Raw genomic sequence first — 70,239 nt, forward strand, 5'->3', positions numbered from 1 at the left:
ATTCCTTTTTTTCCATAAAATATTCATTTATTAGACATACTGAGAGCAAGAGGGAGGGGGGAGCTCACAAGCACCAGGGCTACAGCCACTGCAAATGAACTCCAGACACACGCACCACTTTGTGCATCTGGCTCTAAGTGGGCAGTGGGAAATTGAACCTAGGATGTTAGACTTTGCTCACAAGCGCCTTTAACCGCTTTGCCATCTCTTCAGCCCCTACCTTCATGATCGTAAATAAATGCTCATTTTGTTTTTTGTGCAGAAGGGGGGGAGGTGAGAGGCAAAGCTTTTGACACTCAGTTTAGGGTCTTCGATGTCCCCTTCCTATCCTTTTTTTTTTTTTTTCCCCCAGGTAGGATCTCACTGTAGCCCAGGCTGACTTGGAATTTACTCTGTAGTCTAAGGCTGGCCTAGAACTCAGGGGGATCCCATTACCTCTGCCTCTAGAGTGCTGGAAGCCTGACTTTCCTATCCGTTTTTAACAGGTCTATCAAGTAGACCTGCAAGATTACTTGTGAACAGTAACTGTTACGAACGGTCTATTATTATTATTAATTTTTTGGTCAATGCCTAGTTGATCAGTGTCTTGAGTTGGGCACTTGTGTTCATGGTATCTGCTATGGGATCTTACTTTTCTTCATTGTCACGATCTTCCAGAGCCTGTTCGTAAGCGCCTGATGCCTTGAATCCCAGCAGTCTAGGGAGGCAGAGCTGGCAGGATGGAGGCCAGCCTGGGGCTCCAGAGTGAATTGCAGCTCAGCCTGAGCTAGGGTGAGACCCTACCTCGGAAAACAAAACAAAACGACAAAAAACAAAACAGAACCTATTTGGCCAAAGTGCACTAACTGCACGGCAAGCTCCAAGCACCAGCGAATCCAGATCGCCGTTGCATCCCCCCCCAAAACACAGACACACACACACACACACACACACACACACACACACACCTCCCCGCAGGTGCCAAGCCTCCGTCCTCCTCCCCATCGGGGGATGTCGGGATTGGCAAGGACGCAAGGCAAGAGCCGTCCATCCTTCTCCCACTTGCCCCCCGTGGTGGTCCATCATCCCCACAGCATCGATCTGCCCGTCTCCCCACACCCCACCCCTCCACACGCCCCCCTCCCCCAATCCCTGCACACTTTGCTCTGGGGCCTCGATGGCTTGGCCAGGTAGGTGATGGAAGGATGTACAGTATATGTGTGTGTATGTGTGTGTGTGTGTGTGTGTGTGTGTTGGTCCCTCCTCCATCCTCCCCCTCCCCATCCCTTATGCATCTCCCCCCCACCCCGCGCTCGTCCCCTGCTGTCCAGTCGCGGCATCCCGGGGCGTGCAGGAACTTTGCAGGAGCCTGGGGGTGGGTGGGTGGGTGGGGAGGCGGAGAAGGGGAGGGAAGGAGGGAGGGCAGCGGGGCGGGCGTGGGCGTGGGCACCGGCCGGGCAGCGGAGGGGAGCGGGGGGGGGGGAGCGAGCGAGAGCCGCCGCGGGCTGCGGGTGGGCGGCGTGGGGGGGCGTGGAGGGGGACGTCGCGGGCCGAGCCCGTGGCCCTATAAGGGGGGGCCGAGCGGGCCGGCGGCTGGCGGGCGGGTGCCGGGGACGGCCAGCCGGCCGGGCGGGCGGGCGGGCGGGCGGCGGCGGCGGCTGCGATTGGCTCAGGCGTCCCCATCCGGGGACTGGGCTCGGCGCTGCTCGTTCGCCCTCAAGGTACCAATATGGCGGAGGTGAGCCGGAGGAAAGCCGGGGCTCGGAGCGGCCGGCGGCTTCCGAGTGCCCGCGGGCTAGGCGAGGGGATGGGCGTGAAGGGGCTTGATGGCGGCGGCGGTGGGGATACCGGGGGGTGTGTGGGGGGGGGGGGAAGGGGAAGGGGAGGGAGAGAGTCGGGGAGACCCCGGGTCGAGGGGATCCCCGGGGCGTCTGTGTGCCCCGAGCGCGCGCGCGCGCGCGGGTGTGTGCGTGTCCGGGGTGGGGTGGCGGGTTTGACTCACCGCGGAGTTGGGGGGCGCTGGGCGGACAGGACGCGGCGACGCCGGGGTCGCGGCGGCGGCGGCGGCGGCGGGGTGGAGGCCGGCCCCCGGGGCGCGGGCGGCGGGAACGGGCGTCCCGAGCCCGGCGCCGTCCGCGATCTAGGCCGCGCTCGGGCGTCGGGAGCGACGGCCGGGGGAACACCGGCGCCGGCTCCCGGGCTACCAGCGAGCCCCCGGGGCTGCAGGAAGGGAAGGATCGGGCGCGACGTTTCCCGCCCCCCCCCCTCAACCCGGCCTCCGCCAACCCCCCTCGCCAACGCCGCCGCCGCCACGCTCCGCCCGGAGCCGGCGCGGCGCCTCCTGCCGGGGCGGAGGCTGGCGGGGAGCGGCGGCCGCTGGGGTTTCTGCTCCGAGGCCCCGGAGGGTGGGTGCATGCATGGTGGAGGTATTGGGGGGGCGGGAGCTTGCAAAGCCTGACCCCCCCCGCCCCACGCACCCCGAGAAACCGCGCAGTGCACTTTGCTCCCAGGCGAGATGTGAAGGTTTGCGGGAGCGGCGGCCGCTGGGGTTTCTGCTCCGAGGCCCCCCCGGAGGGTGGGTGCATGCATGGTGGCGGTGGAAGGCAGCTTGCAAAGCCTGACCTCCCCAAAACACACATACGCACCCCGAGAAACCGCTCGGTGCACTTTGCTCCCAGGCGGGATGCGAAGGCTTGGGGGAGAGGCGGCCGCTGGGGTTTCTGCTCCGAGGCCCCCCCCGGTGCGTAGGTGCATGCATGATGGAAGTGAGGGACAGCTTGCAAAGCCTGACCCACCCCCAAAACACACACACGCACCCCGAGAAACCGCGCGGTGCACTTTGCTTCCAGGCGGGATGCGAAGGTTTGGGGGGAGCGGCGGCCGCTGGGGTTTCTGCTCCGAGGCCCCGGAGGGCGGGTGCATGCATGGTGGCGATGGGAGACAGCTTGCAAACCCTGACCCCCCAAAAAAGCACATAGCCACGGAGAAACCGCGGAGTGCACTTTGCTCAGAGGCGGGATGCGCGGCCGCTGGGGGCTTCGCGGGGCTCCATCACCACTCTGGCATCACAGCATCCACCCCCCCCACACACACACGCACTCCCGGGGAAATGCAGTACCCCCCCCAATCCCTTGTATGTCCACATCCCGGAGCATCCCCTCCTCTTTGCCTCTGGGGCGGGATGACTGCCCGTGTCTTGTTTCTTCTCTCACCCGCACCCCCCCACTCTCCGGGACTAGTGATGGGGGAGGCGACGCGCCCGGTACCCCGAGTGTGGGCCGCGGGAGTATGGGGAGGGACGGGACAGCCAATGTCCCCCAGGATCTGGAGCCCAAGTCTGTGGTCTCGGAAAGAGTGGGGGTAGGGGAAAGGGAGAAGGGACGCCCTTTGGGTTGGGGGCGAAGTGCTTGGGGCAGTGGATACAGCCCAGGAGTTGGGGTTCCTAGGTCTCCCCGCTTCCCCGCGCCCAGGGTCAGGCTGGGTCTGGGAAGATGAGTCCCTTTCTAGGAAAAGCTGACGCGCTTGTAAGAATTGGAGCGGGGTGGGATCTGGTGTGGTAGTGATGGGGGTGGTGGCTTTGGGGCGTGGTGGTGGGGGGCCTGGGGTGAGGACCTCTCCCGAGGTGCTAGGGATGAAGGGAAGGGACTGATGCGTCTTGGGCTTGCCTTCTCCGCTTTTTGGAACTTGCTGAGCTCCAAAGGGTGGCTTGGAGTTTGCCTGTTAAAGACTCCGGGGCTGCGGAGTTTTTTGTACATCGGGGACTTGGGGAGGAAGGCCAGGCAGCCAAGAGGGGGCCCCCGAAAGGGGCCCGGGGAGCGATCGCGGAGAAGCGACGTCCTGCGCTTTTTGGCAGCCGCCTCGAGCGCTCGGCCCCGCCTCCCGCGCGCCCGGGTGCCTGCGCTGCCTCCTTCCTGGCTGCCGGCGGAACCTCACACTTTTTCTTTTCTCTCTCCCCTAGGCTTCTTTTGGAAGTTCGAGCCCAGGTTTGTTCTCTTTTTTCCCCTTCTTCTTACCGCTTCGATGGGCCCCTGCCGGGTAATGGTGGGGATGGGATGTGCGAGGGTGGGAGGGGGCAGAACTCGGAGGTCTGCTGTGAAAAGGGCTCATCTGCACCAAAGCTCATCCGGCCGAGTTTTCGCCGATGGGTTTAAGTGCTTCAGTGCGCTGGTAGTGGAGTTGTTCGAGGAATGGTTCTGTTCATTTTGTTGCACGTTGGGGGAAAAAAACAGCAACCAAAAAACCTCGTTGTGAAGTTGCTGACAGACAACTGTCTTTAATTCTCACATATCTTTGTCATCGACAGCTAGGTAAAGCTATCTTAATAGAAAAGAAATCTCACGAATCTTCCAAACTTTGGCATAGAAAAGTTTTTGTTCGTACAGTGCTTTGGAGCTGAGACAACCTAAAATTTTCTAGTATGGTGTTTCTTAACCTTTTTTGAGATCAGGGTCCCCTGTCAGCATCCAGTTGAGTGAGGGACACCCCGGATTCTGCACACAGGTGTCATTACACAGGGTGTGAGGCAAAGATACCTTTGTTTTAGTTTCTCATGCTTTCTTTAGAAGCTCCTTTCTTCCCTACTTCGTAAGCTCACAAAAAAGTACCCGTGAACTTACCGACCGGCTTTATTTTACAGAGGAAAAGAGTAGTTTGCTGAGAGCCACCAACTTAATAGCAGAGTGTGGATGAGTCACGCACGTGTGTGTGTGTGTGTGTGTGTGTGTGTGTACATACAGGTGTACATGAACTGGAACGAGGGCCTCGTACATGTGAGGCCCGAGTCGTTCATTACATTACTGCCTCATTTAGAGTGAGTAATCTGCAGTTTGACTTTCTGTATTTAATTGACTTTGAGGACTCACTTGATGTCATTTAAGGTATTATAACATAATATATTAACACCAAGTGGAAGTCATTTATGATTATTTTAGAAATAGCTGCTGTGCATTCTAAAATTGTCTTTTGAAAGTTTTACTAATTTTGAGTGAATCATTTTCACTTTTCTTTCTTCCTTCCTTCCTTCCTTTCTTTTTTCTTTTCTTTTTTTGGTAGTTTTTAAAGGTATGGTCTCTCTGTAGCCCAGGCTGACCTGGAATTCACTATGTAGTCTCAGGGTGGCCTTGAACTCTCAGCAATCCTCTTACCTCTGCCTCCTCAATACTGGGATTAAAGGCGTTTATCACCATGCCCAGCTGAATCATTTCTTATAACTGAGTTCAGGAAAAGAATATTTTTGTGCCTGGCGGCAAACATTTGGATTTATGTTTTTGCTTCGTTGCCTGCTTTAAAAAAGTTGCCATCTAAGTAAAAAGCTGAAAGGCAGAGTAACTTTGGTGTGGAGCCAGACACTTGTAACTTGTTTTTAATCAATAAGCGAATTTTCTTTTTTATTAAGTAGAAACTTTGTATGGACACATCATGTGGTGGTACCATTATTTCTCTCCACGCTGTCCCCACTTCGCTGAGGGCCTCCATGGTGGGATTGCTGGTGTTCACCATGGTGTTGTGGGTTACGGGCTCTTAGAGCAGCAGTCAGGCATGTTTTTAAAAGAATATTAGAGCTGGAAGGGACTCTTACGTCATTTTAGCTAACTCGGCGTGTTTTGTAAATGAAAACCGGAGCTAGGCACCTGGGAAGATGGCCCAGCCGTTAGAGGCACTTACGGAGCCCACTAGCCCTGGTTGAATTCCCCAGTACCCGGTAAAGCCAGCCACACAAAATGGTGCATGCATCCGGAATTTGCAGCTGCAGACGAGAGGTTCTGGCCTGTCTGTACTCATTCTCTCTTGCAAACAAATGAAAAGATTAAAAAAAAAAAAACAAACCTGGAGCTAGAGATGGAAATGTCCGGTGGCTTACCCAGGTCCCAGAAGCAAGGACACAGCCAGGAGTAGACCGTCAGGCTCGTGTGCCTCGTCCTCTGCACCCGAAGGCTCCCAGCCGCCCTCGCCTCAGCAAATGTTTGAAATGAGCAGATGCTGTGGTTTTCACCATTAAGTACCACCAGTGTGAACATCCTAACAAAATAAGCCTAATAATTGTACTGTTAGGGGGACTAATGATTAGTAGCTGTGGTTTCTCTGTAGTAAAAACATTTTGGCCTAGTTCACTGTTTGGGTAGTGTTCTTATACTATACTTAAATGTTTGAAAATTTAAAATATTAAATAGCTTACCTAAATAACATTTCCATCCACTTGTATCCATACCCCTAGATTCCTATCTTTTTTCTAAGCTCTGAGGGTTACTAGCCTAATTGATTTAGATACTGGAGTGTAGAGCAAAGGGAGAAAATCCTGTTTTTCATAAATTTGATTTTATCCTTTTGGGATTATGGATTTTATTTTATTTTAGTAACCTGTTGATTTTGTATTAAAAACAGTACAATTTTATAAACAAGTTTGAACTGACAGGAACAACTGGTAATGGGATGTATCTTCTAAAACCCTCAGGATTTTCCATGCCTTCCTTCACGTAATTGTGAAAATTTTATTGGACTCCACAGTGAAGCGTAGACTGAGAGTTCAATGCTTTTGTGATCAAAGCTTGGAGTTTGCAGTACTGTTGGTGAGGGCTGAGTTTTGTGACTTTGAGGGTTAGAATCTGTATAAAATCTGTTTTCTCCTCTGAAGTCTTAGCCTGAGTGTATTAGTTGACTGTGATGCAGTCTTGAATTCATGGAAATGTAGTCCTTGTGATATTTTGCTACTGCTGCTTCTTTCTCCCCACTCTCCGTGCCTGGTGTTGAACCCTGGGGCTCACATTCCCCAGGCAATGCTCGGCCACTGGGCCTCATCCTCTTCACGCTGTTGCTTCTCAACAGGTGGTTTTAAGAAGCAAGTTTGACTGCTTTTCTCTTAGAACACTGATTTAAGACCAGGCCACTTAAGTCACTTTGTTGCTAATGTGCCTGTTTTTCATGCGTCCCTCATAAAAGTGTTGGTAGATGACTCTGCCTTGTTTGTCTGCTGATTTAGATGTCTCTTCGGGACAATGTGGTTTTCCTTTATAGCCTATGAAGTATATAGTAAACTTATTTAATAAAAACTACATATAAATATTAAAAGGAGCTGGCAGAAGAACACAAATTTTCATTTTCTTTTATAAATAGCCTTGCAAATATGTGTGAAGTAACCAGCGCGTTTTCTTCCAGTCGGCTCTCTGTCTTCGGAGGACCATGATTTTGACCCGACTGCGGAGATGTTGGTCCATGACTATGATGATGAAAGGACTCTTGAAGAAGAGGAAATGATGGGTGACGGTAAAAACTTCAGTTCTGAAATTGAAGACTTAGAAAAGGTAGAGACTTAACATTTTATAACATAAACTTGTAGTCAAGGCTTTGCAGTTCTATACTGTTATTTCGGAAACTATCTGAAACAAAAGTATAAATAACATTACATCTTAATAGAGAATGTCATTAATTTTCTCATTACTTTGAGAGTAGCTGAATCTGTACATTTTCATTAATTTTTCAAAATTATTTTGTATTTATTAACCTTTGTTTCTCTCCCCCCCCCCCACCCCCGCCATGGTTGGGGACCAAGCCCAGGGTCTTGTGCTTGCCAGACAGGCACTCTGCCACAGAGCTAGATCCCCAGCCTCCGTAACCTGTTGTTAAGCTTACGCCAGCACAGCGAAGGAGGTAATCCGGTTATTTTCCAGATGAGCAAATTGACTTATAAAGACTGTAGACCCTCACCTCAGCCCCGAATCTCATCCCTGCCTTCTTCATGTGCCGTACTGTTCTCTGTTGATCCAACTTCAATTAACTTAGTACTTGAGTAGATAGATATGGGGAGAAGTCTTTCTTCAAATAACTTATAATTGGTAGAAAACTTAAATTTTTTTTAAAGATTTAAAAACAATGTTTTATTTTTATTTATTTGAGAGAGAGAGAGAATGGGCATGCTAGGACTTCCACCCACTGAAAACAAAACTCCAGATGCTTGTAGCACGTTGTGCATCTGGTTTACATGGGTCCTGGAGAATCTTTACAGGCAGAATGCTTTACAGGCAAACGCCTTAACCACCAAGTCATCTATCCAATCTGAAAACTGAAAAATTTTTACCATCCTTTCAAACGTAAATTGGTAATGTTCTATTCTTTTTCCTCCAGTCATCTTATTAGAAGTTGGCAGGATTGAGTATAGTTCATCATAATTTTTTAAGCCCAAAGTCAGTATAAATTCAAATGAACTGTATTTTAAATTTGTATTTGTACTAGGACTGAGAAAGGCTTGCATAGGAGTCACTTTGGAAGGCTGTAGGATTATACTTATCTGTAAATTAATCTCGTTTGAAAATTTCCAGTCAGCTCTGATTCACAAAAGCCATCGGGAATAATACTGAATGATACCAGTCCTCTGAGTTCTCGTTCCTTTTTGTGGTCACAGAGCCCGCTACTTCCCAGATGCAACAGGCAAGGCTCTTACTGTCTCCGCCCCGCCCCGCCCCGCTGCTGCACAGAGAAGCGGGCAGTCTTCAGGGTCTAGCCTCCCAGCTGTGCTCCAGGAAATCTGCAGTCTTCAAGCACCTGCACTTACTAATGCAACCTGACTGCAGTTAGATTTACTCACATAAACTCCTCCAGGCCAGATGTGCGGCTCATGCCTATGGTCTTAGCACTTAAGAAGCAAAGGCCACGAGTTCAAGGCTAGCTGGATAACATAATGAGTTCTAGGCCAGTCTAGACCACCAGAAGCTTCCCAAAATAAAGATACCAGAAAAGAGCAGCAGTAAAGACTTACTTACACATGCCTAGCCTCCTTTCCTGTGCCTGTCTTTACTAAGTGCTGGGAATTAAATCTTTGTTTTATAATACCTATCACTGAATGTATACATTCAGAAAATGTATACCTTTGTAGGCTTAGGTGCAGTTTAATTGTTTCAACATCTTCACTGTACTTGGACATTCATTCTTATTGGCAAAATACAATGATTTTTGCTCTCTTGTGAAGATTCCGCTGGGTTGTGTCTTGTGCAGGGCGTAAGTGGCTATGTGGGAGTGACTGCCTACGTCCTCTGACCTGTGGCTCTTCTCTGTAGTACAGCGTAACTTGGTAGATGTGTTACATCTGTTCTAATTGATATCTTGTAGGACATGAGAATGAATAGAAGAATCAGGGACAGGTTTATAACCAATAAGAATAGTTAAAATTTTAGAAGAAATTTCATATTTTGAATTTTTTTAAATAACTTCAAGTTTTAATCTTTTTTATTGAAACTAATTAAGGTGTTAATACAATTTCGACAATTAGTACAATGACAATACAATGTTTACAATTTTAGGGAAATAATATTAATAATCATTTAAAACAATTACAAGTAAGTTTTACACTCTAGAAAATAAATTTGGTTGATGAATGTGGCCTGTACTTTAGTGCTTGTGTTGGTATATCATGTGGTATGGAAAATAAAAATAGAGATGCAAAAATCAGTTTTCTTACAGTAGCTCTTTGGTGAGTGTAGATTATGTGACAGGATTTTTGTTACTAAACGTGATACAATAAGATTCACCTTATCTTCCTATATTTTAATTTTTTCATAGTACTGTTTTCTGAGAGTTTTAAAGTTAAGACTTCTAGATTAGAGTTAGAACTTTTAAGGAGAAGAGGAACCCTGGTACCTGGGAGGAGGTGCTGGATTAGACTTGTCAGCTGAGCTAACCCTCACAGACCCGAGACCTTAGGAGAAAACTCACTTGTGCAGAACCTCGGCACCAGCGTTCACCCTCTCCACTCTGCCTTCAAGGCTGGAGAACAGACGGTTCTTGCTTGGTACCAGCTCTGTCCAGGGAGGCTCAAAGGTCTTCTCCTGAGCTCAGTAATCAGTTTGCTGCCGCGGTGATCTCTGTCTCCCGGAACAGGTGATCATGTTTGCGTCTTTACAGAAAAGGTAGGGTTCTCATGAGAGACTACCAAGAGCCCCCTCCCCACCCAAATAAAACCCTTTTATATTTCTTCCTATTATCTAAGCCTAGATTGTAATACTTTTGCTTTTGGTTTTTCCCCTTCTGTTTTGTGAATTTGTATTGAAGAGTTGAGACAGGGTCTTGTCAGGCCCATATTGGCCTCGAATTTGTGACCCTCGTGCCTCGTGAGGACTGTCCTTGGAGGTGTGTACTGCCACACCCAACTGTTCTTTGACTTTCACACACAAACATTTATTTCAACATAGAATTCTACTCAAGTTTTTCTCACACTTGGAAGGAATTATCTTTTGAACTCCATGTTACCCTCAGTCATTCTCTTTTGGGGCCAAGTTGTATGGACATATCTGTGCTTTCTCCTCTCCCACTTAGCCTAGCTTGGTCTTTTCCACCTCACTATAAGGTCTCCAATAATTCTGGCTGCCGAGCAGGAAAGGGCTTGTGTTCACCTCCCTTGATGGCTGTGGTGTGTCACGCCAGTGGCCATCGCTGGCTGCTCTGCACTTGCTTCCTCCATTGCTGACGTTCCGCCTTCTCCTCCCCTGCCCTCGACCATCTCCCTGCTGTTCCTCCTCCTCCTCCTCGACCCTCCACAATCTCCTGCTTCTCTTCCTGCCAGTCTACCCTTGTGTGTCTCCCTCTCCCTTAGTCATGGACTTCACATTCTCCCTGGTTTTAGCTTTCATCCTCTCGCTCTGTCCACCCTTTCTGGGTGATTGGTGCGTCCCTCAAGCCCATCACTTCAGCTTTCACCTCCATTCTATCATTGCCTTCGAAAGCCCCGAGTATTCCGTGTTTCTGTTGCACAGGGCACTATGGTCATCTCCCTTCAGGGCCAGAAGTCTTGCACACTGTTCAGTCTCCTATATCCTTTTTCTTTTCTCCCAGACAAGTCAAAAAACTGGTTTTTCCCTTATATTTAAATTTTTTTGTTTATTTATTTTTATTTATTTATTTGAGAGCAACAGACAGAGTGAGAAAGAGGCAGAGAGAGAGAGACATAGAGAGAATGGGCGTGCCAGGGCTTCCAGCCACTGTAAACGAACTCCAGATGCATACACCCCCTTGTGCATCTGGCTAACGTGGGTCCTGGGGAGTTGAGCCTTGAACTGGGGTCCTTAGGCTTCACAGGCAAGTACTTAACTGCTATGCCATCTCTCCAGCCCAATTTCCCTTATATTTAAAAAAATAATTCCCATCTTTAGTTCAGGTTCTCATTCTTCTACTTTCCCTAGTGCATTCTTTCTAAAATCCAAACCAGGTTTTGAATTTGTAGACATAGCCTGTTGCCTATCAGGCCCTATATCTGGAAATTCTTCTAATACATAGATCTTTTCTCTTTTCTCTCTGCCCTCTCCTAGGTATGCTCATCAGCTTCCGTGCCTTTAAATATCATCTAGATGCTAATGAATGCCAGATTTATATCTTTAGCCCAGCCTGTTCTCTGAGCTCCAGGCTCCTGGCCAACTTGACTTTTCTACTTGGATGACTTATTAGTTTTCTTAAACTTAACTTGTATCCTCTGCAGAAGTCTTGGATTTTATTTTTACAAAACTTTTCTTCCTTTGGTCTTTTCTGTCTCTCTAAAATTTCTGTCCCTCTGCTCAAATAGAAGTCTTGGAGCTGCCCTCCCCTTTCTCCATTTACGCACTCAGTCACCTGTCGTGTCTCTTCTCAGAAGAGGTCTCATCTGCTCACTTCTCTGCGTATCTGTAGCACTGTTTGTTGCAGTCCCCTTCTCACTGCTGGGACAAACACCTGACCAGAAGCATCTTATGGGAAGAAAGGGTTTCATCTGGGTTCACAAGTTGGCTTAGTTCAGCTTCAGCATACGTCCACAGCAAAGAGAGAAGAGCAAATGCCAGCAAGCAGGAACAGCCAGAGCCCAGGCTGGCTCTCTGCACACCTAGGAGTGCTGGGCCCACCCAGTGACGCGCGTCCTCCGACAGCACTCTGCTTACGGAAGACTAAGGGGAAGCTTCATTGAAAATACCCAAAGCGCTGGGTATGCCTTTACCCTAAGGGCAGTGCATGCCTTTAATCCTAGCTCTTGGGAGGCAGAGGTAGGATTGATAGGAATTCGAGGCCAGCCTGAGACTACAGAGTGAGTTCCAGGTCATTCTGGGCTACAAAACAAATGAATAAACAAAAAAATAAAAATACCTAAAGCTGGGGCTGGAAAGATGGCTTAGCGGTTAAGCACTTGCCTGTGAAGCCTAAGGACCCCGGTTCGAGGCTCGATTCCCCAGGACCTATGTTAGCCAGATGCACAAGGGGGCACACACATCTGGAGTTTGTTTGCAGTGGCTGGAGGCCCTGGCGCACCCATTCTTTCTCTCTCTCTGCCTCTTTCTGTGTCTGTTACTGTCAAATAAATAAATGAAAATAAACCAAAAAAAATTAAAAAAAAAAACCTAAAGCTGTGTGGGACATACATTTACATTCAAATGCCACATTCCATCCCTGGTTCTTATAGACTTGATCATCTTACAATGCAAATTGCATTCAGTCCAGCTTCAAACTTTACCAACTTTCACGTTGTTCAGAAGTCCAGAGTCTCCTCTGAGACTCAAGAGAATCTCTTAACTGTGAGCCCTGCAAGATCAAAACCCAGGTTACATACATCCTATTACAAAAAGGCCTAACAAGGACGGACTGGACCAATGCACCATCAGTAACCAGCAGGTAAACTTCAAACATCCGCAGTTCAAGTCCAGCAGCTAGAACCAGAAGTGAAGTCTCTGCGTTTCCAATTCCAACCCTCCTGCTGAGCTGCTCCCAGCCCAGGGAGAACTTCTTCCCATGCTGTGGCTCTCATTGGCAGTTGTTCCATGGTCCTGGTTTATCCATAGTGTCCTTGGGTTTATACTGGAAATCACAGTTCCTCTTCATAGCTTCATACATGGCCTTACGAAGCCTCCATACTGATGGTTCAACCCTGCTTCACTTTGTCATATCTTCATGGCTCCTGGAACTGTGTGACCTTTGTGCCCTGCTTTTCTGCATCTTTTTATGCTTCCAAAACCAGTACCAGGTGGGCAGCATAGCCAGATTTTAAATCCAGGGGGAAGAAAGGTTGGCCTTGGAGAGCAAATACTCTTTCACCAGCCTTCCTTCAAGCTACCTCCTTTCAGAATTTGCATTCTTACTAGTTTGAATGGTCCTTGATTTTTCCACTGTCCCAGTGCACAACAGATAGCACATCTGCAACGGTGGTAATCTCCCTTAGTGATGTAACGTAACTAATCTAAAACCAGTTTTTTGTGCCTATAACATTAAACTTGCTTGATCTTGTCATATCTTCCTTTTCTATACCTTCTGCCAAGCATACCAGTCCATTACGTACTTACTTTATTTATTTATTTTGGTTGTCTGAGGTAGGGTCTCACTGTAGTCCAGACTGACCTGGAATTCACTCTGTAGTCTCCGGGTGGCCTCAAACTCATGGCAGTCCTTCTACCACTGCCTCCCAAGTGCTGGTATTAAAGGCTTGTGCCACCAAGTCCAGCTCCATTACTTTTAATTCAACTTTGCTCAAATTCTCAGGGTATTGTTGGAATGTAGCCAGCCTTTCTGTTAGCAGCCCCACTCTAACAAAGTTTTCTCCTTTCCCTTTGAAACTTTATAAGCCAAGCCTTCACAGGTCTCTCTGCATTAAGGATTTTCAAACTCATCAGAACAGCTCATCAAGCTCTGCTTATAGCACTGCAAAGCTTTTTCAGTCCAAAATACCAAATTGTTCCACATTTCTCCTGCAGCACATTCTAAAAGACCAAAACTCACATTCATTGCATCAGTGACTCCACTTCTGGTACCAACTTCCCTGTTGCTATTACCTTTTTGTTGATGAGACAAACACCCAAGCAGAGGCAGCTTGTGGGAGGCAAGAGTTTATTTCAGGTATCCAGATTCATCCAGGGGCAGTATCACCATTGGTCAGAAGTTGCCTCAGTTCATCAGAGGGAAAAACCAACACCAGCAGGTGCAAGCAGCCAGAGCCCAGACTGGCTCTTTACATACCTGGTAGGCCTGGACTCATCCACCCCAGTGACACACCACTTCCAAGCAGGGCCCTGAAGCCACCACACTGTTCAAAGCTTGCGCCATGCTCTTTGAGTAGTTCCCAAGTCTTTCTACTTTCTACAACGTTCTGTATGCAACCACTGAGTCTTTTAAGAAGAAATGATGACATACTGTTCTCCAGTAGTTTCCATTGCCCTGGAATAAAGTCCACATCTCCTACCCTAGCCATGAAGAATCACCTTCTGGTTTCATGTTTTTTTGTTTGTTTGTTTTGTTTTTGCCTGGATGCTCTTCACAGAAATAATTATGTCCCAAACTTTGGGACTCCGCTCAATATTTTGTGTCTTTCTTTGCTACCCAGTGAGAGTGGACTTACAGAGTTACTCAGTACTTTAGGGTTTCATTTGTATTCGTCATAGTCAGCATCCCATCCCCTCTAAGCTATAGGAAGGCAAGGCCTCCGTTTCATGCCAGCAGCTGACAGAGTGGCTTCCTGACCATCAGTGTCACTCAGGGTAGAGCATGTTCCCCTGAGACACAGCCTTTACCTGTCAAGGGATTTTTTTTCCAAGACTTTGCTCAGTGTTTACCCTCTGACTGTGTCTCTTTTCCATACTGCTTTTCTTGGGGTGTATGTTTTCCTGCTCCATACTCAAAACTTCTTAGCACCAATTCCAGAATTGGAATCATAGCCATTGCATCGTACCATACTTGTCACTAGCACTGAATTCCTTCAGAACAGGGGCTTTCCACCAGCTTCTGTACCCCTGGCCAGTAGCCCTGGGCAGAGAAGTCAGTAAACTATGGAAAGGGAAAGTCTACCATCTGGCGCAACAGGTGACAGTTGCTGTCTGACCAGGTGGGGAGGGAGTCAACTGAAACAGCTCAGAGGAAAGCTACTGACAGGTGGTTGGTCACCATGCGGCCCAAGCACATCTCGCAGTACAGGCAAGGTGGGGCAAGACAGTGGGTGCTGGTTTGAATCGGGAGACTGATAAGCCATGGAACTCTCTCCACGGGGTTGGGGGGGGGGGTCAACTTCAGTTTATGCTGACCGTCCAACTCAGTTTTTTGTGTGTGGGTTTTTTTTTTTGAGGTAGGGTCTCGCTTTAAGATAAGGCTGACCTGGAATTCACTATGGAGTCTCAGGGTGGCCTCAAACTCACGGCAATCCTCCTATCTCTACCCCCCAAGTGCTGGGATTAAAGGCATGCTCCACCACGCCCAGTTCCAACTCAGTTTTTTAAATTGATCTCAATCCCAAGCTAAAGGGATTCTACAAGTGACAATTATTACAGTCACTAGAAAGGTTTATGTCTCCTGCAAACTTTTAGATTAGCATTCTCTCATATGCCTCATTGTAAGTTTACCTAGCATGATCCTGTCAGGCTCAGAGGTGTATAAACCTTACATATCTGCAAAGGGCAAAGGTTGACGGTCAGATTTGTGGAAAACACACAGAGCCTGCTTTCCCTGTGGACCCTGCTGGACAGACAGAAAACTCTAGAGCGATCACTGACCATCTCAGCTTGCTTTGTGGTCACTTGTGAACATGTGTTACATGGGGAATGTTTTGGCATCTTCATGCTGTGTGTTTTGTGACATAGGTGTGTTTGACTTTAAGGAAAAACTAAGTCCACAAGAAAGCTTTCACAATATCTCTTAATTGATACAGATAAACATTTAAAATATTTAACAAATAAATAAGATTGTGAGTTTCTTGTTTGGGGTTACTCATTTGAATGATAACTGTAAATAGTTCTATATCGTGTCGTAGCTAAAGTAAGATCTACTTAGAAGGAAACACAGCTGGCCTAGGTGGGGAAGCAGTGGCAGGGCGTCACTTTGAGGCATGGCATTGGTGGGTGTAATACGCGCAGCCCTGTAGCCAAAGTGGGCGCTCTTATCCCAGTGCCGCTGTTGGTAAGAGACCGCGGGAGAGTGGGATTCAAATGCAGAACAGCGCTTCAATTTTCTTACCCATAGGGAAGAGAATACAGTTTTCATCCATTGTCTGTGTGTGTGTGTGGGGGGGCTCATAGGAAATATTAGCTGTGCTTGTAAGAATATAAGAGGGTGATTGTGGTGTGAACTTTAGTGGTGGTAATGAATGTTCAGACACCATTTCCATCAGGGGTCTTCTTTCTACTAACATGATGGATAAACTAAATGGTCATCTGTTGCTTAATTGCAAGGAAACAAGCTGTAAATTATGTGATGTCATGATTGATTGGGATGCTTGGCTTGAGTTAACACGTAGGTTCTAGAAGTTTGGTCCTGGTTTTGGACAGCAGTACAAAAAGAACCTGAGCCGGGCGTGGTGGCGCACGCCTTTAATCCCAGCACTCGGGAGGCAGAGGTAGGAGAATCGCTGTGAGTTCAAGGCCACCCTGAGACTACAGAGTTAATTCCAGGTCAGCCTGGACCAGAGTGAGACCCTACCTCGAAAAACCAAAAAAAAAAAAGGAACCTGAAACTTGGCTTTGGCTGGTACTGCTGTGTGACGTGCGGACAGCGCAGTTCAGTGTGTGACCCCGACTGCGCTCGTGTCTGTTGGTAGGAAGGAAATATGCCCCTGGAAGATTTGCTGGCATTCTACGGTTATGAATCTACAATCCCGGCGGTTACAAATTCCAGCGCAAACAGCTCTCCGAGTGAACTTGCAGATGAGCTACCGGACATGACACTGGACAAGGTGAGCGCCGCCCTGAAGAGAGCAGGTCCGTCCACCGTCACGTTCCAGTGCCGGGAAACTTGATGCTCACTCTTGCTGGTATCATTTTGATACCGACGTAACATTTGCCTTTGATCATGCTATATTTTAAGAATAGAATAGCTTTTTAATATGTCGCATACCTGAGTATTCTCCAAGATTTTTCTTTTTGTTTGGACATTGTTTATAAACTTACATCTATTTGGCTTAACTTTTTTTTTTCTTTCTTTTCAAGGTTGGGTCTCACTCTAGTTCCTTCACTGTGTAGTCTCAAGGTGGCCTCGAACTCATAGCGATCCTCCAACCTCTGCCTCCCGAGTGTGGGATTAAAGGCGTGCGCCACCACGCCTGGCTATTTAACTTAACTTCTTATCGTCTCCTAGAAGCCTTCAAAGCGGTTTTGCTTAGGCATGGCGTTGCAGGTGGGTTCTAGTTTGGGGCCATGGGCTCCAGCAACCAAGGCCTTGGCGACCCGCCTCTAAGGCAGGCGGGCTGTGAGCAGGCTCGCTGCTGGCCGAGGAGAGGCGCCGCGGCTTAGGCCTCGTCTGTGCGCTCGCTCCCCACTGACAGTGGTCACCGGAGCGGCGCGGCCCAAGCGCGAGCTTGCTCCTACACCCGAGTAAAACGCCAGTGTGCTTTTAAAGTTCTGTCTCTAGTCAGAATTGACCATTCGCTGGACTTTCAATCATTGAGAGTGTGGCGACTTTTTTTTTTTTTTTTTTTAGTTTTTTATTTGGCAAAAAGTAAATATAATTGTTAACTACTCAGAAATCAGGTTTTTGTTTATATGTTTGTTTGGGGATTGCTCTCACTGTGTTGGATGGACATGAAATTTTAAATCAGATTCGCCTGCCTCGGCTTCACAGCTTGGTACTTTGGACATATACCACTCTGCTAGTTATTTTGGTTACATAGTTACTCAAAACTAGGTTGCAGTTTCCAGTAAGCTCTCTGCACACCCATAAATTAAGCAAGTTGTTTAAGTATATAATTTCATTTGTGTTATTTTATAGTGTATTATTAAAAATAAAGAGTAGGACTGGAGAGATGGCTTAGCGGTTAAGTGCTTGCCTGTGAAGCCTGAGGACCCTGGTTCGAGGCTTGATTCCCCAGGACTCAACGTTAGCCAGATGCACAAGGGGGTGCACACGTTTGGAGTTCGTTTACAGTGGCTGGAGGCCCTGGCGCGCTCATTCTCTCTCTCTGTCCCTGTCGCTCTTAAATAAATAAAAATAAACAATTTTTAAAAATGTCTAGCACATTAAAAATTTTTTTTAAGTATATATTAAATATATAACTAAATATTAAATATTATTAAATATTTGTGCACATGAGATAAAATATAGGAGTATTTCAATGTTTACAAAACAAGGCACAAAATAGTTCTTAATTTTAGTCTGTGTTATAAAAATGAATTGCTTTTTTTTTTTTTTTTTTTTTTTGAGGTAGGGTCTCACTCTAGCTCAGGCTGACCTGGAATTTACTATGTAGTCTCAGGTGGCCTCGAACTCCCGGCGATCCTCCTACCTCTGCCTCCCAAGTGCTGGGCTTAAAGGCATGCACCACCATGCCTGGCTGAAATGCATTTTTCTTAACCAGTAAGATGTAATCATTTCGCTGGGCATGGTGGCATACATCTTTCTTTAATCCCAGCACTCAGGAGGCAGAGGCAGGAGGATCGCCGTGAGTTCGAGGCCACCCTGAGACTACATAGTGAATTCCCGGTCAGCCTGGGCTAGAGTGAGACCCTACCTCATCAGAAACACACACAAAGAAAGGATGGGATCATTTCTAACTGTGCCTCCTACTCTTCCAGGAGGAAATAGCAAAAGACCTGTTGTCCGGTGATGATGAGGAAACCCAGTCATCTGCGGACGATCTGACGCCATCAGTGACTTCTCACGAGACTTCCGATTTCTTCCCTAGGCCTTTGCGATGTAAGAAACCAGCCCTGCTGCCTAACGTGGGCCGTGGGGCCACAAGCTTGATGCATTTACTGTGTGCAGCAGCAGAATAGCCTGACTGTTGACAGTTTAAATAAAACACTTTCATAATCTGAGTTTATAATAGAAGATCATAACCTATTTTATTGTGGCAGAGGCGAACTAATACACTGTTGAAATTGAAACTTTCACTTGGTTTTTCAAGGCTGCTTATTTTCTTTCCCAAGACCCATCTGTTGCTATGGTAACCTGTCTTCGTTCAACTATGGAATTATATAGATATTTTTTTTTTCTTTTGGATTTTGTTAAAAGGCCATGTTTAACAGTTTTTGTTAACTTAGCATGCTCAAAAAGTATTTTTATTTTCAGTAATTCTTTAGTTTTAAATTTTTTTTTATATTTTGGTTTTTCTATCTCACTGCAGCCCAGGTTGACCTGGAACACATATTCTGTAGCTCCAGGCTGGCTTTGAACTCATGGCCATCCTCCTACCTCAGTCTCTCAAGTGCTTAAAAGTTTTATTTATTTTATTTGCAAGGAGAAAGAGAGAGAATGGGCATACCAGGGCCTCCTGCTACTGCAAACAAACTCCAGATGCATGCGTCACTCTATCTGGCTTGATGTGGATACTGGGGTAATCAAACCCAGGCCGCTAGGTTTGAAAGCACGCACCTTAACCACTGAGCCATCTCTTCGGCCCTCTCATTTATTTTTTCAAGGTAGGGTCTTGCTGTAGCCCAGGCTGACCTGTAATTCACTCAGTATTCTCAGGGTGGCCTTGAACTCACAGTGATCCTCCTGCCTCTGCCTCCCAAGTGCAGGGATTAAAGGTGTGTGCCACCACGCCGGGCTTCATTTATTTTGTAAAGGTATTTTGTAAGGTAGCAAACCTGCTCACTCAACAGTTCCGTGTGAACACACGTGTGTGTGCACAGAACAATTTTGAGGGTGTTGATTAGCTGTTTGTGTGTGGCCCCTTCTCATCAGTCTAGAGAGTCCCAGTGCTTTGCTTCCTGTTCCAGGTGGGCTCAGTGGTTCCTTCACTGACCACCAGGTCACTGGACACAATTTGGCTGATGTTTGTTGTGAAAATCGTGCATGTTTAGTTATAATTAGGTGAATCTCATTGGTTAAGCAAATTTCTATAAATTACAAAAGATATTTTCTCAGGAACAACAAAAACCTTTTGGATTTTCTCTTAAGCAAATACTACTTGTGATGGTGATAAGGAATCAGAGGTCGAAGATGTTGACGCGGACAGTGGTAACTCACCTGAAGACCTGAGAAAGGTGAGCTAAGTTTTCAGTCTAGCAGGACACTCCTAAAGTGCCTTCAGAAACATTTCTGGGGCTGGGGAAATGGCTCAGTGATTAAAGGCACCTGCTGGCCCAGGTTCAATACCCCAGAACCCATGTAAAGCCAGACAGACAGACAAACTGGTGCTTGCTTGTGGGGTTTCGTAGTGGCAAGAGGTCCTAGTGGACCCAGACTCCCCCTCCCCTTGCTCACGTAAATATATTAAAGAATTTCTGGAGTGATTTATGGTAATTTTGCTTTCATAAGATAGAATGTTGATTCATAGAAACAAATTAGTGATTGGATTATCTTTCAGTGTTTATCTTTTTATAATGAATTGTTTTTCCTTCTAATTTTCCTGTAGGAAATAATGATCGGTTTACAGTATCAGGCAGAGATCCCCCCTTACCTTGGAGAGTATGATGGTAATGAGAAAGGTAAGGAAAGCTTGATTTTGACAGAGGTTAAACTACCACTGAATGTGTTTGTTTAAATACCTGATTACCAAGCTAGGTGATAAAAAGGCAGATTTTGGAGCAGAAGAGCGTCTGGCATCAGGATATTTAGGTCTCACTAGGGGAAAACATATCAAAAACAATCCTGAAGCTGGACGTGGTGGTGCAGACCTATAATCCTAGCGCCACAGAGCCTGATGCAGGAGGACCAAAGGCACCGGCAGCCTGGGTCGGCTACTGAGTAGCAAGAACTTGTTTCAAAAAAGATGACGTCACCACGAGACTTGGAGTCCCACCCTGCCGTGCTCCCCTGGGCCTGTGCACCCAGGGCCGCTCCTCAGGCCAGACACAGAAAGAAGCCATTGCCTGAAGCAATGAGACCGTTACCAGCAGAGTCCTGTGGAAAGAAAACGCTCAAAGACACACTAATAGAAACTGGCCCAGCCACGGGCGAGCAAGAGGTGGATGTGAGGGAGCCACACCCCACTCCCTGTGAACAGCTGTTCTGACAGCTTCAGCAGACGCCAGCTGCATTTGCTTGTGAAAGTTTGGAGGGCGGACGGTGTTAGGATCAAAGGTACAGGTGTACTTAGGTAGCTGGTCATGGGGACCTAGCAGCACCGGTTTCCTAACCTGCCCTCCTGGGCTGTAGATACCGCGAATGACATTCTTGGCCCTGGCTCCTTAGCTTCGCTCACCCGGGCCAGCCTTGGCGTGGAGGAGGGCCGAGCTCTTATGGTCAAATGTAATGTTCTCTCCAGTGTACCTTCTGCATTTGGGGGGAATTAGCCCACCCTACTATTTCTCTTTTTAAAACTATTTTTATTCATTTATTTTCAAGCAGAGAGAGATAGACTAGAGATGGAGAGAAAGAATGGGCACATCAGGGCCTCCGGCCACTGCAGATGAATTCCAGACGCATGTGCTACTTTGTGCATCTGGCTTTACATGGGTCCTTGGGAATCGAACCCAGGTCCTGAGAATTAAACCCAGGTCATTAGGCTTTGAAGTGTCTTAACTGCTGAGCCATCTCTCCATACCCCAAATTATTTTTCTACTTCAGTTGTGACCAAAAAGGAAAGAAAGTGGGTCCAGAAACTTCTCTAAAACATTAAACTTGGCCAGGTGGGGTGGCACGTGTCTGTTCTCCCTGCACTGGGGAGACAGAGGCAGGAAGTTCTCATGTTGAAGCCAGCGTGGTTTATGTAAAGACTCCCCTTCCCCACAGGAAACAGTCACTCTCCCTGTCTCACAGGCACTTTGACTTCCCTCTACCTGGGAATGACAGTGCTTGTCTTACATAACACGTTGATTCTGCTTTATAGTAAGTTACCAATCATTTTGTTCGTAGAGATTATGGAAAGTTTCCTTCTCTTATTTTTTTTTTAAGATTTTATTTATTTATTAGAGATAGAGAAAGAGTGAGAATGGGCACTCCAGGGCCTCTAGCCATTGCAAATGAACTGATGCATGTGCCACAATGTGCATCTGGTTTGTGTGGGACCTGGAGAATCGAACCTGGGTCATTAGTCTTCGCAGGCAAACGCCTTAACCGCTAAGCCATTTCTGTAGCCCGCTTCTCTTATTCTTTATCCTTCTTTCCCAAGCCTTGTTGGCCAGGGTGGGGAAGAGAGGCTGGCAAATTTGTTTCCTCCTTTAAATAAAAATTCACATTTTGGAGCCAGGCGCGGTGGCACACACCTTTAATCCCAGCACTCGGGAGGCAGAGGTAGGAGGATTGCCATGAGTTCGAGGCCACCCTGAGACTCCATAGTGAATTCCAGGTTAGCCTGGGCTAGAGCGAGACCCTACCTTGGGGGAAAAAAAAAATCACATTTTGGAAGGAAATCAGTAAAGGAAGATGTTGCCCTTCTTACATATTATGTTACCTGATATTCCTTAAGCATTGTTATCTGATGGTTTGGGTTTTATTTCTATTTATTCTCATTTTCCAATTTTAACCTCAAGAGATTTCATGGGATCATTTAGGGAATTCAAGGGAAATTCCAAGGAGGTTATTAGAGAATTTAACAGGTTATTTTACTGCTTCATTAGGAGTATAAGATACCAGTATGGGGTTTTAGACTTTACAAGGCATAGAAAGCCTTTGGAATGGTCAGCAAATCTAGCTACCAAAAAAGCTCCTTGCTTGAACCATTGAGACCTGGATAAGAAGTCATTTTGTATGCCAGGGAAAGCCTGCACTTGCCTGACATTCAGATTACTGTGTCGTCAAGGTTAGTTTCGTGTCCTAGAGCTGAGCCTCCTCAGGGAGCGGAGGAGTCTGCGCATTTCGTAACGTGTCCGCTATCTTTCCTCGTCAGTGTGTGAAAATGAAGACCAGTTACTGTGGCGCCCTGACGTGGTTTTGGAGAGCAAAGTTAAGGAGTACCTTGTTGAGACCTCACTGAGAACTGGAAGTGAGAAAATGATAGACAGGATGTCTTCAGGAGCCCACACAAGGGACAACGAACAGGTGTGCATCAACTTTGGTTTTATTGGAATACCGTTTAACTTACTGATCTCAAATATTTGATTCAAATAGTCCTTAGATGTGAATTAGCTATCTGGGATTTTTTTTTTTTTTAATGGCAGAGCACAGATTTCTCTCTCTCTGGTGGTTTTGCTTCTTTTCTTCTGCTCTGTGTGTGTGTACTGGTACCTTCTTTTGCATTTTGATTTTGATGTTTTTACATTTTTTTGTGGTTCATTTTTAGTTATTTATTTGAGAGTGACAGAGATAGAGAAAGAGGCAGATAGAGAGAGAGAGAATGGGTACACCAGGGCTCCAGCCACTGTAAACGAACTCCAGACATGTGCACCCCCTTGTGCATCTGGCTAACGTGGGTCCTGGGGAATCGAGCCTTGAACCAGGGTCCTTAGGCTTCACAGGCAAGCGCTTAACCGCTAAGCCACTAAGCCATCTCTCCAGCCCTGATTTTTTTTTTTTTTAATAAGGTAGGGTCTCACTCTAGCCCAAGCTGACCTGGAGCTCACTCTAGTGTCAGGCTGGCCTTGAACTCACAGTGATCTTCCTACCTCTTCCTCCTGCGTGCTGTGATTAAAGGCATGCACCACTACGCCTGGTCTTACACTCATATCTTTAAGTGGAGTTTTATATCTTTTTAATCTCATAATCTTATTTTTTCCTCACCACAGAGAATTCTTTAATGCCTCATGCTTTTCTCGTTGTTATGTGTGTTGTGTGGGGGGTGCGTGCGTACAGACGTGCATGCCTGGTGTGCACAGGCCACAGGAGAAGGCAGGTGTCTCCCTCTGTCACTCAACTACCTTATTTCCTTGAGACAAGTCTCTGAACCTGCACCTGCCGGTTTTCAGTTAAACTGGCTAACCCGGCAGCCCCAGGGGCTCCCCTGCCTCCTCAGCACTGAGTCTGTAGACGTGTGGGGCCGCACCTGGCTGTCCTGAGGGTCGAACCCACGTCCTCATGTGGGCAGCAAGTGCTCTTAGTACTGAGCCGTCTCCCCACACCCTCACTCACTCATTCTTGACCATATTCCATTTACTATCTCTCGTTTAAATGTTTGTGTGATGGACTTTCAATTTTAATGATCAAAGCATTCTTTGAATTATTCTTGAGTTTTATTCACAAGGAAATTCGAAGGTCATGTCTGTTAAAAGTGTAAACTTGATCAGGAGCATTGTGAAACACGCGTGCGCCTGGGGATGACCGGCCCCGGTGATGGTGGGGTGGGGTGGGGGGAATATGTGTGTCAGGGTTTGAATGCACTCGTTGTGCCCTTTGCACATCTGCTTCACTCTATGTACTCAGCCTGCGTGAGCTACTGATGAGTACTCAGAGATCAGTAGGCTTCAGTTTGAATTGCCGACCTCCAAGTAGCATAAAGAAGTCGTGTTAGCTGGGGCTACAGCTCAGTGGTAGAGTTCTTGCCGAGCATGTGTGAAGCCCTCCATTCATTTGCCAGCAGTACAGTGGGAGGAATGGGATATGAGTGAGGATGGATTACGGCCAGTTCAAGGCTTAATCAGCTGTCAGACAGCAGTCTTGGTGGTATTTGTTGCAGTCACATTACTGGTAGCAATCACCCAACCAAGAGCAGCTTGTGGGGCGGGGGGAGAGGTTTATTTTGGCTTACAGGCTCGAGGGCAAGCTCCATGATGGCAGGAAAAATGATGGCATGAGCAGAGGGTGGACATCACCCCCTGGCCAACATAAGGTGGACAATAGCAACAGGAGAGTGTGCCAAACACTGGCTTGGGTGAGCTGGCTATAATGCCCATAAGCCTGCCTCCAACAATATGCCGCCTCCAGGAGGCATTAATTCCCAAATCTTCATCAGCTGGGAACCTAGCATCCAGAATACCTAAGTTTATGGGGGACACCTGAATCAAACTACCACATTCATCCCCTGTCCCCCATAAACTTATATCCATACATGATATAAAATATAATGTATTTGGGCTAGAGAGATGGCTTAGCAGTTAAACGCTTGCCCGTGAAAACTAAGGACCCGGGTTCAAGGCTCGACTCCCCAAGACCCATGTTAGCCAAATGCACAAGGGTCACACGTGTCTGGAGTTCGTTTGCAGTGGCTGGAGGTCCGGGCGCACCCATTCTCTCTCTCTCTCTCTGCCTCTTTCTCTGTCTGTCACTTTCAAATAAATAAATAAAAATTAAAAATATATATATAATGCATTCATCCAGCTTAAAAAGTCCCAATAGTTTTTTTTTCTATCAATTCCAATGATGTTCATATATCCCCATAGCCCAAGATCTGAGCAATAATACCAAAAAATACCCTCAAAAACCCATAATAGTACCGAATAAACATTCACACTGCAAAGGCATTGGGCATAGCAAAGAAATGCTCAAGCAATACAAGATTTAAACAGGGCAGACACCAAACTCCATAGCTTCAAGTCCAACAACCCTAGCCAGTGACAAGTCTCCAAGTCCGATAATTCTAACCAACAGCAAGTCTCTGGAGTTCCAATTCCACCCCTCCAGCTAGGCTACTCACAGACCTGGAAAACTTCCATCTGATGCCAGCAGCTTTCCTTAGCAGCCATCTCATGGTCCGGGCATCTCCACTGGGTCTCCACTCGTCCTCATGGCCCCATGGGGTCCCCACACAGGCATCCAGCAAACCTGCTTCACACTGCCCATGGTTGTTCCCAAAACACAAGACCATGTTGCAAACTCAATGACCCTCTCTTTCCTGCATTTCTTATATTCCATAATACCAGGCAAGGTGCCAAGTTGTTAATCCAGGGGGGAATAAAGCAGACTTTGAAGAACAGGACACTCCTTGAGCACTCAGGCCCTTTCCAAAGAGTCTGCATTCTTGTTGCCCCAGTACAGGTCATCTGGCCCAGTCTCAATGGTTGTAATCTCTCAAACAATTTGCAGGTGAATGGGAGAAATTTAGGCCCAACGATTTCATTTTTTCTGTGCCATGTCCCTCTGCTCACACCAGTCCATTTCTACACAGTGCAACACTGCACAACTTCTCAGGACGCTTCTCACACAATCTGCTTGTAGCCCAGTCCAGGCAAAGCTCTTTCTCACCGTCATAAGCCAACCCTCACAGTCCATAGTTCTTATTACTGCATTCAGATCTTTCAACTCTGACCAGAATAGTCTATCAAACTGTACTTAACAGCATTGCAAAGCGAATCTTAGGCCAATGTTTTAAATCCTTCCACATTCCTCTTGAAAATCAGCTCCAGAAGGCCAAAGCCACACAGTCAGGTGTCAAACAGCAATCCCCCTCCTCACAATCAAGTTTGCATTGCTGGTAGAAATCACCCAACCAAGAAGCAGCTTGTGGGGAAGAAAAAAAAAGTTTATTTTGGCTTACAGGTTTGAGGGGGAAGTTCCATGATGGCAGGGAAAATGACGACATGAGCAGAGGGTGGACATCACCCCCTGGCCAACATCAGGCGGACAATAGCGACAGGAGAGAGTGCCAAATGCTAGCAAAGGGGAGCTGGCTGTGACACCCATAAGCCCACCCCCAACAGTATACTGCCTCATCAGATGGGAACCTAGCATTCAGAACACCTAAGTTTATGGGGGACACCTGAATCAAGCCACTGCAGTAATGTACATTGATAGTGGATTAGTTTTAGAAGAATTAGTACCTTTCAAACATTAAATTTTCGGCTGGGTGTGGTGGCACACGCCTTTAATCCCAGCACTCTGGAGGCAGAGGTAGGAGGATCACCATGAATTTGAGGCCACCCTGAGACTACAGAGTGAATTCCAGGTCAGCCTGGACTAGAGTGAAACCCTACCTCAAAAAACCAATAAAATAAATTAAAACTTTCTACTCCAATAACTCAGATTCTCCATTAGTTTAGCCTTTTATTTTTAAATCACTCATATTTTTAAAACATCACGTACATGTCATTAACTTAATTCTTTTTTTTTTTTTTTTTTTTTTGAGGTAGGGTCTTACTCTAGCTCAGGCTGATCTGGAATTCACTCTCTAGTCTCAGGGTGACCTTGAACTCATGGCAATCCTCCTACCTCTGTCTCTCAAGTGCTGGAATTAAAGGCTGTTACCACCATGCCAGCTTCATTAGCTTAATTCTTTAGTTAATTAACTTAATTTTTATATATGTATTTATTTATTGATATCACCAACAAAATGCCTATATGATTACATACTGTTATGTACAGAAATATGAATTTTTAAAATATTTTTATCTAAAATTATTGGGACTACTGATTTGTTTGGTTCTTGGTTTTCCCTTAGTGTGTGTGGTGTGGGTGCACTTGTGTGGAGGCTGGTGGCTGGCATGGGGCATCTTCCTCAGTTGTTCTTCCACCTTAATTTTCAAGACAGGGTCTCTTGCTGAACTCAGGTGCTAGGGATCAGCTAGCCCCGCCAGCCAGAGTGCCCAGGGAATCCTCCTGCCTCTGCCTTTCCTGTGCTGAGATTACAGCAGTGTGCCGGCGTGCTGGCTTTCACCTGGGTGCCAGGGATCAAAACAGGTCTTCATGCTTGTAAAGCAGGCACTCGACCCACTGAGACATCGCCCAGCCCCAGCTGATTAGTTTCCTACAAATCTTTTCAAAATTATGATTTCTTTTCTTCTGTGTTTTATTATTATTATTTACTTGTGTGAGAGATGGGTAGAGTCAGAGAGACAAAGAGAGTATGGGCATGCCAGGGTCTCTTGCCACTCTTTTCGTCTGTCTGGCTTTACATGGGTACTAGGGAAGCAAACCTGGACCTGTCGGCTTTGCCTGCAAGTGCCTTTTACTGCTAAGGTTTCTCCCTTGCCCCTAAATTATTATTTCAAATTGAATAACAGGAATTGTAACATTTACAGCTTTCGGGTGTTCAAGTCACGATTAAACTTCACTTTTGTTCTTTACATTATTGCATCTTTTCCTCCTGCTATACATCCTGATGATTAGCCACAGGCGCCAGAGGCATTTGGCAGTCATGCCCATGGGGCCTGCTTTGATGGAGGGGCACGCGTGCTGGCTTGGTTTAGGGCGCGGCAGTCTTGATCCTTCTCAGAGCTGCACCATCTTCACCGGAGCCTTGACCACAGCCGTGGAGACCTTCCATTGTTCATGTGCTCAGTCCTATTCCGGATTCGGAACCATCCTCACCTTTCCTAAAATTTACTTAGGAAGGTGCTTGTTTACCTTTTGGGTGAATTCTTTCTGCTGTTATTTATTGAATTCATAATTCCCAACATTTAGTAGGAAGAAATTCTAGTTGAATTAAACACTGTCTTTTATAGTATATGGAAGTAGTTGGGCCTGTTATAAACCCTTCTCACTGAAGTCTCAGCTTGCTATTTATTCCCTTTTGTCAAAACTCTAAGGAAGGGAGGAAATGACATCAAGAGACAACATCATTCTACCTTTCCCAGCTACAAGAAGTATATAAAACAGGAATGTAGCCCATTGTGGTGGCATACTCCTTTAATCCCAGCACTCAGGAGGTAGAGATAGTCAGATCACTGTGAGTTCGAGGCCACCCTGAGTGAATTCCAGGTCAGCCTAGGCTAGAGTAAGACCATACCTCGAAAAGCCAAAAACAAAAAACAAAGGAGCATAGCTCCGGGCCAGCCTGGAGTGCATAGCAGGGGCACAGCTGCTCTTACCTGAGACCCTGTTTCAAAACAATTAAGTTAATAGGGAAATTTCCCTGATCAAAAGGCCCAGCAACTTAAAAAAAAAAAAAAAAAAAGTCCAGAATGATGAAGGTAGATTATTTCTGGGCAAGGATGAACAAAGTCATGAGGTTCCGGGATCTTTTGGCAGACCAGTTCTGTAGACCGAAGGCCCGAGCAAACATTCTCAAATGCTGTGACGTTAGCACATCTTAACAGCGACTGTGGAGGCTGACACATGGGCATGCTCTTGGCAGCGGACGCTTGGCGGTTTGAGTGAATGGGCTCTCCTCTCCTTTTCTCCCAGGCATTGTATGAACTTCTCAAGTGTAACCACAACGTAAAGGAGGCCATTGAAAGGTACTGCACTGGAAAGGCGGCTCAAGGTAGGGAACGCGTGGATCGACTGGGTGGCAGAGTATTGGAAGGAAGAACACGAGACTAAAACATTTCTGTTAGATCTGTGCTTTTTATTTATTTATTTATGTTTTGGCTTTTTGAGGTAGAGTCTTGCTCTGGCCCAGGGTGACCTGGAATTCACTATGTAGTCTCAGGGTGGCCTCGAACTCATGGTGATTCTGCTACCTCTGCCTCCCGAGTGCTGTGATTAAAGGTGTGCACCACCATGCTTGACCTAGTTTCTTTGTTTATTTGTTTGTTTGTTTGAATCAGACAAAAAAAAAATGATGAGGAGGTTGAGGATTAAGGAAAAATGATATATATTCATTCCATGGAATTTATTGAATGAAGTATATTTTTAGTGACATTGTAATAATGGCATTTTAAAGTGCTTACATTCTCTTTTATGATGGTTAAGGTAAATGGTTAAGTTTTAGTAATTTTTGTCCTTATAAATAAACAGGTTGTATGAAATGCAGTGTTCATTGGGTATATGTAGAGTAAAAATAATAATTGGTGCTGTTAGGTAAGTGGCTCAGGAAAAGAAACGCTGGAAGGAGTTCATTTTGAAGGGTGAGGAAACTGCTTCTTCAAAGAGTATTTTAAGCTGTCAAACTCAATCCCTGAACACTGGTTTCTTTCTTAGTTCAAGTATTTTTCACCTTTTTGGGCATGGCTGTAAATGGCTTAAAGTAAATGGCCCAGTGTCACTGTTGGAGGTAACACAGAAATAAATGCAGACCCTGAACTAGTTTCCAGGTCTGAATTCCACCCTTGTGAGGACCTTGCACATTTTTCCCTGCTCGGCTTTTTTAAAATTAATGTTTTATTTATTTGCAAGAGAAAGAGTAAGTGTGTATTAGTCCACAGGGCCTTTTGCCACTGCCAACAAACTCTAGATGTATGTGGTGTTCTGTGTGTCTGGCTGTATGTGGGTACTGGGGGATTGAATGCAGGCCTGTGGCCTTTGCAAGCAAGCACCTTTAGCCACTGAGCCCACTCCCTAGGCCCCAGCTAGACTTCTAGTTCATCAGCACGAATAGCTGCTGGGTAGTCAGTGGGGTTTTGTGTTATGAGAGCATAGATTCTTTTTCCTGTTACATTTCTGCAGCATTGTGTGTGTGCGCACACATGCACAGTAGCTTTAAAGAAAAATGTACTGATTGTTCATTTCTAGTCTTGACTGAAAAGAATTTAAAGTTTTGATGTTACCAGCCCAAGGCTTTTCTCTTTATTCCATAAAGAAAATTGCCATTTTTTTTTATCTCTCTCAAAAAAAAAAAAAGGTTTAAAAACTTAGAAAAACAAGCCTAGTTTTTAATTTATTTTATTTTATGTATTTATTTGAGAGAATGAGAGTGGGAAAGAAGCAGACACACAGAGAGAGAGGTAGAGAGAGGTAGTGCACCAGGGCCTCCAGCCACTGCAAACGAACTCCAGACACATGTGCCCCCTTGTGCATCTGGCTTACGTGGGTGCCAAGGAATCGAACAGAGGTCCTTGGCTTTGCAGGCAAATACTTTAATCACTGAGCCATCTCTCTAGCCCCAAGCCTAGTTATTTTAAAACATCCTTAAATTCTTATCCCACAAAGCAGAGTACACAAAGTGTTCATATTTGTAATGAATGGCTGGTGTGTATCCTTTGGTAATCATATCTGTACCCGTGTAGGAAGCGTGTGTGTGGGTGTGCAAGCGCGCGTGTGTGAGAGGAGAGTGGCTTTCTAGCCTTTTACAGAGAAGATACACCAAAGATACGTCATTAATTGACTCAAACAAGTTTGGAGGCCAGTGCAATTCCTAAAGAAACCTTGTTTTCAGAAGGAATGACTGCGTGGACGGAGGAGGAGTGCCGCGGCTTTGAACACGCGCTCATGCTGTACGGGAAGGATTTCCACCTGATCCAGAAGAACAAGGTACAGCCCAGAGCACGGCTCGCTGCTTACAGGGAGTGAAGCAGCCGTGTGTAAGTCATGGGAGCAGAAAACAAGTACTAATGTGTATTAGAAGTGCTCCTCGTGGGCTGCAGAGATGGCTTAGTGGTTAGCCCTTGCCTGTGAAGCCTAAGGACCCCAGTTCGAGGCTCGATTCCCCAGGACCCACGTTAGCCAGATGCACAAGGGGGCACACATGTCTAGAGTTCATTTGCAGTGGATGGAGGCCCTGATGCGCCCATTTTCTCTCTCTCTCTCTCTCTCTCTCTCTCTCTCTCTCTCTGTCTCTTTCTCTCTCTGTCACTCTCAAATAAATTAAAAAAAAAAAGCTCCTCACCATGAGCATTTCTAGTATTACTCTAGCCATGACTGGAATTGCTTGTCAGTGCCATGGCCTGCTCGTGGGATGGCTGGTAGTACATTCATGTGTCCTGTGACATGCTCACAGTCTTCTACTCACAGAAAAGGATTTGCCATGTTTTCAGGAAATCTTATCTTCCCTATCTTTTCTTGAATTTCACTTCTTCCAAGATTTTCAGAGATTTGTGGCCTCAATTTTTTATTCGATGGTGAGAACGACAGTTGCTAAAACTAACAAAAACAAGGACAAGCCAGGCATGGTGGCACACGCCTTTAATCCCAGCACTCAGAGTCAGAGGTAGGAGGATCAGTGTGAGTTCAAGGCCAGCCTGGGACTACAGACTGAGTTCCAGGTAAACTTGGCCGAGAGTGAGACCCTACCTTGCAGAAAACAAACCAGACCAGGGCGTCAGAGAAGAGATTGTTCCTAAAAGCGAGCAGATCTGTATCTCAGAAGCGCAGCTCCAGGCAGGGTGCAGAGTAGCAGCAACCACCCCAGCCCCGGGCCCAGCCGCCTCGGACCACCGCTGTCTGCTCACACGCTGCGCGTTGTTACTGAACGAGCTAGCAGTCTTGCACCTTGATATTTTCCCAAATGAGTCTAAAACTTACACCTGCCCAGAAACTGTACACAAATGTGTGTGTACAGTTTCATTAGCTTTCATTTTTGCCAAAACCTGTCGTCAATACCTCTTTTGAGGTAAGTGTGTACTGGTGATAATCTAGACAAGGAGCTATTATTTCCCCTAGAAATGAACAAGCTGTCAAGTCGCCAAAGACACGAGGAAGTTTAAATGGCTATTACTAAGTTAAGGGAGCCAACCTGAAAAGGCTGTCCAGCTGGGCGCGGGGGAGGGGGGAGCATGCCTATAGTCCCAGCACTTGGGAGGCAGAGGTAGGTGGATCGCCATGAGTTCAAGGCCACCAAGACTGCATAGTGAATTTCAGGTCAGCCAGAGCTAGAGCGAAAGAAAAGGCTCTCCATACTGCAGCATTCCAGCAATACAACATTCCAGAAGAGTAAACAGATCCCTGGTGGCAGAAGTTAGGCAGCAGGAGGGATGAATAGACAGAGTACAGGGGATTTTTCGAGAAGTTGTTCTGGCTGGTACAGATGGTGGGTACACATCAAAACCTATAAAGTCCAGCATCCGTCGTGAACCACAATGTAAACTGCAGTGTTTATGTGGTGGACATGTGTCGGTGAAGGTCCACTACTCTTAGCCGTACAGTATTCTGGTATGGAACATGGATTTGGCACGAGGTATCTGAGAACTCTATACCTTCCATTTCAGTGTGAGTTTAAAGCTACTCTCTTAAGAAGAGAGAATGAGAATGGACGTGCAGGGTCTCAGGCCGCTGCAAACAAGCTCCACATGTATGTGCCACTTTGTGCTTTACATGGGTACTGGGAAATGAAACTTGGGTTGTTAGGCTTTGCAGGCAAGCACCTTACCCACCAAGCCATCTCCAGCCCCTACTTCTTTCTTTATTTTTCTTTTGTTTTTCGAGGCAGGGCCTCACTCTCTAGCCAGAATGACCTGGAATTCACTATCTATCCTCAAACTCACAGCTATCATCCTACCTCTGCTTCCTGAGTGCTAGGATTAAAGGTGTGCACCACCACACCCGGCATAGTAGTATTTTTAACTTCAAATTTCATTTGTTTGCTCTTAGTACATAGGAAAGTAATTGACTTTTTGTCCATTACTATTTTTGAGATAATTGAGTATCTCACTTATGTAGTCCGGTGCTGAATTATAGGCATGTGCTACCATATCTCACCATAGATTAATCTTGGTAGTTTAATCTTGAATCCTGCAACCTGCTATTGCTTGTTAGCTCCCAAGTACTGGGGATTGAGTTTAGGTCCTCACACATGTTAGATGAGCATTTTACCATTGAGCTATGTCCCTGGCTTTCTTTTTACTTATTGAGACAGGGTCTCACTAAGTTGCCCAGGCTGACCTTGAACATGTGATCTTTCTGACTCTCAGCCTCCCTAGTAACTGGAATTCTAGGCCAGTGTTGCCACAGCCAGCCACTTACTAGCCTTTCAGTTTATTATTTGGGATCTTCTACTTCATACTGTTTGTGAACGGAGATTGTATAACTTTGATTTCTTTTTCTTGTCTTATTACATAAGCTATACTTTCCGTTCTTGGTTTGAAAATATCATGGGTTTTGTATGTAAGGAAATTTAATGTTTTCTCAAAGATAAAATGAAGTTTTTAAAAAAAATATTTATTCAAGCAAGCAGTGTGTGTGGGGGTGTAGTGAGTGAGTATGGGTGCACACCAGGGCCTCTTGCTGGGTTCCAAATGAACTCCAGATGCGTGCATCTGGCCTTATGTGGGTACTGGAGAATTGAACAGGGGCCATCAGGCTTTGCAGGCAAACACTTTTAACAGCTGAGCCATCTCTCCATCCTGAAATGAAGTATTTAATGTAGCAAACAGATAAAACATGCTGAAAGAAGCCTGTGTTGTCTTTGTAAGTCAAGTCAGTTTTGCCGCAGCTTGTGAAGTTTACTCTTAGCCATTCTTCCATAAGCAGTTTTGTCCTTTCATTACCAGTTACTGCCCTAGGCACTAGAGGCGCCTCAGTGAATAAGACAGACAAGGCCTGTGGCTCTGAGAAGCTTACATTCTCTGGGAAGGCTTGCAGTTATGGATAGATACTGAAAGGTATCCAGTATTCCTTGGTGTAAGAAGCTTGCCCCCATGTTAGTGATCCCATATCACAACTCACTGTGGAATCAGGATAGAGATTCTGAAACGTCTATTCTGAACATCCTGATTGGTGAGGGAAGACAGTGTCACTGGGTCAAGATGAGGAAGTCTGTCTGAACTCATGTCTACAGGTATAAGTAATCATTTGAAGGGCCTCAGTTGGAGATGGAGCCAAGTTTGTGACGCTTAAAAGTTGTTAAACAATTTTTTAATGTTTTTGTTTATTTGAGAGAGAGAGGCAGAGAGAAAAAATGGGCACACTAAGGCCTTTAGCCACTTCAGATGAACTCCAAAGGCATGCGCCACTGTGCATCTGGCTTTACATGGGTACTAGAGAGTTGGACTCGGGTCCTTGGGCTTTGCAGGCAAGTGCCTTAACCAGTGATCCATCTCTCCAGCCCCGTAAAGTCATTTCTGGATGCAGACCCCTTTTACTTATTTTTACTGGGATTTTTAAACAGCCATGCACTGTTGAGCGCTGCCTCGGTACACTGCGCTGAGAAAAGGTTTGGAGTCGGTAATTGCATGGGTAGAGTTCAAGGCTCTTGCCGGCCGGGGATAGAGCTGGTTTCTGAAGCCGCCCTGCTCTCCTTAGGTGCGGACCAGGACAGTGGCCGAGTGTGTGGCCTTCTACTACATGTGGAAGAAGTCGGAGCGGCACGACCACTTTGCCCAACAGACCCGATTCGGGAAGAAACGCTACAACCATCACCCTGGAGTCACGTACGTCCTGAGGGCTGGACTTGGGTGGCCGTTGCCCTTCACTGCTCTGCGACCTAAGTCACAGTGTTTGGTGTTTTCCAGGGACTACATGGATCGCCTGGTAGATGAAACGGAGGCCCTGGGGGGTTCGGTAAACCCTTCGGCCTTACCCTCCAGCCGGCCCGAGGCCCTTCCCGACCCGCAGCTGAACATCCTCAGCTCCTTCACTGCCAGCGACCTGACAGGTGCGCCCCCCCCCGCCCCGCCCCCCAGCCCATCCCCACCCCACCCCCCCCGCCCCGCCCCCCCGCCCATCCCCACCCCACCCCCCCCGCCCCGCCCCCCCCGCCCATCCCCACCCCACCCCCCCGCCCATCCCCACCCCACCCCCCCCGCCCATCCCCACCCCACCCCCCCCCGCCCATCCCCACCCCACCCCCCCCCCGCCCATCCCCACCCCACCCCACCCCCGCCCATCCCCACCCCACCCCCCCCGCCCATCCCCACCCCACCCCCCCCGCCCATCCCCACCCCACCCCCCCCCGCCCATCCCCACCCCACCCCCCCCCCGCCCATCCCCACCCCACCCCACCCCCGCCCATCCCCGCCCCACCCCTTCCGCCCGTCCCCGCCTGCGCCGCCCCGCCCACTTCCCCCGCCCACTTCCCCCCGCCCTTCCCGCCCCGCCCCGCCGACTTGGCCCCGCCCACGAGCTTCGCCGCCGGGTGTGGTGTCCGCTTACCACGTCCTTCCTTCCAGCTCTGAGCAGCAGCGTGGCCACAGCCTGCAGCCCCACAGATGTGAACTGCTTGCACGACAGCTTCCCGCCCCTGGGCGGTGCACCGCGGGGACAAGTGAGTCACGTGCCCGTCGTGACGGAAGAGTTGCTCACCCTGCCCAGCAACGGAGAAAGCGATTGTTTCAATTTATTTGAGACTGGCTTCTATCACTCGGAGCTCACCCCGATGTGCAGCGAAGAGTCGGAGCGCCCAGCGAAGAAATTGAAAATGGGCCTTGCGGTCCCCGAACCCTTCATGAGCGAGGTCTCTGTCAACAGCTTGGGCGTGGACTTCGAGAACCACACGCACCACCTCACCAGTGCCAAGATGGCCGTGTCCGTGGCTGACTTCGGCAGCTTGTCTGCCGGCGAGACCCACGGCTTCATCGGCGCCCACGCCCTGCACCCGCACCAGCACCAGCACCAGCACCAGCACGCCGCGCTGCACTCCGAGTGACCCGGCCAGCGGCGGGCCTGCGTAGTCTTTCACTGGAAGTCTGAACTCTTCGCTATGACATCAGTGATGTCACTATGTATAGAACTATATCTTGAGTTATCAAGAGTGTCTTCATTTTTCAGTCTATAACTGTGGAAATGAACTCTGATCGCAGAGTTGGGGACTCAGATTGAACTCTGTGGTGCAGCTTTAAGCTCTGCTGCTCTCTTCCTCGCCCGTACCTCGCCCCTCCTCCTCCCCTCCGTTCTGGTCCCGCCTCATCCCACTTCTAAGACCTGTAGACCGGGGCCACGCCCGAAACCAGCACAGATTTTTGTCCTGAACGTGTGGCTTCTTCGCGTAAATTCCTTTTGCCGTACGGATGCAGTGGAATAACTTAAGTTTACAGGGACCGATCCCGATCCCGATCCCTGCTCAATGTAGCATTTTGGTTTCCTTTTCTTTATTAACAAAGCAGGGGTAGGTTTCTTTAAACTGCACAAACATGCAAGGGTTTTTTACAAATGGAAATTTCTCTCACTTCAGTTTACAAAGCAGCAAGTCCATCTGTGGAAGCCAGCACTGGGACCGGTGTACTCGATGAAGGCCCTGCTTGGATCCCGTTTCAGCATTCCAGGCCAGGGCTACCTTACACAGAATTGGCCATTATACTTCCGGGAGACTTCTGTGTAATTTCTTTCATCGACTCAAAGTTTGGCATTTGAAGATGTGGTATTCTTTGGGGTTTGTCCACCGTTGTAAAATCACACTGGTCACTGATAATTTAATTTTTACTAGGAGGTAGCTGACTTGCAGAGGCAATGCACAAAGCCTGGGATGTTGCCACTCTGGCTTGTATTTTGGGCCACCTCTTATGTTCGTAGCACTGCAGTTCAAAGTGTTAATACTAGAGAGACTTCTGGCTTTTATGCAGAATGCAGTAGAACCTTGAAGTATATTTAAGCTATATTTTAGCTTGGATACCTTGCAAGAAAAACAGGAGTTCCTTTTTGAAATAGAATGGTACGTTACCACTTTGCAGTTTCAAAAAGTGTTAGATGTTCACATGCATCTCAAACTGTTTTATTTTTTATTTCCAAATATTGTGAATAAGAAGCCATTGTCATAAGCTTTGGCCATTTTTGCTGTGCTAGATAGATGCTTTTTTAAATTATACAGATGCTTTTTTAAGTTATACAAAGAATCAGACAAGATAATACAGTATTAGGATGTAGTGAGATTTGCTTTTACAATTAAGACAATTACTTCCTTTTGCACTGTCTTAATTAAAAATTCTGATTTTTTTTTAACCAAGTTGTGTTGCTTTGCAAAACAGTGTTTGGCTGCATTGCTGACATAGCAAGAGTGAAGTCACTTCAAGGTTGTGCTGACAAGTAGTGGGATGTAGTGGTCGAAAGGGAGGGTATTTATTCTACAGACTGTGAACTGCAATGGCGTCCTTTCTTTGGATGATGTGTATTCCTGTTTTTATTTGCAGCATTTTAATGAAGATTCCTTTGAAGTGTTTATGCAGTAGCACATTTTACTATGAACTTTAGTTTAGCACAGTGGGCGAAAGTAGTTAAATTAATAACTTAAAATCAGTCTCTAATTTATACACCTACAGTCTAGTGTCCCTGTGTGCACATGGGAAATAATGGTAGCCTGGGCTCTGTGTTGCTTTCTGATATTTTTATCCAAGTTGTCGGCTTCTTATTGCTGTGTTGTGCTAAACTTTCTTTTGTTAGAAATCAGTACACTTTCTATAATTTAGTAGGATACTGGCCATAATCTTCCATTGTTGTAACTTTAATTTTCACTCTGGGTTTACAGTGGCTGGTCTGTATAAATAATTTACACAAAGATGACTGAATGCTAATACCAGTTGCACTTAAATGAACAAGCCCATTCTCATTAGCTGATGCAGTAATATGTTCAGTTTATCTATGCATTGCTGGGATCTTGATATAAGATGGAAACAGTGTTTCTTATCTAAAGTTTTGATTGTCAGCAAGTTGAATGGACACTTTAGTTATTTAAATAGATTTTGACCAAAATCCAGAAAATGATAAGAGAGAAAAATAAATTCCAGCTAGTTTAATAGATTTTTAAATGCCAACCTGATTATAGCCTCTTAGAGAGTGCTAACTAGCTGGTAACGTTTACTTTTAATTCCTTGTTAAAATGAGGCAATAATTTGCAAGATTTTTGTATATATGTGTAAATTCTTCATATCTTTTTAGATCTAATTCAATATTTTCTGACTATCCTGCCATGTATTATACCATTTCTGTGCATGCTTGAAGTGACATTCATAAGTTGTACCACTATGACTTGATCCATGTAAAATAGCTATTTATTGAATTTTCTTTTAAAGCTGGATTTAGTGGGGGTTTTGTCTCCATTTAAACATCTTAACAGAGAATTTGTTACTGTTTATTAAAAGAATTGAGTTTGAAAGCATGAGAATATCTAATTTGCAATCCCATGGAGAAACAGCAATGCCTTTACTATCGTGTTAAGCACAATTCTTGTAACAAACTGTGATAAATTCTTTTTTTTTTTTCCTTTGCCACATTATTTTCATATGAACAAACCAAAAATTCATGGTGAGCAGTTGCAGTGTCGGCAGATCATGTTTTCTGTGTGGTGAGTCGACGGGGACAGTTGTCACGTGGAAGGGTAACTGGGGCTGTGACCAGAGCAATACTGTTAGCTATACTCCACCTCTTTCTCTCACGCCGGCTCTTTCGATGTTTAGTTTTCCTCTTGTCGTGGTCAACTGCTGAATTTACTTGAAGGATGTAGAATACTGTTTTCAAAATACTAAAGTACAATTAGGTCAAAGAATTGTGCAATCGTTTCCTTTGTAATTTTTAAAATTTGAGGGTCATAAATGTTTGACGCTGTCAGATCGAATAGAGTAGCAACCCTGTTTAATGTAACCAAAGTCTAGGAACGATGTCAGCTTCGAATGTAAACACACCCAGCCACCAAGGAGACTGTCTGCCCAGAGTGTCAAAGCACATTGTCTACAAGCGGAAATCGAAATAATTTATAAAAATATTGACATGCTATGTTTTTTAAAAAGTTCCTAATTTTTTCACTAAAAGGAGGGAAACTATTAGTTTTATTGTTAAATATGGTAGATAGTAATATTCCTCTTACATGACCACTAATTTCAAATGTCCCATTTTGAAACAAGGACCCCATGAGGATAAAATAAATTAGTGACAATCAGAACAAGTTTTAGTATCCAGTGTTCAAGAGGAAGTTGCTATTGTTGCATTGATTTTAATATTTGTACATAAACACTGATTTTTTTGAGCATTATTTTGTATTTGTTGTACTTTAATACCTGGTGTACAGTTCCAGAAATAAAAATCTGGAAATCTTTTTTTTTTTCTTGGTTTGTGTGACTGTTTACCAAAAAATTTCGGCCAATCTTAAGCTGTACCAAATAGGTAGATACCCTGCGAGTTTGATAGGCAACCAGTAAAGAGTTTTCTTAAATCTTCTATAAGTTTTTGGTCTGAAATGAGTTATAGCCATTCCAGAGTAAGGATTCTTTGGAGTCAAGAGGCCTGTATCTGTTGAAACAGTTCTAGGCTGCTGCTTTAGAGGAAGGCATAATACATGGGTGTGGCAGAGAGTAAGGTGCCACATCCACGTCTGTGAACAGCATTCATGATGCTGCTGCCTCCAGCCACGCCTTTCCTACACCTGCACCTTCTTAAGCCAAGGACCTCCCACTAAGGATTTGCCATCTTATTTTCTTTGCTCTAGAGCGTTCTCCAGTTCTGATCCCCTCCCTCGCCTCCCCGAGGTGGGGTCTCGCTCTAGCCAGGCTGACCTGCAGTGGATCCAGTATGGAGTCTCAGGGTGGCCTCGAACTCATGATAATCCTTCCTCTGCCTCCTGATGAAAGGCATGCTCCAGTATGCCGAGCTGCAGCTCCCATTCCTAGACTATCCTAGACTGCACCTAGTTCCAGATTTCACAGAAGCCAGGCCACAGAGAAAGCAAAACCCTCCCCAACTTTGCCCCTCTTACTCATCTAGGACCACGAGCCTGCATCCAGATAGCAGTGGCCCGGCCCAGGAGACCAAGAGCTCTGCACGGCTGAGAGTGGGCGAGACGCCCCGCAACAGCTGTGGGGACCTCCAGGCCTTGGGGAGGCCAAAGCAGCGCAAGCAGAAACATATCTGGAAACACCGCCGAAGTGGCTACTAGAGTTTTTATATTTCATTTACTGATTGGGGAGGGGGCGGAGAATGGGCGCACCAGGGCCTTTGGCCACTACACACACGCTCTAGATGCATGCACCACCCTGTTCGTCTTTCTCACCTGGGTACTGGGGAGTTGAACCTCAGTCTGTAGGCTTCGCAGGCAAGCGCCTTAACCGCAAGGCATCTCTCCAGCCCGCCTTTGTAGTTTTCACTCCTGGAATGAACTGACTGCCCACTTACCGTGAGGAAGCCCGCGGTCCCAAGAGCTGTGGGAAAAGCGGCGGTGGAGTGGGGGCTGGTGCGGTGGGCACTCAGGGTCAGCGAAGCCTCCTCATGGAGGGGGCGGGGCGGGGGGACAGAGAGAAGAGTCCTGTGGCAATCTGGGTGAGTAAGATGAGACCTGAAGTTAAAAACCGGCTAGATCATGCAATGTGAAGGACTTCAGCATTTCTCCATAAGTGGAGGGATTTATTTATTTGAGAGACAGGAAGAGGCAGATAGATAGATAGATAGATGGATGGATGGATGGATGGATGGATGGATGGATGATAGAAAGGATAGGCGTGCCAGGGCCTTCAGCCACTGCAAACAAACTCTAGACGCATGCACCTTACTTGGGTTCTGGGAAATCGAATCGGGGTCCTTAGGCTTTGCAAGGCAAATAAATGCCTTAATAGCAAAGCCATTTCCTCAGCTCATAATTGGAGGGTTTTAAGTAAGTACGTGTCAAGATTGGACTTAAAAATAATCACCCTTGGTGGCGTATTTGGAAAAGGGTAGAAACAGGGAAACTGACTGGAAGGCTATTGAAATTGCAAAAGAAAAAAAAAACAAAAACAAAACTAGGTAAGGAAGGCTGATGACAGTAGTGAATGTGATCACAAACAGCCTTGTACAAGTTTAATGAGGACTGAGGGACCCAGTGAGTAGCAAGCATCCTTTGGGACTGAGTTAAATCAGGAGGTTGATAGCACATGAACGATGACGAATAAGATGGGTAGCGGCAGGTGTGGCGGCGCACGCCTTTAATCCCAGCACTCGGGAGGCAGAGGTAGGAGGATCGCCGTGAGTTCGAGGCCACCCTGAGACTACAGAGTGAATTCCAGGTCAGCCTGGGCTGGAGTGAGGCCCTACCAAAGAAAAACGCAAACCTGCCTCCCCCCCCAAAAAAAAAAAAAAAAAACTGGGGCAGGCCACTACCTCCACCTCGGAACTACACCCTTGTCAACAGCTCGGGGCTCCTCTGCTCTAAGCACACACAGAAAGGTGGTTCTTAGGGCTGGTAAACAGGGCCCACACAGCTGGAGGGTGTGGGCCACGGGTGCCTAATTCTCCAAAGGCACCAATGGAAACCCTTCAGGAACAAGAGACACGGGAACAGGTGTGCCTGCCGCCAACACTGGTCTCCAACTGTACCCCCAGCTAAACAGTATCTTGCATGCCTTTAAATTATTTTTATTTGCAAGCAGAGAAAAAGAGAATGGGTGCACCAGGGCCTCTAGCCGCTGCAGATGAACTCCAGATGCATGTGCCACTTTCTGTATCTGGCTTTATGCTGGTATTGGGGAGTCGAGCCAGGGGCACTGGGCTTTGCAAACAAGAGCCTTAACTGCTGAGCCATCTGTCTGGGCCTCTTGCACTCTTTTTTAGCATGGAAATGTTCACTGAATAGAAGAATAATGGCCTCACTGCTTTCCCTTACCCAGCTGGAAACATCAACTGTACCTACGCACACCATACTCATGGCCCCACAGTAGGTAGTTTATTCTGTGAAAGTAAAAACTATTCTAGCCATTCGCCCACATCAGTACTACAGGAGCTGCTAGTGCTTGCCTGAACAGATACCACTACAGAAGTATACAAATGAAAATTTGAAATTACAAGTTCAAGTAGCTTTAATTTAATAAGCTAGTAGAACTACTTAAAATTGGAATTGCATTATAAACCTGAAATTCTAATGAAGCAAATATTTTATACCTAGAAACTGTAACATAAAAACACTTTTAAGATCCCTTAGCCAGGCATGGTGGCACACACCTTTAATCCCAGCACTTGGGAGGCAGAGGTAAGATTGCCATGGGTTTGAGGCCACTCTGAGACTACATATTCCAGGTAAACCTGGGCTACAGTGAGACCCTAACTCAAAAAAAAAAAAAAAAAAAATCCTTCTCCAGGGCTGGAGAGATGGTTTCATAGTTAAGGTGCTTGCCTATAAAGCCAAAGGACCCAGGTTCCATTCTCCAGGACCCACATAAACCAGATGCACAAGGTGGCCCTTGCATCTGAAGTTCTTTTGGGCAGCTGGAGGCCCTGACACACCCATTTTCTCTTCCTACCTGCCTCTCTCTCTTAAAAAAAAAAAAAAAAAAAAAAAAAAAAGAGCCCCTTCTCCTATTAAGTCTCAAAATATTCATTCTGTAGGTGTAACTCAGAAATGATCAACAAAAATCATTTAGAAACAGCTCGGAAAACCTAATGTTTTTTCTTTTAAAAAAAATTTTTTTTTTGTTCTTTATTCTTATTTGAGTGCGACAGGGAGAGAAAGAGGGAGAGAGACAGAGAGAGAGAATGGACACACCAGGGCTCCCAGCCACTGCAAACAAACTCCAGACGCATGTGCCCCCTTGTGTATCTGGCTAACATGGGTCCTGGGGAATCGAGCCTCGAACTGGGGTCCTTAGGCTTCACAGGCAAGTGCTTAGCCACTAAGCCATCTCTCCAGCCCTGTTTTGTTCTTTTAAAAATAATTTGTATTGCTGAAGACTCCACTTGCCTGGGCTTCAAGGTCACCAAGAAATCAAACTGGGGATGAGCTGAAACTCTTCTCCTGGTAGACCAGCTGATAGCAAGCTGGAAAACGCTGCATTGCATGCAGCCTTATGAAAGACAGAAGCCATTAGTGGTGAAGACAGTGGACCCTGCAAGTCTCAAGTTTGGCCAGACAAGCCAAATGACCAAATGGATGCAATAGTGGCATGTCTGCTCTATGGGAAATCAACTGTTCTCTAATTGGACTGGACAGCAGTTCTATGGGAGGGAGTACATGCCTGATACTGAGAGCCTAGTCAAAAGCCTATGGCAGGGGAGGTCATGAGCATTAGGAGTGTCACGCCTATTCTTGTCTGGCTAAATGCATGTATTACGCCCAACAAACTCCCTGTAAGCACTTAATGTTCATACCCATATATTAATGCTACTCTCACTTTTGGTTAGAGAAGCTTCTCTTTTCAGATGGTAGTGACCATTGGGATGACCCAGAAAGCACCATAGTGATGAGATGTGATGGAGGAGTGTTCAGCACTGAAACATTTCTATCACACATTCCAAGGCTCAGGGTCCATTGCGGAAGAGGTGGCAGAAAGAACATAAGAGCTGAAGGAAGGGTAGGACTCCTTGCAATGCAATCAACCAGACAGAAATTGGCCTTGATATCCATGACCTCACAGTGCCTAGCAATACCTTCAATAAGACCCTCATAATAGGAGGAAAAAGATGACATCAAAATAAAAGAGACTAATGCAGGAGGGATATGATGGAGTGTAGATTTGTGAAAGGGAAAGTGGAGGAAGAGAGGGAATTATCATGGTTTATTGTCTGTAAGTATGGAAGCTGTCAATAAAAAAAAAAATGTTTATTTGCAATCAGAGAGAGAGGAAGACAGAATGGGCCTCTTGCTACTGCAAACAAACTCAATACATTCACCATTTTATACATTTGGCTTTACATGGGTACTGGGGAATTGACTGAAACTGTCAGGCTTTGCAAGAAAGCTCTTTTGACCATTGACCCAGCCCCTACTTCTTTCTTTTCTTTTCTTTTTTTTAATGCTTTTGAGGGGGGAGAGGCAGACAGAGAGAATGGGCACACCAGGGCCTCCAGTCACTGCAAATGAACTCCAGATGCATGTGCCACCATGTGCATCTGGCTTACATGGGTTCTGGAGAATTGAACTGAGGTCCTTTGGCTTTGCAGGCAAGCGCCTTAACCACTGAGCCATCTCTCCAGTCCTGTTTTTCTTTTTTGATGGTATTAGGAGGTTGGGTTCTGTTGGAGGTGATGAAAATGGGGAGGGCCTACCTCTCAAGGGCAGGACCACAGGCTTTATAAAGGAGAGCCTGGCCAGCTAGCCAGCTCCTTTCCTCACAGGAACAGAGTGAGTAGATGTTATCCAGGAGACAGGCTCAGAATCTGCTGGGATCTTGATTTCATAACTAACAGAAATAAACACCTGGTGTTTCTAAGCCCTTCCTACACAACCTGGTTTTTGTCTCTCTGCCCCACTACGAGCCCCCTTTTCTCTCCAACTATTCCCTCTTATTTCTTTATTCATATATTTTTTTCACTTGTACATATGGGTGTGCCAGGGAGTCTCAACTACAAATGCCAGATGTGTGTGCCACTTTGTACCTAGCTTTACATGGGTCCTAGGGCATTTAACTCAGGCTGGCAACATTTGCATACAATCACCTTTAACCACTAAACCATCTCCCTAACCTCTTCCTTCTATTTTTTTGTTTTGTTTTTTCGTCCTCCCCAATTATCCATGACAACAGGTTGAGGGGCCCTATGTTATGCAGGTCTTGTGCAGGTAGAAACAGCTGCTGTTAGGTTAGGAATGCAACAACCATGAAAACATCATTTTAAAAACTATTTATTTACAAGCAGAGAGCAAGAAGATGCGAATGGGCACAACAGAGCCTGCTGCTGCTACAAATGAACTCCAAATGTATGTGGTGCATCTGGCTTTATGTGGGTACTGGGAAATCATCTTAGCAGTTAAGGCACTTGTCTGAAAACCTAATTTTTAATTCACCAAGTTAGCTGACAATTGTGTAGTAGTTTGAAAATAGCTCTTCTCCTTGCTTAATGTCCCTGAGTGCGACAAGAACAACACATCGAAGTGGGCTGAAAACAGAAAAACACACAAAAGTAAAAATATTCATAAGTTCATATATGTATCCATTGCCCATAAGGAAGCAGTTCATTTCTTTATTCATACATCCTAATGTGTCTATTATATACCACTTTAAAAGTCACATATCAGTAAGTTTATCAACCACTACATGTTTATAAACATTCCTGTGGCTCCCCAAAGTAAAATTACACAAAGGATTTGTTTGTTTTCTGAGATATGGTCTCATATACCTCAGGCTGGCCTCGAACTCATTCATGTAGCTTTGAACAACTGATCCTTCTACCTCCACCTTACAAACTGGGATTATCACCAGGCTTCAATTATAAATGATTGAATCATCCAAGCTTAAAACATTCATCTTAAATGAGCAATTTAATAGTCCCACATAAGAGAAAGCTTGCTAGCAAACTTTTATCCCAAATTCTATGCAGCTTTTTGTTAGAAATTTTGTTTTACATTGTTTTTGAAGCAGAGTCTCACTCTAGCCCAGGCTAGCCTCAAACTTAGTGATCCTCCTACCTTAGCCTCCCAAGTGCTGGCTGGAAGTATAGGTGTGAGCCACCATGCCTGGCTGAAATTAGATTTCTGGGGGTTGGGGAGATAGACGGCTGCGAGACTAAAGGTTCTTGCTTGAAATTACTTTTTTTTTTTTTTAATTACAGCATGAAATAGAAGATGGGAAATACCCATTTAAAAGACTAACCTCTGTTTGTCACAGCTGTAGGCAATGTTTGGAAGATACTGCTTCAGTTCCACAGGGAAAATTGCAGGCACATCAAACTCTTGATAACAGACATTAGCTGCTCTGTCTGGGAACAAGCATATAATCTTCAGAGAAAAGGTTTTAACACACAGTCAGGGAACAAAAAAGTACTGAAGTAGAATACTTAATGTACATTTTTATAGTTATTGGAACATGCTTAAAATATTACTAATATATACTGGGATATATACTGGGCACTTAGAGCATATGATATATACAATAAAATAAAAATCAAAAAGTAATAAACTATATGCAGTTTTCTTTTGAAACAAGTTATCACTATGTAACCCAGGCTGGCTTTGAATCTTTCATCCTCTTGCCTCAGTCTCCCCTGTGCTGAGATTACATTTATGCACCAACATGCCTATCTTCATAGTTTACCTTTAAATATCAAGAATTAGGGGTTCAGCCGGGAGTGGTGGCAGACCCCTTTAATTCCAGCACTCGTGAGACTGAAGTAGGAGGATCACTGTGAGTTCGAGGCCAGCAGGAGACTAATTCCAGGTCAGCCTGGGCTAGAACAAGACCCTACCTCAAAAAACTAAAAACCTTTAAAAAAAAAAAAGAATTAGGGGTTCAAAACTATTAGTGCTTAAATAAAGGAGTGAGGCTTTAAGTTCATATCTAATACCAAAGCCTACATGCTAACAGTAGCCAGATAATCAAACATTTACCTCTGGGAAAATCAAGTCTTAATAAAAAAGGTAAGTGAGGGCTAGAGAGATGGCTTAGCTGTTAAGGTGCTGGCCTGCAAAGCCCAAGGACCTATGCTGTACTCTCCACGTCTCACGTAAGCAGATGCACAAGGTGAGGGAAGTGGGTGTGATTGCACATGGCACATGCATCTAGAGATCCAGTTACGGTGGCTGGAGGTCCTGGTGCACCAGTTCTTTCTCTTTCTGTTTCTCTCACTCATTCACATAAAAATAAATTAAAAAGGCCAGTCTGTTGGGTTTGCCTCAAAAAAATGTGAGGTGGGCATGCATGGTGGCTCACGCATTTAATCCCAGCACTTTGGAAGCAGAGGTAGGAGGATGGCTATTGAGTTCCAGGCTAGCCTGAGACTATGTAGTGAATTCCAGATCAGTCTGGGTTACAGTGAGACCCTACCTCAAAAAGCCAAAAAAAAAAAGGTAAGTGAAGCCAGGCACGGTGGTGTCCAAGGCTAGCCTGGGGCTACAGAGTGAGTTCCAGGTCAGCTAAGTGATCCACATATTCAGTAGCAGAGAGGAGATACCAGCATAGATGAATCTGGAGAGTTATAGTAGGACACTGATGAAATACTTCTGAATGGTTAAAAAAAAGTACAAAATATTGATTAAAAGGGCAGTTATTATCCATTGTCTATATTCCCTAAAAATGAGGACAAAATTAGTAAAGATTTCCAGGTAACATATATCATTATTTCCCTAAAAATTGACTATATTATTTCCCCTCAAAAAACTATAGTTGGGCTAGAGAGATGGCTTAGTACTTAAGGAAGTTGCCTGCAAAGGACCCAGATTCAATTCCCCAAGACCCACGTAAGCCACACGCACAAGGTGGCCCATGTATCTGCAGTTTGTTAGCAGCAGCTGGAGGCCCTGGTGCGCCCATTCTCTCTTTCTAGCTGCCTCTCTCTTGCTCTCTCTCTCTCTCTCTCTCAAATAAATAGAGAAAAGTAGAACCATTCTTTAAGAAGCCACACTTGAGCAGGACTGGCTGCCTCTGCCATGCAGTGACAAGATGAAGAAGGAGAGTCAGCCAGTGCTTGGCCTCGTTCCCAAGCCCCCAACACCAACTCACCATTTGAACAGTTGTTCACATACTGCCCTACAGCCAAGGGGTTGTGCATTTCAGGTGTTAGCCACGTGCTATCACTCATTCTTAAAGGGCCAAGCCGATCTCTCCCACTGCAAGACCTACAACAGGTGAAAACATGGGTTACATCTTATGATACTTCAAATGTACAAAATTAACTCTACAATTAAGCAAATGCAATTTCTCTCTCTCTCTACAATCAACCAAAGACTGTGTTGCTACCTAGCAGCCACCTATATAGTGTACAAATGCTGAGGCAGTGCAAGTGCATTTCTAGAGTGTATCCTATAGCTGAATTTGAATATGGGTACCAGTTACCTGTATATAACTTTTGATAGTCCTTTGTCATTTCCGTCAATGAGTGTCCCATCCAAGCATCTAAAAATAAATGGGTTTCCAATGGACTGGAAAAAGACAGGCTCATACTTCTGATAGACTGTACCTATCAAATAAGAAGACAGGGACACAGCAACATGTGAGAATAACAGAAAGCTGGGTGAGGACCTTTCTCTAGAACACAAACATAAAAGTGGAAGAATCTCTTTTTATTCTTCCATCTTTTAACAAACCAACAAAAAAAACCAACATTATTGGCATAAGCAGGGCAGGGTGGCACACATCTTTAATCCCAGCACTCGGGAGGCAGAGGTAGGAGGATGGCCATGAGTCAAGGCCACCCTGAGACTACATAGTGAATTCCAGGCCAGATTGGGCTAGAGTGAAACCCTACTTTGAAAAACAAAACAAAAGAACAACAACAAAAAAACTTCACTGGCATACGTTAATTGTACAAAACAGTGGGGTTCATTATGACTTTTTCACACATGTTCATATTTTAAAATATTTCATCCCAAATCTAGAGCATTATGTTATTTTTTACTATTTTCTTCCTTTACAGAGTGTGTACCTAATCGAACCAACTGACCACACAGCAGAACAAAACATGACTGTCTTGCTTCATGATAACAAACAGCATGTTTTAGACTCAGTTTTATAAAGTTACACACATACGTATTTTTTTTTTTTACTTTAAGACTTTACTATTATTGGATGAGAAAGATGAAAGAGAGACAAAAGAGAGAAGGGAGAAAGAGAAAAGGAGACAGAAAAGGAAAGAGAGAGAAAAAGGGTGCATGGGCCAGAAAGATGGCTTGGCAGTTAAGGCATATTAGCCTGTTGATTAAATCTGTTTTAGTGTTGCCTGCCAGCTTGTTCTGTTCAGTCTTTGTACTAGTTGTAAAGAATATCAACTCCCTTGTTTAGAGATGTGAAAGATGAAACTACAATGACTTTTCATAAAGATTTCTAAAATTTTTCTTTTTTTGAGGTAGGGTTTTACTCTAGCTCAGGCTCTCCTGGAATTCACTATGGAGTCTCAGGGTGGCCTCGAACTCACAGTGATTCTCCTACCTCTGCCTCCCAAGTGCTGGGATTAAAGGCGTGCAAAAATTTTATTTGAGAGAAAAATAGAGAGCAAGAGAGAATGGGCATGCCAGGGCCTTCAGGTACTGCAAATGAATTCCACATGCATGTGCCACCTTGTACATCTGGCTTATGTGGGTCCTGGAGAACTGAACCTGGGTCCTTTGGCTTTGCAAGCAAGTGCTTTAACCACTATGCTATCTCTCTTGCCTCACAATGACTTTTTAAAATTTATTTCTTTGTAAGGAGAGACAGACAGAGGCAGAGAGAGAAAATGAGGTAAGGGCTTCTTGCTACTGCAAATGAACTCCAGATACTAGATACATGTACCACTTTGTGCATCTGGCTTTAGGTGGGTAGTAGGGAAAAAACCCAGGCTGGCAAGCTTTGCAAACAACTGCCTTTCAATGCTGAGCCCTCATAAATCACTTTTAAAAAATGTGTCTGATTACAAAGACACACACTTTTCAGCATGCCAAATAATACAATGTTAGTTGAATAACATATTCTTTTTTTTAAAAAAAATTTACTTATTTGGGAGAGAGAGAGAGGCAGATAGAATGGGCATACCAGGGCCTCCAGCCACTGCAAACACACTCCAGATGAATGTGCCACCTTGTGCTTCTGGCTTATGTGGGTCCTGAGGAATTGAACTTGAGTCTTTAGGCTTCACAGGCAAGCACCTTAACCGCTAAGCCATTTCTCCAGCCCTAACATATTCTTTTGAGATTCTAGTTGATGATCCTTTCCCAACTTTACTTTCAAAGAAAAGCAGACACAGAAAAGACAGGTTTAAACCCCACATTTTAACTCATACTATTTTTATCTTGCATTATTAACTTAGCCAAACTGCCATATTTTCTAATGCTCTCTATGTAACCTGTCAAAGTGGGCAACACTAATATTCTAAACTTAAGCACTGACCAAAAAAGATTTTCCTGAAAGAAACATGCAATTATAGCAACAAATATACCAGGATACTTCCTAACACACAAAATAATTGACAAATTTAATTGTTAAACTAGAATTTTAAAAGTCTAGAGAACCTTGAGCATCCAGTTCAACCCCTTACTCTAAGGACATGGGGCTAGGCATTTTGTTGAACTTTATTCGTATATGAGAAGTTCTTGGCAGTAATAACTGAGCTGTTACCAGGGTACATAGACACAACTGTGCCCCTTGGTACCAATCCTTTAGTGACGAAAACGCCTCTTCCTGCAGAAAGCACTGAGCTAGTTGCTCGGGCCACACTGAAGCCCAGGGTCTTAAAAAGAATGTCTTCTGGTTTCAGGTTAATTTGCTGTGGATGTCTGTTTTCCAGTGGATTCACCCTCCTATGCTGAACCGCCAGGAGGCCTTGATACGCTGACTTCACAGCTTCTGGAAGTACAGTCACGACATCGGTTTGCTTATGGAAGTCATTTAAGAAGAGAGCCTGGAAAACTTTCAGTAACGCTCCTAGGACTTCTTGATCTGTGATGACTTTGTCCTTGGATTCCTCGGGGACGTAGCGAAGAGTCCTGAAAATGGGAAAAGTTTCCACTCCTTCAACTGACAAGAGCCAGAGATTTTGGTGCTTCCTAGGTCACTAACCTTGATGAATGTAAGCTCATTATCATGTTTTTTTTTGTTTTTTTTTTTTTTTTTTGGTTTTTCGAGGTAGGGCCTCACTCTGGTCCAGGCTGACCTGGAATTAACTCTGTCATCTCAGGGTGGCCTTGAACTCATGGCAATCCTCCTACCTCTGCCTCCCGAGTGCTGGGATTAAAGGCGTGAGCCACCATGCCCGGCTATCATGGTTTTTTTTTAAGGGCACAGAACTAAGAAGAGCGGGCAAAACATTCACCTGGGGTAGCTTTCTGTTGTCTGACTTCCGAGTAGTCGGTATTTAGACCGGCTGCCTTGGGTACCTGAACACTACGGCATCTTTACAGAGACAGAGGCACAGGCCTACAGCTGTGGGGGGAAGACTCGGAAGTAGAGACGTGGCCTAGCTTTCCCTCAACACACGCAACAGCTGCTTGGATGTTTTCACTTAAGGAGAATACTCGTAAATGCTTCTTTTCATAGGCCTGTGGTCTCAAAGGCAAGTTAGGTTAACGTTGTATCTTTTGTCATATTCTCTCAGGAGCAACAACTTCAATGACTATCACTTTTTTTTTTTCCCAAGGTAGGGTCTCACTCTGGCCCAGGTTGACCTGGAATTCACTCTATAGTCTCAGGGTGTCCTCGAACTCATGGCGCTCCTCCTACCTCTGCCTCCCAGGTGCTGGGATTAAAGGCGTGTGCCACCACTCCAGGCTCCCTTATGACAGCCTGCAGATCAGCAGCACACCCTTAAACAATGCCACCCGCCGGCCAGCCAGGCTGAACTCACACACTGAACCTAGATTCTGAAATGCTTTCCATTGCTTTTTGCATCTCTCTATGCCTCCGCCAGTCCAAGCTATGAGTCCCTGGCGGTGCCCGGGATCTGCATCATAGAAATTACTTCTAAGGGGCTGTGAAAATGAACTTGGCTTTTTTTTTTTTTTTTTTTTTTGAGTAAGGTCAAGCACCCATCACTTGCTGGAGAAAAGGCACACATTCCCAGATCCCCGCCCACTTCAGGCCCCGCCTTCGGTCAGCCTCTGGCCCCGCCTCCATGTCCCCGCCCACTTCAGGCCCCGCCTTCTGCCAGTCAGCCTCAGGCCCTGCTTCCAGGTCCCCGCCCACTTCAGGCCTTCCCTTCTGTCAATCAGCCTCAGGCCCCGCCTCCAGATCTCCGCCCACGTTAGGCCTTCCCTTCTGTCAATCAGCCTCAGGCCCCGCCTCCAGATCTCCGCTCACGTTAGGCCTTCCCTTCTGTCAATCAGCCTCAGGCACTGCTTCCAGATCCCTGCCCACCTCAGGTCTTCCCTTCTGTCAGTCAGCCTCAGGCCCCGCCTCCACATCCCCGCCCACCTCAGGCCTTCCCTTCTGTCAGTCAACCTGAGACCCCTCCTCCAGATCCCCTCCCACCTCAGGTCTTCCCTTCTGTCAGTCAGCCTCAGGCCCCGCCTCCAGATCCCCGCCCACCTCAGGCCTTCCCTTCTGTCAGTCAGCCTCAGGCCCCGCCTCCAGGTCCCCGCCCACCTCAGGCCTTCCCTTCTGTCAGTCAGCCTCAGGCCCCGCCTCCAGATCCCCGCCCACCTCAGGCCTTCCCTTCTGTCAGGCAGCCTCAGGCCCCGCCCCAGAGCCCCGCCCACCTCAGGTCTTCCCTTCTGTCAGTCAGCCTCAGGCCCCGCCTCCAGATCCCCGCCCACCTCAGGCCTTCCCTTCTGTCAGGCAGCCTCAGGCCCCGCCCCAGAGCCCCGCCCACCTCAGGTCTTCCCTTCTGTCAGTCAGCCTCAGGCCCCGCCTCCAGATCCCTGCCCACCTCAGGCCTTCCCTTCTGTCAGTCAGCCTCAGGCCCCGCCTCCAGATCCCCGCCCACCTCAGGCCTTCCCTTCTGTCAGTCAGCCTCAGGCCCCGCCTCCAGATCCCTGCCCACCTCAGGCCTTCCCTTCTGTCAGTCAGCCTCAGGCCCCGCCTCCAGATCCCCGCCCACCTCAGGCCTTCCCTTCTGTCAGTCAGCCTCAGGACCCGCTTCCAGATCCCTGCCCACTTCAGGCCTTCCCTTCTGTCAATCAGCCTCAGGCACGGCTTCCAGGTCCCCGCCCACCTCAGGCCTTCCCTTCTGTCAGTCAGCCTCAGGCCCCGCCTCCAGATCCCCGCCCACCTCAGGTCTTCCCTTCTGTCAGTCAGCCTCAGGCCCCGCCTCCAGATCCCCGCCCACCTCAGGCCTTCCCTTCTGTCAGTCAGCCTCAGGACCCGCCTCCATATCCCCGCCCACCTCAGGTCTTCCCTTCTGTCAGTCAGCCTCAGGCCCCGCCTCCAGATCCCCGCCCACCTCAGGTCTTCCCTTCTGTCAGTCAGCCTCAGGCCCCGCCTCCAGATCCCCGCCCACCTCAGGCCTTCCCTTCTGTCAGGCAGCCTCAGGCCCCGCCCCAGAGCCCCGCCCACCTCAGGTCTTCCCTTCTGTCAGTCAGCCTCAGGCCCCGCCTCCAGATCCCCGCCCACCTCAGGTCTTCCCTTCTGTCAGTCAGCCTCAGGCCCCGCCTCCAGATCCCCGCCCACCTCAGGCCTTCCCTTCTGTCAGTCAGCCTCAGGCCCCGCCTCCAGATCCCCGACCATCTCAGGCCTTCCCTTCTGTCAGTCAGCCTCAGGCCCCGCCTCTAGATCCCCGCCCACCTCAGGCCTTCCCTTCTGTCAGTCAGCCTCAGGCCCCGCCTCCAGGTCCCCGCCCACCTCAGGTCTTCCCTTCTGTCAGTCAGCCTCAGGCCCCGCCTCCAGATCCCCGCCCACCTCAGGCCTTCCCTTCTGTCAGTCAGCCTCAGGCCCCGCCTCCAGATCCCCGCCCACCTCAGGCCTTCCCTTCTGTCAGGCAGCCTCAGGCCCCGCCCCAGAGCCCTGCCCACCTCAGGATCCGCCTTCTGTCAATCTCAGACCACGCCCCCTCAGGCCCCGCCTCCCGGAGCCCCGCCCCCTGCCCCGCCCTTCGCCGCCTCAGGCCGCCCGTCCACGGGGCTCGCCGCCCAGCGGGCTCGAGTCATGGGACCCGGCGGGGCTCCCCGCTCTCACCGCGGGTTGTGGTTGAGGTTCAGCGCGATCCAGGGGACGAAACGGTACTTGTAACGGCGCCATCGCCGCCACAGGCCCCGCAGCAGACGGCCGGGCATGGCGGCGCCCCGAGCGCCGGGGAGGAAGGTCGCGACCTGGGCCCCGCCCCGCCTCCCGGGGACTCTCGCCGGCCCGCCGGCCTGCCCGCCCGCGTTTCCGGCCCCAGCGGTCGCTGGTGTGTCCGTGCGCACGCGCAGGCGCACGCGCAGCCCCGGTCGTGCGCAAAGGATCACGGGGCTTGGGGGCATCCTGAGCCGAGCAGCGCCTCGGAGGATGCGGCGCAGGCTCCCCGTCTCTCCATCTCTCGGCCCAGCTCCTCTCCTCCTCTCCGCAGCCTCACACCCCCGACGTCAGGCCCTTCCGTAGAGCGAACCCCATCTTCCAATAAGTTAGAGGTGCGTGGGATGGGTTGTGACTACCGAAACACAGGAACGGAATGGCCTGTTTTCACGTAAATCTACATAGGCAAAAAAAAAAAAAAAGTATGTTTTAAGTTTGATTTATTGAGAGAGCCAGAGTGGATGAACCAAGGCTTCCCGGTGCTGCAAATGAACTCCAGATGCGTGCCCCACCATGTGCATCTGGCTTATGTGAGTTCTGGAGAGACGAACCTAGGTCTTTGGGCTTTGCAGACAAGCACCGTAGTCTCCAATCACACTTTCCAGCCCCCCAAAATGTTCTTTTTAAAGGAGCTTCACTTAGGGTATAGCCGACATATAATAAACTACACGTATTTAAAGTGAACAGTTTTGCACAGATATACATGTGTATTTAAAGTGGACAGTTTGCACAGATATACATCTGTGAAATTGTCATCAAAATGAAGACAATATATCCATCACTCTCAAGTGTCCCTTCATGGCTCTTCTTAAAACTTTTTATTTATTTGTTGGAGAGAAAAAATGGGCACGCCAGGACCTCCAGCCACTGCAAAGGAACTCCAGATGCATGCGCCACCTTGTGCATCTGGCTTACATGGGTCCTTGGGAATCGAACCTGGGTCCTTTTGGCTTTGTCCTCAAACGTCTTAACTGCTAAGTCATCTCTCTTATGACATATAACCCCTTCCAGTCTTCCTTTTACCTCCAGTCCTTCAGCAACTATTAATCTGCTTTCTTTTAGTAGATTAATTTCATTATGGTATATGATCCTTTAAATATACTATTAGATTTTACATAGTAAAATTGTTACATGTAGGGTTTAGTTTCTTGTATTTGTTTGTTTGTTTGTTTTTTGAGGTAGGCTCTCACTCTGCCCCAGGCTGACCTGGAATTCAGTATGGAGTCTCAGGGTGGCCTCGAACTCACAGTGATCCTCCTCCCTCTGCCTCCCGAGTGCTGGGATTAAAGGTATGCACCACCACGACCAGCTTGTCATTTTTTAAAGTCTAGTGTGCATATTTAGAATAATATTGACGTCTTGGAATGTGGTGGGAAACGGTCCCTCTACTGGTCATATTTGAAAGAATTTTATTTATTTATTTATTTTCATTTACTTTTTTCAAGGTATAGTCTTGCTTTATCCCAGGCTGACCTGAAATTCACTATGTAGTCTCAAGGTGGCCTTGAACTCATGGAAGTCCTCCTACCTTTGTCTCCTGAGTGCTGGGATTAGAGGTGTGTGCCACCATGGCCTGGTGAAAGAACTTTTGTAACTCATCTCCCCGATTTTCTTTACCCAACATGTCAGGTGTGTCCACGTAACAGCCAAAAAGCTTTGAACAAAACCCAATTCCAGTGAGGACAAACTACAAGAATCTTTCAAGTGTTTGTTATTATTTAATTTTTAAAAATGTTTTATTTATTTGAGAAAGAGGGAGAGAGCACGCCAGGGCCTCCAGCCACTGCAGATGAACTCCAGATGCATGTGCCCACCACTTTGTGCATCTGGCTTACTTGGGAACTGGAGAATAGAACCTGGGTCCTTAGGCTTCTCAGGCAAGCTCCTTAACTACTAATCCATCTCTTCGGCCCTTTTAAGTGTCTTAAAATTGTGTGTCTATCAAAGAAAGAAACGTGTTGGAGCCATTCTTGGGGCTGGAAAGCTGGCTTCCCTGCATGTTGCTTGAGAGTGGGGGTGAAAGAAAGGAAATGGAACATCTCAGATCTGCCGAATATCCAGGCAGAGAACTGATTTGCTCCAAAAGAAATAAAGGGACGGAGAATCTGTTGATGTCTTTCTTTCACTCCAGTGTCTGGCAGGGTGTTGGCAATCCTAACAGCCTTCCCTTTAGACTCTGCTTTTGATAAAAGCATAGTTCTGATTCATATGGTTCATTCAATTCCAGAGAGATACGTTCCAGACTGTATTAACAAATGGTGTGTGAAGAGTATCATGATCTCCAAACTTGAAAGGAACCTGAAATAACTAAGACCTAGTTGGGTTCCTTTTTATAAAAAAATTATTTATTTATTTATTTGAGAGCAACAGACACAGAGAGAATGTGCACGGCAGGGCCTCCAGCCACTGCAAACGAACTCCAGATGCATGTGCCACTTTGTGCATCTGGCTTACATGGGTCCTGGGGAATCCAGCCTCAAACTGGGGTCCTTAGGCTTCACAGGCAAGTGCTTAACTGCTAAGCCATCTCTCCAACCCCCTAGTTGGGTTCTTTAATAAACAGTTGTATATGTTTCCAGTGATTTCACACTTGTAGCACTAAAATTAATTTTCAGTCGGGTGTGGTGGTGCACACCCTTTTAAAATTTTAAAATTTTGTTTTTATTTTTTGATTTTTCAAGGTAAGGTCTCACTACAGCTCAGGCTGACCTGGAATTCGCTATGTAGTCTCAGGGTGGCCTTGAACTCACAGCAATCCTCTTACCTTTGCCTCCCGAGTGCTGGGATTAAAGGCATGCGCCACCATCCCCGGCTTAAATTTTATTTTTAAATTTTTTATAATTAACAACTTCCATGATTGTAAACAATATCCCATGTTAATTCCATCCCTCCCTCCCCCCCCCCACTTTCTATGGCATCAAAATAAAAGAGACACTGATTGAGGGGGAGGGGATATAATGGATATAATGGAGAGTGGAGTTTCAAAGTGGAGGCCGAGGTAGGAGGATCGCTATGCTTACAAAGGCCACCCTGAGACTGCATAGTGAATTCCAGGTCAGCCTGGGCTAGAGTGAGACCCTAGCTCAAGAAAAAAAAAAAAAAAGAAAGGTTAATTTTCAGTTATTTGAGAAACTCATTAATTTTTTTGTTTATTTTTATTTATTTATTTGACAGTGACAGACACACAGAGAGAGGCAGATAGAGAGAGAATGGGTGCGCCAGGGCCTCCAGCCACCACAAATGAACTACAGACCCATGTGCCACCTTGTGCATCTGGCTCATGTGGGTCCCAGGGAATGGAGCCTTGAAAAGGGGTCCTTAGGCTTCATAGGCAAGGGCTTAACTGCTAGGCCATCTCTCCAGTCCCTGAGAAACTATCTGCCTCTTTCTCTCTTCTGTCTGTTGCTCTTAAATAAATAAATAAGTAATTTTAAAAAACCACAAAATTCTTAGAATACAAGCATGATGGATAAAGCTCAAATTCAACTCAAAAAAATAAATAAAAATAAAATTTAAAAGTTAGGTCTAGTGGTGCACACTTTTAATCCCAGCACTCAGCAGGCAGAGGTAGGATTGCTGTGAGTTCAAGGCCAGCCTGGGACTACAGAGTGAGTTCTAGGTCACCCTGGAGTAAAGTGAGACTCAGCCTCTAAAATGCCAACTAGTCAATCAACCAATCTATCAGTACACAAATGTACAATAAAGCTAAAAGTCTTTTTTTTTTTTTTTTTCTTTATTTTTGAGATAGGGTCTCACTGTAGCCCCGGCTGACCTGGAATTCACTCTGTCCTCTCATGGTGGCCTTGAACTCACTGTGATCCTCCTACCTTTGCCTCCCGAGTGCTGGGATTAAAGGTCTGTGCCACCACACCCGGCTACTTAAAAAAAATGTTTTTTTTTAGAGAGAGATGGAGAGGAGAGAGAGAATTGGCATGCCTGAACCATTGCGATAGAACTCCGGGCGCTCATGCCACCTAGTGGGCACATGCAACCTTGCCCTAGCTGTGCCTCTGGTTTACGTGAGATCCGGAGAGTGGAACACGGGTCCTCAGGCTTGGCAGCCAAGCGCCTTAATGGCTAAGGCATCTCTGCAGCCCAGTTCAAAGCCTTCAGATGCGTAGTCTGTGCTTCCATCAATTCTTCCTGGTCCTTACCATCTCCTCAGCAGACAGACTGACGTGTTTTCTGCAGACCTTACTTCTTTGCATTCAAACACATGTGTAATACACTGTAGATCCACATAGGTATGTGGGCTTTTAAAATAAGACTATTTCCTCTCTTTCTTCTTTCTTTTCTTTTTTTGAATTTTTTTTTTTCTTTTTCCCATGCAGGCTCTCATTCTAGACCAGGTCTTAGCTGCTGAACCATCTCCCCAGGTCCAGCTTTGCTTTGTGTAGCCTTTTACCCATCTCATTATTTTTGGGTTCAGTTGGGGTGTTGCCTTGCTTTTTAATTTTTCTTGGGTTTCTGTGTTACAATGTATGTGTCCTTTGACTTCAGTGTTTCTTCTGGTTTTATTTGGGTATCTCCTTAGTGAATAGCCTATTCTTTTTTTTTTTTTCAAAATATTTTAACTTATTTATTTCAGAGAAAGAGTTGGGGGGGATGGAGAAAATGGGCATGCCAGGGTTTCTTGCCACTGCAAACTAACTCCAAATGCATGTGCCATCTTGTGCATCTGGCTTATGTGGGTCCTGGGTAGTTGAACCTGGTTCCTTAGGCTTTGCAGACAAGTGCCTTAACCACTAGGCAATCTCTCCAGTCCTGAATAGCCCATTCTTGTGGGCTCACCCTACCTAGTATGACAGAGCAGTGCAAACAAGCTGATATAACAGCAACATCACCAAATAAAATACCACATAAAAATGTGCTTTACATCGATAAGAGCCCACCAACATACCACCAATAACTAGAGGACAGAAAGCAGAAATAACCTGCAGTGTGCTACGAAGTTAAAAATTAGTTTTGTATATGTAATAGGAATAGAAGTAGGCTGAGCATGGTGACAGAGGGCTTTAACTCCAGCACACTGGAGGCAGAGGTCAGGGGTGGAGGTTCGCTGTGAGTTGGAGGCCACCTGAGACTACCTAGTGAATTCCAGGTCAGCCTGGGTAGAGAGAGACCCTTCATCAAAAAAGAGAGAGAAAGCCGGGTGTGGTGGCGCACGCCTTTAATCCCAGCCCTCGGGAGGCAGAGGTAGGAGGATTGCCATGAGTTCAAGGCCATCCTGAGATGACAGAGTTAATTCCAGGTCAGCCTGGACCAGAGTGAGACCCTACCTCAAAAAACCAACAACAACAAAAAAAAAATTAAAAAAAAGAGAGAGAAAAAATAGAAGTAGTAAATGAATGAGAGAAAGGAAGGGGCAAGGAAATGGAAGAAAATTAGAAGAGAATTAAGGTTAAATAAGATAAAGGAAAATTATGAAACAGTGTGAAAATGTTATAAAAAGTAAAGAGCAAGATATTAAAAAATGGTTATCAAATAACAATAGAGAGCATAGACAGAATTAGATTAATATAGGAATAAAATAGGCCAGGTGTGGTGGCGCACGCCTTTAATCCCAGCACTCGTGAAGCACAGGTAGGAGGATTGCTGTGAGTTTGAGGCCACCTTGAGTTTACATAGTGAATTCCAGGTCAGTGTGTACTAGAGCGAGACCCTATCTTGAAAAACCAACCAAACAAACAAACAAAATAAAATAAAACGTAAAATATTAAAAGTGTAGTAACCCAGGTGTGGTGGTGCACGCCTTTATGGCAGAGGTAGGAGGATTGCTGTGAGTTCGAGGCCATCTGAGACTACATACTGAATTCCAGGTCAGCCTGGGCTAGAGTGAGACCTACGTTGAAAAAAAAAAAAAAAAACAACGAAGTGTCAAGAGTGGCTTCTTTCTGGGTCTTTTAGATGTGTAATCTGCCAAGTGGGTGCAGGCAGGAAGTGTAGCTGGTCATCATTACTGTTTTCCTGCCTGTGTGTGTGTAATTGGGGGCTCGGCGCCCTACGCGCTCGCAGTGGCGGGGTGGGAGTGGGGTCTGGGCGCTGTGCCCCATCGCTCCTCCGTCCTGCCCTCGTTTGAACTCAGGGCCTCTTAGTGATTTCCCAGCTTGCTGCTTTTCCCCTGAGGCCTTTGCTCTTTTGTGGGACAGGTGTTTGCACACAGCACGGGCTGTGCGGCTTCTGCAGTTTCAGGTCCTCTAGATGCTCACGCCACCTAGCCACCTCTGCAGCCCCCCCCCCCCCCCGCTGCGCTTGTGTTTCGAAACTCTTCTCTCTCCCCTGGGCATTAGACTGCTGCTGACCCTGTCCTGGACAATTGGCAGATGTCTGACGGGGCTGCCTTGATTTAATATTTTATTTAGTTATTTCCGAGGAGCGTGGGGAGAGAGGGAGAGAGAGAAGAATGGGTGTGCCAGGACCTCCAGCCTCTGCAAACGAACTTCAGACGTGTGCGCCACTTGTGCACCTAGCCTTAAGTGGGTCCTGAGGACTCGAACCTGGGTTGTTAGGCCTTGCAGGCAAGTACCTTAACCACTGAACCTTCTCTTGACTTCAGTGTTATCCAGTTTTTGTGTACCAGGAGCTCCTGCTGGCTACCCTTAGCTTTACAGTCTGAGCTAGCTAGTTTCTCCTACCCTCCCAAGATTTGCCAGTTCATACACCTTGGGATGTTGGGGGGCACAGGGGGTGTCTCTCCAGTGTGTTTGGAGTGGAGGGAGAAAACACAGCACTGAGTTATGTTGCCTGGGTGACAACGATCACCCAATATGAATAAAATAAAATAAAATGTTTCTTTGAGTATTAGCTGGAGAATAGATGGGCAGTCATTTCCCCAGAAGGCCACTTAGGACCCTAATATAAATGTCTGGGCACAAGCTGATGGTAGATGGATCTAGAGGGAACTGTCAGTGGAGAGAGGGCATGGAATAGAACTGTTCTGGAGTACAAGCTGACAGGACTCATAATGGTTGGATGTGAGAGAGTATCATTTCAAGATGCCCATGAGAGGAACTGGAGAGATGGCTTAGCAGTTAAGGCACATGCCCATGAAACCTAAGGACCCAGGTTTGATTCCCCCAGGTCCCACATAAGCCAGATGCACATGGTGGCACATGTGTCTGGAGTTCGTTTGCAGTGGCTGGAAGCCCTGGCGTGCCCATTCTCACTCTCTCCCCATCTCTGTCTTTAATAAATAAATAAAAATAAAATCTTTAAAAAATGCCGAGAAATGTCAAGTGGCTACTTGACTATTTGCACTAGGCACTCCAAAGCCACAGTGAGAGACAAAATTGGTCTTCTGCCAGAAGGCTGGAGGAGATTGCCTAGAAAGAAAGAAAAAGAGAGAGAGGGAGGGAGAGAGAACTTACTATGGAGTACTTACTCAAAAGCAGTTCTGGTGATTGGTTTGAAAGTGTGTGAGTGTGTGAGAAGAAGCTAAGGTGAAGGATCCCATCAATAACTTCTACTTCTGAGGCTGGAGAGATGGCTTAGTGGTTAAGCACTTGCCTGTGAAGCCTAAGGACCTGGTTTGAGGCTTGATTCCCCAGGACCCACGTTAACCAGATGCTAATGGGGCACACGTGTCTGGAGTTCATTTGTAGTGGCTGGAGGCCCTGACACACCTGTTCTTTCTGTCATTCTCAGCTAAATAAATAAAGATGAACAAAATTTTTAAAAAAGCATTTGGTTTAAACTATGAAAATCATTATAAACTAAAAAAAATAACTTCTAGTTCTGGTGGAGGAGGGCAGAGAAATGGAGCCAAAGGCTGAAGGAATTTGGTGAAAGACTAGAGAGATGGCTCAACAGTTAAGGCACTTGCCTGTGAATCCTAAAGACACAGGTTCGATTCCCCAGTACCCACGTAAGCCAGATACACAAAGTGGCACATGTGTCTGGAATTCATTTGCAGTGGCTAGAGGCCCTTATACACCTATTCTCTCTCTTTATCAATAGTGCGAGTAATTGAACCCAGAACCTTATGCGTGCTGAAAATGTACTTTACCACCGAGATAAACCCCCAGCCTGATAATTTTTTAAACTATTTTATTTGTTTATTTATTTATTGGAGGGAGAGAGGAAGATAGAGAGAATGGAAGTTCCAGGGCCTCCAGCCATTGCCAATGAACTCCAGGTGCATGCACCACCTTGCGCACCTGGCTTATGTGAGTACTGGGGAAATGAACCTGGATCCTTAGGCTTCACAGGCAAGTGTCTTAAGTGATAAGCCATCGATCCAATTTGATATTTTTGTTTGTTTGTTTGTTTTGAGGTAGGGACTCACTCTAGCCCAAGCTGATCTGTAATTCACTATATGGTCTCAGGCTGGCCTCGAACTCAGAGTGATCGTCCTACCTCTGCCTCCCGAATACTGTGATTAAAGGCATGCACTGCCACCTCTGGCCAGCCTGATGATATTTAACAATGTGATAGAGTCTGAAGACATAATCTTTGAAAGCTGATTGTGAGAACCACAACTCATGGTTCAGAATTTTGAGAGGGAAGATCTATGACAAAGCGTTGGGCCCAATGCTGATGTTCCTGTGAATTATAGCTACAAGCTGCATATTGATGAGATTTGACACCAAGGATTTAAAATTATTTTCTGCTGGATGACACAAAATGCTGAACAAAAAGGAGAAGAATGGCCTCTAGTAGGTTTCGGTGTCCATTAGCAAAAAGTATCTCTTTTAAAAAAATATTTAAAAATTTTTATTTATTTATTTGAGACAGAGAGAGGGAGATAGAGAGAGTGAGAATGGGCGCACCAGGGCCTCTAGCCACTGCAGACAAACTCCAAATGAATGCATCACCTTGTGCATCTGGTTTATGTGGGACCTGGAGAATTGAACCTGGGTTCTTAGCTTCACAGGCAAGTGCTTTAATCACTAAGCAATCTCTCCAGCCCCTGTTTTTTTTTTTTTTTTTTTTTTTTTGAGGCAGGGTCTTGCTCTAGCCCAGGCTGGCCTGGAATTCACTACTATGTAGTCTCAGGCTGGCCTTGAAGTCACAGCAATCCTTCTACCTCTGTCTTCTGAGTGCTGGGATAAAAGGCATGTGCCACCATACCTGGCAAAAGCTCTCTCTTAATCCCAGCACTCGGGAGGCAGAGGTAGGAGGATCGTCATGAGTGTGAGGCCACCCTGAGACTACATAATGAATCCCAGGTCAGCCTGAGGTAGAGTGAGACCCTACCTCGGAAAGCCTGGCCGCTGTACTGGGACACAGCTGTAATAACTGTTGGGCTGTAGCGTTCTTGAGGCACAGGTGGCTGTGGAAGCTTTGAGTGTCAGCTGGGAGGTTTTGTGACAACTGTTCTCTAAGATAAAAACAAAAACAAACAAACAAAAAAAAACGTTTGAGAGTCCCTGACAGCTGCAAAGGTGCAAAGTTGGGATGGGTTCAGAGAGAGCAAGAGTGTAAGACAGGAGTAGAGCAGAGATCATCAATGAAAGGCAAAGTGAGATCAAAACATTTAAGAGAGAGAGAGAGATTGAGAGGGAGAGAACAGGCGCACCAGGACCTCTAGCCACCTCCAGACATATAGACCACCTTGTGCATCTGGCTCACTTGGGTACTGGGGAATCAAACCTGGGTCCTTAAGCTTCTCAGGCGAGCACCTTAACTGCTAAGCCATCTCTGCAGTCCCAATAGCTGAAGACTTTCAAGCAGTGCACAAGTTAGAAATGGTCAGGGCTCCGGGGACCCCCATTAGCAGTCTGCGGCGGGTGATGGATGATTGGTGGGTGGGTGGGTGGAGGGCCGGCGGGTTCGGAGCAGAGGCTGGGAGTGTCCTGGTCCAGCTGCAAGCTGCGGGGAGGAGATCAGGGAACGAGAGCACCCTTGTAGGTAATCAACGTGGGATATAGGGTTTAGTCAGCAAAACGGGAAGTTTTGTGTTTACTCTGAGGATTTTTCAGTTCTGTAAGGAGAACGTGAGGTTTCCGCCCCAGAGGAAGGAGCGATTCTGAGATTTCTGGTGGTCAGCACGGCGCAGGCGCACTCAAGTCAGCTGTACTCTGCTGCCCCCTTCTGGACACTGCGCTGCTGTTCAGTTGGTGCGACGGGAAATGCAGGAAGTCAGCTGCAAGACAAGAAAAGGATTAAAATAACAGTAATAATAATAATGAGGAGGAGGGGAAAGGGGAGGGGGAGAAGAGGAGGGAGGAGGAGAAGAGGAGGAAGAAGAAAATATAGAGGGTGGGGGAGGTGAGGATATAGCTCCGCGCACAGCACTCACCTAATATGCGCAAGGTTCAGCATCTGGCGTCACAAAACCAATCAAGGTAAAATCTACAGAGAAATCTAGTCCAAACCAAGGCCTATGCAAACTTTGGACTATTTTTCTAACTTCTTTATTTTGGCAACCGCTAACCCGCAGAAAAAGCACAGTTGACAGACCATGTGCATTTTATTTAGTTTTGCTATTTATTATAACTTTGCAGCATTTCTCCTACTTCTCTCACATATGCGTGTGCATGTATACACCTACATTTTTATTTTTATTTACACAAGAGGGGGGAGGGAGGGAGAGGGGGATAAGGCAAGAGGAAGAAAATGTGCTCGCCAGGACCTCCAGCCATCACAAATGAATTCCAGAGGCATGTGCCACATTGTGCATCTGCCTTTATGGGGGTACTGGGGAATTGAACCTGAGTCCTTAGGCTTTGCTGGCAAGCGTCTTAACCGCTGAGACATCTCTCCGGCCCTTCATAGGTTCAAGTTCAGGTTGCAAAGACGTTTCTCAGACTCAACACTCAATGACGTCATCTCCTATGGGCTTCCCTAGGATATCTGAATCCATATTTATTTTTTATTTTCTGCTTACATGTGAATTCCAACTATTAGCTCCCCAAGAATGATGCTTTCTACATAATCTGAACATCATCTTAAAATGAGTATTGAAGCCGGACGTGGTGGTGCATGCCTTTAATCCCAGCACTCAGGAGGCAGAGGTAGGAGGATCATGTTGAGTTCGAGGCCACCTTGGGACTCGATAGTGAATTCCAGGTCAGCCTGGGCTAGAGTGAGACCTTACCTTGAACAACCAGAAAACAAACAAAAACCCATATTGATTCAATGACATGAATATATAGTTCACATTTAAGTTTCTGTTTTATACACATTTTTGAGTTTATCTTATTTTATTTTATTTATTTTATTTGAGGTAGGGACTTTTTTGGTTACATAACTGGCAAAGCTTTTCTCCCATTCTGTAATCCCTTTGTCCATTTTTTGTGATTAGTTCCTGATCTATTGGAGTCTTAGTCAGAAAGTCATTGTTCCCGCTTATTTCTTGAAGTGTTTTCTGTTTCTCACTAGCAATTTCAGTTTCAGAATGTACATTAAGGCCTTTGATCCATTTGGGACAGATTTTCTTTTTTTTTTTTTTGAGGCAAGCCCAACAGACTGGCCTTCTTTAAATGAGAGCGAGAGCGAGAGAGAGAGAGAGAATGAGAATATTGGTGTGCCAGGGTCTCCAGCCACTGTAATCGAACTCCAGACACATGCACCACCTTGTGCGCATGTGTGATCTTGCACACTTGTGACACTTTGTGTGTCTGGCTTATGTGGGACCCAGAGAGTGGAACATGGGTTTTCAGGCTTCACAGGCAAGTGCCTTAACTGCTGAGCCATCTCTCTAGCTGGGACAGATTTTTGTACTGGGTGAGAGATCTTGTTTCTTTCTTCTTTTTAAAAAATTTTTGTTGTTTGAGGTAGGGTCTCACTCTAGTCCAGGCTGACCTGGAATTCACTCTATAGTCTCAGGATGGTCTCGAACTCACAGTGATCCTCTTACCTCCACCTCCCAAGTGCTGGGATTAAAGGCATGTGCCACCAAGCTTCACTTGGATCCCTTTTCTTTCTTTCTCTAATCTTGTTGCCCTAGTCTAAGAATTCAAACACTATATATCGAATAGGAGTGGAGATTCCTGATTTTAAAGAAAATGCTTTCAGTTTGCCCCCATTTAGCATAATTTTGACTATAGACTTGTTGCATAGAGCCTTTATTATGTTGAAGTATGTTCCTTCTATTCATAGTTCTTCGAGGCATAGGGATGCTAAATACTGTCAAAGGCCTTCTCTACACCTATTGTGACGATATTGTGATTTCTGTCCTTGAGTCCATTTATATTCTGTGTAACTTTCATTGATTTGTGTATGTTGAACCATTCTTGTGCCCCTGGAACAAAGCCACCTTGGTGATGATGAATGTATGCTCTTTAAAATGCATTGTTGAGTTTGGTTTACAAGGACTTCATTAAGAATTTTTGCATCTATGCCCATCAGGGAAATTGGTTTGTAATTTTCTTCTTTTGTTGTGCCTTGATCTAGTGTTGTTATTGGGCCAGCTGCCATCATAGACTGAGTTTGGCAGCATTACTTTTCCTCCTTTTTGTTTTTTAAATATTTTATTTATTTAACAGAGAAAGGAAGAGAGAGTGAGCGAGCGAGGATGCACCGGGGCCACCAGCCACTGCAAATGAACTCCAGATGCATGAGCCCCCTTGTGCATCTGGCTCGCGAGGGTCCCGGGGAATTGAGCCTGGTTCCTTTGGCTTTGCAGGCAAGCACCTTAACTGCTAAGCCATTCCCCCAGCCCCCCCCCCTTTTTAATACTTACTTATTAGAGAGAGAGGGAAAGAGAGGAAAGGGACACACCAGGGTGAACTCCAGATGCATATGTCACCTTGTGCATCTGACTTTATGTGGGTACTGAGGAATCAAACCCAGGTCCTTAGACTTTTGAGGCAAGTGCTTTAACTGCTGAGCCATCTCTCCAGCCGTCCTTTCTGTTTTATGGACCAGTGTGAGGAGCACTGGTGTTAGTGCTTGGGAGGCAGAGGTAGGAGGACTGCTGTGAGTTCAAGGCCACCCTGAGACTACAATGTGAATTCCAGGTCAGCCTGGACTAGAGTGAGATCCTACCTTCAAAAAAACAAAACAAAATAAAAAAAACCCCAAACAAACAAAAAAACAAAAAGACCCCCCAGATGAGCCTGGTCTGGGTCTTGCTGGAAAGGATAAAAGTGGACAGCAGGAAAAAACTGACTGGGGTCTTTGGATAAAGGGTATGTAGGAGTTACTTACGGGGCTCTTGTCACATTCTGTCAGTACGAAACTATTAAAAAACCCAACGTAACAATTAACTTTTGTTCAAAAACTTTTATTTACTATAAAGACAAAACACCAAAATAGGTACAAATACTATAAAATTGGTTCAATGGGGTAAAAATTTTAATTAAAATATCTTGATATATTTAAAATAACAAAGGATATATTTAAGCCAAATTTTCTTAACCCAGAGTTTTTTTTTTTTTTTTTCTTTTCTTTTGTAACATTTGCTTACATAGTAAGGTGCTAAGAGAAGTTAGCCCTTAAGCCCTGGAAGTCTTAGGAATCATAGTCACACAGCAAATATAATTCATTGTGAAGTGAACTTTGGTAGAAGAAAAATCTATAGGACACCTGAGGTAGTAGAAACTGGAATAAACAGCAGTAGACGTTATTTACAACTTGAGTACCAAATAACATTAAAAACACAAAAATAATTACACAATACAACTTTCAGTCCAGCTTTGATCCAAAGGAAATAAGAATATTACATCACATTTGCATTGAAAACAAAACACCACAATTACCAGCAAGCTGAGGGAACTGCAAACAAACTCAAACCCAATGGGTTTTGACATCTACAGACAGTCTGAGTTTGAAACGCGGTGGGCACGTTGACCTGCAAAGTAATACTGATTCGCTGTAGGTCCTCAGTTGACACAGTTTACACCTGTCAGACACGATTCGTCTGACCAAAGATCTTCCAGTACACAAAATGGCAAGAGTGAGTCCTTTAAAGCTTGCACATGAGAGACTTAGAAACAATCGTATTAGAATTGTAAAAATTCTAAGTAGTCAAAAAATTAAAAAAAAATTAAAGAAAATAAAGAAGAAAGTCAAATACAACACATTTAGTTACCAAACTTCACATTTCTGTACTATTTTTAACTCTTCAAATATTGCCAATCTTCCAAAACAAAGGAATGTAAAATTTCACTAATAAACACATTCACATAAAAAAAACCGTCTTTTAAAATTATATGCAACATATCCCTGTAAACTTATCTTATAATTACTTTATTTCCAATTTGTGTTGTACATTTAAAATGTACTCTACATAGCTTATTTAGTTTATCCTGAGTCTTTGAGAATAACCAATTCTATTTCACACTGGCTTCTGAAGAGTTAAAACATCTCAAAGTTATATTTAATAGTTAATCAGTACTTGATTTAAAAGACACACACACACACACACACACACACACACACACACACACACACACAAGATAAAAGAGCTACCATTTCCCTTCGCTATTCCATGCATCTGAGCTCCATTCCAGACTAAAACAATTCAATAATTGTGCAAAATCCAAGAATGAGTGTGTATATAAAATTTGACTTGGCTTTTCTTTCCGAAACATTTTCCAAGTTCAAAGCAAATTTATTGTTTCAAATGTTACTGATTGGTAGTCGAGTGATTGTTTTTCTTCCCCGTCCTGCATGGCAGAAGGGAAGCACCACCTTGGTGTGGTCAGTGGTACCGAATGAATGATGGATTGTTAAACAGAGTAAGACTCTAACTGGAGTGAAGGTTCCTACAGGTTAGGAGGAGGAAACAGATGAAAAATTCACATCAATTTCAAGGTCGTCTCGATCTTGGGAGTACTGCCGATTTTCAGAGAATTCATAGTTAACCTGTACAGTAAGAGCAGCAACTGTCTCAAGGCAGGCAGTACTTTACCATATGCCAATTTAAAAACAAAACATGAAATCTGTATTTAAAAACTCTTGCAATAGCAAGATATTTAATAAACTCTAGTTCACACCTAGTGCTATTTTTTTTTTTTTTTCTGGTTTGAAGAGATCACCTTTCCCTGAATATTAAACACAAATGAAGATGAAATGAAAGCACAGAACCACGATTTTAAAAAGAACAAACAAACACGAAATGAATGGGCCAACAGTAAAATGCACAACGAACCACAGCTGCCCAGGCATTAAACACAAAAAGTCAACTGTGGGTCGCGGAGGAGTTATGCGCTCTCAGACACATGCACGTATTTACTGCTCCTCACAGCGTTCTCCAGCCTAAGAGAAGCAGTGACTGATTTCACCGTCAGTGACAGGAGACAAACGGAAGTGTAGAACGCCTGCACTGCGTCACCGTGACCACCGTGGGACATGGAAGAGAAAACTGATACGTTCGAATAGGTCCTGAGCCCCTCAGCTGCTAATATTGCTGAAAAAGTGCTCCAAGAAAAGAAATAATAAACGTAGGCCGCTGTGATTTCAGCACGCGACCTCGCTGCTTCCCCGCCCGCCCGGGGCTCGCTCTTCCAAAGGCACAGTTCACAGTTTCTGCACACGTTGGGGACTTTTGCATACTGAGCTTAGGTACAGGTCATGATTTGTCGATCACATACTTAGGTAAGGGCGCCCCGCTGACCTCATTCATAGCTGTCCAGGGGTTTGAAGGCCAGCAGAAATCAATGTGGTTCCCCACAGGAGTTTTTCTTCTTCTTTCTCTCTCTCTCATTGAGCATCCTGTCTCTGTTACAGCTGGTCTGAGTAACTGGCTACCACGTCGTACGGAAGACTGGATGCTTCAGCAGCTCTCTGGAGGGCGGTCTGTCCTGAGGTTGCAGTTCTAAACAACGAAGGGCCACGTCGCGGAGGCCGGGCGACAGGTGTGAAGGGATGGATGGTGCGGTGGTCGCGCTAGCAATCTGCAGGAGACAGGGCCAGGGCAGTGAGGCCTCCACGGGCAAAGCTTCGGACAGAGAAGTGCGCGCGAGGACTTCACCACCTCTGTCGACGCGCGCCTGTGTACCGCACTGCAACCCTCGCCTCAGAACTGTTAAGAACTGGCTTTTAAAAAACTGTGTACTTACTTATTTCAGAGAGAAAGAGGGATTGAGGAAGAGAGAGAGAGAGAGAATGGGTGCACCAGGGCCTCCAGCCACGGCACACGAACTCCAGATGCATGTGGCTCCTTGTGCATCTGGTTTACTTGGGTCCTGGGGAATCGAACCTCGGTCCTTTGGCTTTGCAGGCAAGTGCCTTAATAGCTAAGCCATCTCTCCAACCCCTTCCCCCCTTTTATTTTTACAACAAGGCAGAGTCTCACTCTAGCCCAGGCTGACCTGGAACTCATTCTGTAGTCCCAAGCTGGCCTTGAACCCACAGTGATCCTCCTACCTCTGTCTCTTGAGCACTGTGAGTAAAGGGTTGCATGCCTCGCTGACTTTTCGCTTTTGAGAAAGGGTCATGTGGGATTTACAGTGCAAATAAGGAGTTGTAAACAGGCACGTAGGGTTTGGCATCTCATATTATGGAAATATATAGAAAATAGTAAGAGTTTATGAAATTAAAAAAAAAAGACTTCTGAATTGTATACAATATATGAAGAACTTCAAGTTTTTAAAGTAACAACTATGTAAATGTATGTATATATCTATATGTGTATGTATATTGCTTATGAATAATTAATAATTAAGGGTTTGTTATTTCAGTG

At 46.0% G+C, this 70,239-nt stretch overlaps 3 protein-coding genes across 9 annotated transcripts in view; 1 reads left to right on the forward strand and 2 right to left on the reverse strand.

Moving 5' to 3' along the window:
- Window positions 1-1,336: 1,336 nt before the first annotated feature.
- On the forward strand, window positions 1,337-39,196 carry Mier3 (MIER family member 3). 6 transcript variants are annotated; one of them, XM_045138926.1, is made up of 13 exons: window positions 1,337-1,354; window positions 3,938-3,962; window positions 7,132-7,277; window positions 16,493-16,627; window positions 18,462-18,582; window positions 19,792-19,877; window positions 20,249-20,321; window positions 22,664-22,815; window positions 28,768-28,846; window positions 30,680-30,774; window positions 34,480-34,607; window positions 34,689-34,831; window positions 35,346-39,196. In XM_045138926.1, the coding sequence occupies exons 3-13, from the start codon at window positions 7,179-7,181 to the stop codon at window positions 35,819-35,821; spliced, it is 1,587 nt and encodes a 528-aa protein (XP_044994861.1). In that variant the 5' UTR covers window positions 1,337-1,354; window positions 3,938-3,962; window positions 7,132-7,178; the 3' UTR covers window positions 35,822-39,196. The 6 variants fall into 6 exon arrangements, with proteins under 6 accessions (XP_044994861.1, XP_044994858.1, XP_044994859.1 ...); XM_045138923.1 differs by lacking the exon at window positions 1,337-1,354 and adding an exon at window positions 1,646-1,717; XM_045138924.1 differs by lacking the exon at window positions 1,337-1,354 and adding an exon at window positions 1,646-1,717 and having other exon boundaries at window positions 30,683-30,774.
- Window positions 9,775-53,691, reverse strand: Setd9 (SET domain containing 9). Of its 2 annotated transcripts, XR_006634422.1 has the most exons (7): window positions 53,571-53,691; window positions 50,082-50,449; window positions 47,826-47,949; window positions 47,493-47,608; window positions 45,648-45,753; window positions 40,270-40,409; window positions 9,775-9,862 (listed from the first exon to the last, which is right to left on the reverse strand). XR_006634422.1 is itself a non-coding variant. In XM_045138927.1 (6 exons), exons 1-6 carry the CDS (start codon window positions 53,666-53,668, stop codon window positions 44,847-44,849), a joined length of 900 nt encoding a protein of 299 aa, XP_044994862.1. In that variant the 5' UTR covers window positions 53,669-53,691; the 3' UTR covers window positions 44,693-44,846. The 2 variants fall into 2 exon arrangements, 1 of the variants encoding a protein (XP_044994862.1); XM_045138927.1 differs by lacking the exons at window positions 9,775-9,862; window positions 40,270-40,409 and adding an exon at window positions 44,693-44,934.
- Window positions 53,692-66,816: 13,125 nt separating this feature from the next.
- Map3k1 (mitogen-activated protein kinase kinase kinase 1) overlaps window positions 66,817-70,239 on the reverse strand; it is an 83,044-nt gene continuing 79,621 nt past the window's right edge. The window contains exon 20 of the mRNA XM_045138957.1: window positions 66,817-69,451. Within this exon, the coding sequence (XP_044994892.1) occupies window positions 69,302-69,451 (150 nt within the window). The 3' untranslated portion in view covers window positions 66,817-69,301. The remainder of the gene's footprint in view (window positions 69,452-70,239) is intronic.

The sequence above is a fragment of the Jaculus jaculus genome, chromosome 20 (genome assembly GCF_020740685.1).
Source record: "Jaculus jaculus isolate mJacJac1 chromosome 20, mJacJac1.mat.Y.cur, whole genome shotgun sequence".
NCBI lineage: Eukaryota > Metazoa > Chordata > Mammalia > Rodentia > Dipodidae > Jaculus > Jaculus jaculus.

What these genes read in the sequence shown, in the direction of transcription:
- Mier3 (XM_045138921.1), top strand. Translation starts at nt 3,471, where the DNA reads ATGAGTCCCTTTCTAGGAAAAGCTGACGCGCTT. An exon ending in CACTGGAAAGGCGGCTCAAG is followed by an intron (nt 28,847 to 30,679) that starts GTAGGGAACGCG and finishes CCTTGTTTTCAG; the next exon opens with AAGGAATGACTGCGTGGACG. An exon ending in ACCTGATCCAGAAGAACAAG is followed by an intron (nt 30,775 to 34,479) that starts GTACAGCCCAGA and finishes TGCTCTCCTTAG; the next exon opens with GTGCGGACCAGGACAGTGGC.
- Setd9 (XM_045138927.1), bottom strand. Translation starts at nt 53,668, where the DNA reads ATGCCCGGCCGTCTGCTGCGGGGCCTGTGGCGGCGATGGCGCCGTTAC. An exon ending in AACCTCAACCACAACCCGCG is followed by an intron (nt 50,450 to 53,570) that starts GTGAGAGCGGGG and finishes TCCCATTTTCAG; the next exon opens with GACTCTTCGCTACGTCCCCG. An exon ending in TGTGAACAACTGTTCAAATG is followed by an intron (nt 45,754 to 47,492) that starts GTGAGTTGGTGT and finishes GCTTGTTCCCAG; the next exon opens with ACAGAGCAGCTAATGTCTGT.